Here is a 60,969-nt window from a genome sequence, read left to right as displayed (position 1 = left end):
TTCATGAACAATATATACACACAGAATGCATTCTACTTTCCCTAAATAATATGATCAAATTATCAAAGACAGAATTGAAGCAGCAGTGTGTAAAATTTAGGGGGATTTAGTGGCAGAGTGGTGACGATTGCAGATCACAAGATGTTCTCTAGTATTTATTGATTTGTTTTTACCTGCAAGTTTCACATAAAAAGAATATGGTTTTTTTGGCTGTCACAGAGGAACTGCTAACTACGGTGGCTGAAACGATAGCTTGAATTGCCCCATCTAGGGCCAATGTTTGGTTTGTCCCTCTTTGGCTACTGTAAACACATGGCGGTGCAACTTGGTAAACTCTGTGGACAAGGACCCGCTCCCTATTTAGATATAAACGAGTCATTCTAAGGCAGCGAAAACAGTTATTTTACACTCAAGAAAACATAGTTTTTATATTAGATAACATTTCTGCCAATCCTCTGAAATCTCACACACTGGACCTTTAAACACATAGAGGAGATGACTACAGTATCCACGTAGCCTATAACAAAACTGCAGTGATAAGATGTGCTAGAGATATGATCCTTATAAGCATGAGTAGATTTGTTTTTTTGTGGGGTTATTTCAGATGTTTCCGTAGACATTGAGGTCTGCGGTGTTCATGTAGTCGTCACCGTCATCAAGATCCTGTGAGAGATTGAGATCATAGTTGTCACAGATGTTGATAGCGCCACTTTGCTAAATGTAATTTGTGGAAATAAATCATTGGCAATTTAATAGTACCTCTTGGTAATTGCAGGATTTCGGCTGACTGAGGCCCATCAATAAGAACAGCAACAACAAGAAGACAAAGATAAAGAATGACATTAGACATTGCTGTATTACAATGAATGACAGCTATATTTAACCAACTGTTCAGGTTCAAGAGGGGTAAGCCAAGTACCTTTTGGGGGACGGGAAACGAGGCTTGTTGAACTTCTGGTCGGCACAGGATTTTGAATTCACATTTTTGGACCTGTCAATTAAAATTCAAGTCACAACTCAGATCAGAAACCAACAATTAGCTACTTAATTTTCTTATGTTTAACACACTTACATAGGACCCAAATCCACTGCTTCCCCTTTAGGCCTTCTGTTATAGAAAAAAAAAGTACATAATCTATTTAAATTATTAACAAGGCTGAGTTTGATTTTAGCTGTGAAAACCAAAGCGCGTTTAAACTGTGAAAACAACCAAGTGTTTAAATAAACTTGTGAAACTTATCAGCGTAGGCAGGCATGCTACTGTCAATGCTCTTCATGTCTTACCTTGAAAATCTGCTCCAAACAGACCTTCTGCATAAAAAAAGAAGAACAGAAACTATGCAAATGTTGTTGGGCATAAAAATAAAAGCATACATCTTATCAAGAATGCCAAAAAGCACCAAACTTTTGCACAGACATGGAAATTACATTGAGGCCACCGACTCAGTGGTCTATACAAAGCTGCAGGGAGAATACAGAACCTGTCATTAATATCACAGAGCATTTAAAGAGGTAATGACCTTTGATCGGAACGAGATGGTCCTGGGCTGTCGGAGCGCATCCTGAAAATGTCATAGATTTAATTACACATCAGTACAAATAAGTTTCCAGTGAAAACAGTTTGGGATGAGACAGAAGAAAGAATATTAGTTTTCACACCTGCGAGACAGCCTGGACAGCCGGTTCCACATGCTAAATATAACACATGATAATGAAGACAAAAATGATTAAAAACATGTGATACTGGTGAAGCTCTATGAGCTAAATCTGTCTTTTAATATTTTTACCTGCCATCCCCATGCTGGAGCTCTTGGATGCGTTTCCTTGGGCAGACAGAAACAATGTCATTTGACTGAGGAGCACGTACTGTACGCAGATGTGTTAAACACAGGGACATATGCAAGAGTTTTTACCTATCTGATGTGTTCTGTCAAATACTTAATGTCAGTGGACTGCATGACTCACTTGTATTTCTTCGCCATGAGAATGCAGAAGACTGCAAAGATCACAGCTGTGCCAATCGCCACCACTGTGGGAATGATGATGTGGTTGTAGTTTTCTGTACCTGCAAACAGACGGAGCCACATATAAGGGACATTCTTCCTTTTATATTACACATAATGGGAAGGGGACATATTAAGAACATCCTCAAAATTCAGCAACAAAGTGAAAATGATCTCACGTTTCACATAGAGTGTCAGTGTTGTAAAGGACGTCTTCCCTCCATTAAATTGTGCCATGCAGTTGATCTCAGTGTGGTCGTCCTTCTCCTTGGGAATGATGGTCAGGATGGACTGTGCCTCCCAGTTGCCAGGGTGAGTTTCTTTGTGGACCTCAGTTGCGTCATTGGCAGTGCCTCTATTCCATGTGAGTTTAGGCACATGGGAGGGGCAGGTATGGGTGACCGAGCAGGTGACAGTGTAGGGATGTCCTTCAATGGCTGTCTTTGGGTGAGTCAGGGCAGGCTTTAGAGGATCAGCTGTAATTGTGAAACGGCAGAGATAAATTAAGAAGCAATTCAAGAAGACAGGTATAGATTTATGACATTTTGGAAAGTTGATGACATACGGAGCATTCTGAACTCGACACAATCCTCCACAAAGGAGAACTTGTCGGGGGTTTTTGTATCAGTCTCCTTCTCTGCTAGTTCTATCCGGAAGCAGAAAGGGCCATTGTCATGATCTTTAACGTCCATCATTTCTAAGGTGCAGTTGCTCTGACCCAGATGTCCCAACAACCGTGTGCGGCCCCTGAAGTTTTCCAAAACCTGCGTTTGATCCTCGTAATAGATGCGTTCATTTCGATCATTTGAACGATGCCAGATCCCTCTGAGTCTGGAGGTGGGCAGGTTTCCTTTAGGATGGGTGAATGAACACGGCACCACAACGCAGGAACTGACCAGAGTGTCAAGACTTTTTACAACATTCGCCTTCCATTCTTCAGCGAACACAGGACTGCTGAGAGCTGAAAGAAAGTGATGGAAGTGACAAAGAATGAAATGACTTCTTTGTTCAAATGGAGTGTATAAAGGAATGAGATCGGAAGCAAAGAGGTGACAATTACCTGCTAAAAGCAAACAGATCATCATCATCTTGCCGTCTTTTTGCATATCTCTCTGAGGTTTTGGTGGAGTGATACACTATGGGATGTTAAAACGAAAAGAACTTACATTAAAAATAAAATCAAAAGCACTACCTACTCCCACTGCATGCAAATGATAGCACAGCTGAGTGGAACTTCTTCAAATGACACTAATCTTCACGTGCAAGAGACAATTATTGGTCCAGTAAATACTAGCACATTTAATGTCTTTATACAGGATATACACATCTGAAAAAGCACTCAGGAAAGGCAAAAGTAGTTCCTTTCATATATGAATTGCTGGCACTCTTTTCCATTCAATCCCTTGATTTTTTTTGTTTTGTGTTAGACAAAGTCGCACACCCTCAGACAAAAGAAAATCCTGTGGTTGTTTTGTATCAAATCAAGTCACCCAGAATTGCTAAACTGCATTAATCCTGAGCTCATCAGTGTATTAGAAACTCTCAAAATTACATATCAAAGCAAATGCAGTAAACCCACCCCCGTAGAGTTCTTACCTCTGGCCGACCAGAGCCGTCCGTTTCTTCTAAAAACACCTTGTGAATGATGACATGTGGTGTGCTATTCTGCAGTTCAGTTGACAAAGATAAACGCTCTAGGGGCAACAGAGGAAACTGCAGGCCACGTTAGAAAAGAAAAGTCTTTGTTTCTTTTTTTTGTGGGGAAGATGAAAGCAGATGTAGCAGAGGCAGTAGCAGTGGAGTTAATGGTGTAGAACACAGGGGGTGGTGTCTTTGTACAGTGGCAGTAAGCTAAAACTGACGTCCTCATTTCAGCCACAGACCCAGATGGCTGCATCTGTACGTGTGTTTTATAACTTCATTGTCGTTGATATGGGAATTGTTGCATTAAAATGCTCATTGCTTGTGTGTCTAGCTGCCAGAGCATAATAAAGTATAACTTAAGAGTGACCTTTGTAAAAACTGTAATGATATCATGTAAGGATAAAAGCCTGGAGAAATATGAGGTTTCTCCTTGTGCATCTGTGAGAATTTAGTCTTGCATAGACAGACCTATCTCCAAACTTTGTTTTGGCACTGTGCAACTTCTGGAAAAAGGGCTACACCTGTCACAGGTCAGCACTGAGGGAAAAAAAAGGCTCTGGGTTGTCTGTATTTCTTTAAACCAATCACAGTCATCTTGGGCAGCGCTGAGCCCAGGATGCAGCAACAGCACCCTTGCAACTAAGTGTCAAAGACAGTGGGTGGGGAGGAGAATTCTGTCCAAATAAGGCGACCAATGGCAGGCTTCTATGCACAGTCTACATCCATCTATATCTTGTACTTCACTTGAGTTTTTCCAATTTATGCAACTGTCTACTTCTACTGCACTTCATCACAGAGGCAAACTTTCAACATGATTGATTCATTGCAGTAGATCTAAGTTTAAACTACACGACAGTACAATTTACTCAAGCTTAACATCTACAGCAGTAAAATGCAACGTACACATTAATGTAGCAGCAATCTTGGATCCATCTGCTATAGTCTGACAACAATGAAAACTCTGGGGGCTAATGGGTAATATTTCAGGAGATTCAGTGTAGCCAATGGATAACCGGGCCAAGACTTCCTCTTCTGTCAGCAGCTCTTTGTTTACAGCTGGAGTTAGAAACTTGAGACAGATAGAGATAACAATCTGTTATATCTCTTTAAACAGATACCTGGATATAAATCGTATTTAGACAATAGCTACACATTAGAACAGGCTAACGAGTGTCCCCAGGTTAACATCAACCCTGAGCAGACTGAGGGCTTGTAATGGTACTGTGATGATTGACCTATGGCTAAACCCCGCCCCCAAACGCAATGAGCCAATCACAGTGTGTATAGCCATTCCTATACACTCGGACATTCCTGCCTGGATGTTCATTGAAATGCATTACAGAAAGTCAGTTTTGTCCAGTTTTATGAGCTTTTTCTGAGATTTGAAGTTTAAAAATGGTCAAACGGTGTGCATGGGGTACATGCAACTCCAACACAAGGCTGGGCGACGAGGTGTATTTTTTTTACCATTTCTTAAACCACATCTCAACAGAGAAAAGTGTCTCCTTTGGATAAAGTGGTGCGTTAGACCACAACATCAGCTCAACGTGAATAAGATTAACAATGATGTCTACATCTGTTCTAAGGTAAGTCAACATTGTGTTTGAGGCAACATATTGTCACTTTGCTGGAAAGAAATATAAAGTTATCTTTAACTTAGCTTCATTAACTTATCTGTAATTGCAGAGATAACAAAGGTTGGCAAACGTTATGCTGAATGATTCAATGTAAATACTGTAGTACCAAATTAACAGAGAGACACTCTCGTTTACACTTGGACCTGTAAATTTTGGCTTGTAATTTAAGCTTTTCATTGACCTTTGCAACAATAAAATGATTAATATATCCCTCCAATGCGTAGTTTAGGCCCTTTTGGTTACTTCTCAATGACATCTGATCGTTATGTCTCAATTCCCTCCTATGAAATGCCGTGCACTGTGACACCTACCATAACAGCCAGTCACTGCATGTTCATATCTTGTCCGAGTGAGTGGAGGGGGCGTGGCTTAGCCATAGGTCAATTTTGGCACTCTCTAAAGTTGTATAATTTGAGCAAATGTGAGCAGCATTTTCAGAGTCATGTTACTGTCAGGAAGATGTATTTCTGGATCATACGTAAGAGTATGTGGGACATATTTATCTAAATCCTGCCAAGCTCCGCTGAATTTCTCTGAAAGAAGGACTCAGTCCTCAGTGAGGATCCTTGACATTGGAACAGTCCTTCAGCGGGGTTCGATGACATAGTGTCCTTCAAATTCGGCTGTGTGAGGATCCTTCCTTGACTTTGAGAAGCACCCTCTGTGTATTTGGCATGGACGTGGTCCTCCTGATTCTCCAGGTTCCCAGTTTTCCTCATCGCACACACCTGCTTGCAACTGGCTCATCAGCGCCCTCTGCTTATTCACCTGCCATCAAGCAGTTCATCAATATTTGAGTTTTCATTGGTGGAAATTTAAAGGCGCTGTATGTAAGAATGTGGCCAAAATGGTTACTGCACTCAAATTCAAAATACTGCCGCGAATCATGTCCGCCACCCGTCTCCTACAGATTTGAGGTTGCTGGACAGCGGCACGCTGGAGACTGATTTGTTTGCCCACGGGCGGCTGCCGTGGCAGGGCTGCGTCGCCGCATCCTTGATCTTCGGTTTTCCAGCGGACCGTTCAAGCAAGTCCGGCTTCTTTGCTGCTAACGCTGCTCCCGGGATACAGCTGAGGAGAAGCCAGCTGCTCATGCTCTTATACAGTCTATGCTCATGCTATGTACCGGGACACTGCTAATGCTGCTTGCCGTGCTGCTGTAGCTCAGTCGTAACTGTAGCTGATGCTGAGACTCTACTGACTGCGTGACTGGTAGACGGTGAAAACTAAATTTAATATCACACAACAGGAGTAATTCTTCCATGCAAACATAGAGGAGGTTGCCGTGACAAACAGAAAAGCTTAGGGATGTCATGATCCTGGGTTTTTGATTATATTTTGTCATCTTATGGACTTTGTTTTGTCTGTTTGTGCTCTTCCTTGTTTTATGTTATTCATTTGTGTTTAAGCTCTTTTGTGTTTTATTTTGTAGATTCTCTGCATGTGTTCTGTCTGGTTTTACCTCCTGTCTTTGTGTGTTTTCCCACCTGTTTTCTGTCACACCTGTCTTCCACCAGTTTCGTCAGTCCCTCCCTCTTCCGAGAATCTTCTCTTCACATCTGTCCTGTATTAGACAAGTTTGCTACCCTCGTGTTCCCCTCCACACCTCTGTTGCACAGAATAAGGAACAGAGAGTAGATGAACATGTTTCTGTACATTTAAAAAAAACTATGAAATGTCAATTCTTCTCTGAATATGCTTAGCACTTCAAGTGATAAGGCACTTACTAAAAATGAATGGGGAGGGGAGGGGGGCTGAATCACCCGTTACATTAAGAAAGAAAAAGCCCTCCCAATAATTAGTAATGTTTTCTTTGAAGCTTCTCTTTGATTTAAGATAAACAATGGGGTGTGGTTACTGAGCGTATAAAGAGGCAATATTAATGTAAGACACAAAATCTTTTAGTTGCTATGCGTCACTACCTCTTGAAATTCAAGTCCGCGCAAGTCTCTGACAGACACAATAGCCTGATAATTCTACAGAGATTATTAGGGTAAAAAGAAAATGATGTGCATTGTGTGCAAAATGTTGACGGGATGGGAAAAAAAGTCAACGGGAGCGGGCGAGACTGGGAATCATATTAGGCCTGTCGCGATATGCGAGATTTGCATGGTAAATTAAAAGGGAGTAATTGCCATATTCATGCGTGTTTGTTTTCCTCGTCTCTCTCCACCAAAGAGACTGGACGACAAGAGCGTTCACTGCCGTGCATCGTCTGGCAGCCAGGTGAGTTGGTTCATTAGCGTAATGAACGGAGGGAAAACTCTTGTCATCGAGTGTCTTTGTCTCTGTGGGGGAGGCGGGGCTATGGGCTACCCACACACACACACACACACACACACACACACACACAGTGCGGTCTTGTGAGGGGGAGACGAGGAAGAAGAAGAAAACAGAGAGTTGAGCGTAAGAGAAAGACAGGGAACTTGTTCCTAAACCAAACACCACGGCCCCTGTGTGGGAGTGTTTTGGATTTAAACCAAATGACAGAGGGCAGCCCAGTAATTTGGATGAGCCGGTGTTCTGGGTTTGTTCTAAAACCATCTCAACAAAAAGAGCGAATACGACCAACTTCACTGCACACCTGCTACAACAGTATATGCTGCTCTAACAATAATCTAATGATGCCATATATAATAATATCAGTCAGAGGAACCAAACACTACTTCCACTGCAATATTTTAACTACATTTTCTCTCTCAGAACTGGTTCTTATGACGTGTTGTCTGACCACATCAGAAATCAAATGTGTTTATCATTCTGAACAGCGTCAAGGTGGAGTGAATGTTAAAATAATTAGGCAATAAACATCAAAACACAACATTAGATGTCATATTTGGGTTTATATTCAACTAAGGTAGGCATGTGATCCATGTAATATATATATATATATATATATATGTGTGTGTGTGTATATGTGTATATATACAGTACAGGCCAAAAGTTTGGACACACCTTCTCATTCAATGCGTTTTCTTTATTTTCATGACTATTTACATTGTAGATTCTCACTGAAGGCATCAAAACTATGAATGAACACGTGGAGTTATGTACTTAACAAAAAAAGGTGAAATAACTGAAAACATGTTTTATATTCTAGTTTCTTCAAAATAGCCACCCTTTGCTCTGATTACTGCTTTGCACACTCTTGGCATTCTCTCGATGAGCTTCAAGAGGTAGTCACCTGAAATGGTTTCCACTTCACAGGTGTGCCTTATCAGGGTTAATTAGTGGAATTTCTTGCTCTATCAATGGGGTTGGGACCATCAGTTGTGTTGTGCAGAAGTCAGGTTAATACACAGCCGACAGCCCTATTGGACAACTGTTAAAATTCATATTATGGCAAGAACCAATCAGCTAACTAAAGAAAAACGAGTGGCCATCATTACTTTAAGAAATGAAGGTCAGTCAGTCCGGAAAATTGCAAAAACTTTAAATGTGTCCCCAAGTGGAGTCGCAAAAACCATCAAGCGCTACAACGAAACTGGCACACATGAGGACCGACCCAGGAAAGGAAGACCAAGAGTCACCTCTGCTTCTGAGGATAAGTTCATCCGAGTCACCAGCCTCAGAAATGGCAAGTTAACAGCAGCTCAGATCAGAGACCAGATGAATGCCACACAGAGTTCTAGCAGCAGACCCATCTCTAGAACAACTGTTAAGAGGAGACTGTGCGAATCAGGCCTTCATGGTCAAATAGCTGCTAGGAAACCACTGCTAAGGAGAGGCAACAAGCAGAAGAGATTTGTTTGGGCCAAGAAACACAAGGAATGGACATTAGACCAGTGGAAATCTGTGCTTTGGTCTGATGAGTCCAAATTTGAGATCTTTGGTTCCAACCGCCGTGTCTTTGTGAGACGCAGAAAAGGTGAACGGATGGATTCCACATGCCTGGTTCCCACTGTGAAGCATGGAGGAGGAGGTGTGATGGTGTGGGGGTGTTTTGCTGGTGACACTGTTGGGGATTTATTCAAAATTGAAGGCACACTGAACCAGCATGGCTACCACAGCATCCTGCAGCGACATGCCATCCCATCTGGTTTGCGTTTAGTTGGACAATCATTTATTTTTCAACAGGACAATGACCCCAAACACACCTCCAGGCTGTGTAAGGGCTATTTGACCAAGAAGGAGAGTGATGGAGTGCTGCGGCAGATGACCTGGCCTCCACAGTCACCGGACCTGAACCCAATCGAGATGGTTTGGGGTGAGCTGGACCGCAGAGTGAAGGCAAAGGGGCCAACAAGTGCTAAACACCTCTGGGAACTCCTTCAAGACTGTTGGAAAACCATTTCAGGTGACTACCTCTTGAAGCTCATGGAGAGAATGCCAAGAGTGTGCAAAGCAGTAATCAGAGCAAAGGGTGGCTATTTTGAAGAAACTAGAATATAAAACATGTTTTCAGTTATTTCACCTTTTTTTGTTAAGTACATAACTCCACATGTGTTCATTCATAGTTTTGATGCCTTCAGTGAGAATCTACAATGTAAATAGTCATGAAAATAAAGAAAACGCATAGAATGAGAAGGTGTGTCCAAACTTTTGGCCTGTACTGTATATATATATATATGTTTTTTTTGTTTGTTTTTTTTTTTTTACTGTAACCGAAACACATCACAGGAGCGGGATGGGACGGGAGTCATTCTTGTGGGAGTGGGATGGGATGGGACGGAAAATCCACTCCCGTGTCACCCTCTAGTTCAGATGCTGGTGCCTTGAGACTGTTTAACTGCCTCCGTGGGCTGTGTCTTACAGCTGTGGCTCCAGCTGTTCACCATGTTGATAAGCAGGCAAAATCAACAGCCAAACTACAATAAATTACTCCCAGGGCTGTGTACAGACTAATAGAGAGGCAGGGGCTCAAAGACAGAAAAGGACACTGGGTCTAGCACAATACAGTATCTAATATAAATTGATAAAGTAGGCTACTAGTCATAAATAGCTAGCTAACAACCTAGCTGCATACCCTAGTATGTAGCTTTTTAAATCTTTGTGCAAAGAAATTAGCACCAACAGATTAGTTTAAAGGGCCAGTCAGCAGTTTCTGGCGGCATCTAGTGGTGAAAATAAAATGTTCTTAAATTTGACCAGACTGCTGAGACTTTGAGACCCAGTGCTTGGACAAATAGAGCTACCTGCTCAGAAAGATCCGACGGTAGAGATAGAGCTATCAGAATGTGTTACTACCTCTATAAATGGGGTTAAAATATGTTTGAGGAATGTTTTTCCTCATTCATAGATCGTTCTCAGTTGTAGTTCTGTATGTCTATATGTCAGAACACCTTTAAAGAACCTTTGATAGAAAGGCAACAGTAACTAAAAAACAACCAAGGTCTGCAGAAGACCATCTCTGAACCAACAACACATCAAACCTTGAAGCAGATGCAGCAGATACCACACCAGGTGCCACTCCTGTCAGCTAACAACAGGAAACTTTTGGTGAGCCTGTGTGAACTGTAGCCTCGGTTTCCTGTGTGTTTTCTAATAGAAGATTAGAAAACATTGTCTGGTCTGATGAGTCTTGATTTCTGCTGCCACATTCAGATGGTAGGGTCAGACTTCAATCAATCAATCAATCAATCAATCAAACTTTATTTGTATAGCACTTTTCATACATTAAAAATGCAGCACAAAGTGCTTCACAGAATAAAAACAAACAAAAATAATACATACATATTGAAAACCCGCCCCTCCCACCCCCACATATAAACACACACACACAGTGTGTGTGACTTTGAAGCTTTGAAAACCCGCCCCTCCCACCCCCACATACAAACACACACACACAGTGTGTGTGACTTTGAAGCTAAAATTCACTTAAACATTCCAGCTTTACTCAATCAGCCCATTTTAAAACCAGTATGCTGTAGTAGAGCCAGAATAACACATACTTGGCTTGTGTGCTTTTGTCTTAATAATAATAATAATAATAATAATAATAATAATAATAATAATAATAACAACAATAATAATAATAATAATAGTAAAAAAAAACAGGATCCTTTGTGAGATTTTATCTTTTAACCTAAGGCCTCATGAAAGTTAATAAAAATAAACAACAAAGAAACTCACACAATCAAAGAAGCAGTTTCCTCATTTTATCTGTGTTGTTGTGCACATTAAGAAGTGACCACACCCTGCTTTCAACACCAACTCCACTGACACTGCCTCTACAAAAGCAAAAGGGGGCTTTCTTTGTAGATCTGCCTACATTTTGTTGCCCCTACAGTTCATGTCTCAACGTTCTGACCTCCAGGGTAGCAGATACAAACAGCCGTGATCTGCCAGATAGCAAAATCAGGTAAGAATCTGACAACGCTAAATTAAATTGCTGAAATTAATAAAATAAATTTACTTTAAATAATGTAGAATATCCAATAAATGTGGGCTCAGTACATTTGTTTAGAATATTGTATTTGGGAGTTCATTTTGGAGTTTCTGATGTGCTGCTGGGATTTTTGGGGGTTATTTTGGTGTGATAAAGGTTAGGGTTTCTCTGTTATTGGCAGCCTTATTTCATAAGAGACAAAGAAACCTCTGAGCAGCAGTTTATTAAAAAGTGAAGATATCAGCAAGCATTTCTAAAAGGAATTGAAACCTCAGCATCAAAATGTATGCAGATTTCAGTAGGAACAGCAACAACTTAAAACTTCTCAATAGAAATATAAAATTAACCATGGGTTATTACTGTTAGAAATGGATAAGGCAGTGTCAGCTGAACGTGGACTGACAAATCACAGTTTAACCCTTTAAAACCTGGAGCACCGTCACTTTTCTAGTGTTGCTTTCAGACACCTTCCACAAGTATTTCTGATACCTGAGCAAATTCTTTTAAAAAAAAAAAAAAATCAAAAGGCACTCAGCAGTTTGGCATAACATATCCTGCAAACTGCAAGAAAGTATTAAAAGATGTCAAGAAGTTGGCTGAGAGAGAGAAAGAAAACTAGGGTAAAATAAAAAAGTTATCATATTTATACATTTAAAATAAGGTTACAGAGGGTCATTTTCTGTTTTCGTTGTTTTACTTTTTTGTAACTTTTTACGAATATCATGCTAATATTTGGGTCATTTCTTGTTTTAAAAAACATCAATTGGCTTAGGTTTCAAACGGTTAAAACTGTTTAAAACCAAGGGAATTTTTCCCCAAAAATATTTAGAGCACAACTGCACCTTTACGGCTCAGTAATGGTCGAGGGTCATCCGAGCTTTTCTGGACTGGAAAATAAAATTTAAATCAAAGGGTATTTGAGGAGGAACAAGATTCAATCAGTATTATCTGTGAGGACAAATCATTTAATTATTTTTTTCTTTTGGGGCCCAAACTGCGTCTGATGTAAATGAGTCGTTTGGTGTCTGTATTATATATTTTAATTTCTGTTAAATGAAAGAAGAAAAGCGTCAATATAACAAGTGAAATATCTGAATGGTAGTGTAACCGTGTACTGTATATTGTATAGAATAATGCTAATATTTGTCATATAAATACACTATCAAGTTCTGTTTTGCAGTTATATTGTAATTTGCAACTGTTTTTTCTTTTCATTTTAACATCCCACAGTGTTTTACACCAACGACACCTCAGAGAACTATATGGACCAAAACAGTAAGATGATGATATTCTGCCTGTTTCTGGCAGGTAAGATAATTAGTCACGATGTTCGGACTTCGCTTTGTTTCACTCTTTTCATCTGAAACGGGCCCCACTCTCCCAAGAGTCCCAGACTGACACGCAAAAATATATATAGACTCTTTCAAACTTGACAACATAAACATTATACATGGGTCAAAGTGTATGAATATTTGTTAACTCAGTAGTTGACAGGAAGTAAACACGGATCAGTGGAACATGAAAAGTTGTGGCAAATTCACAAGAGTGAAACTCTGATGTCCGAGTGTTACATGTTGAAAAATGTACGTTAACACATAGCTTATAATTTAATGACCTATCATGGCAAATTTTGATGCTATGGACTTGGTAAAAGTGTCTGAAAATTTGGGAATAAAACACTTAATTGATTTCTAATGACATCTATTGGTATCTCTATTCAATGCTTTACTCGTGTGCAACAATAATGTAATGTTTTTGGATTAAAATATGTTAATTTTGGGGCTTTGCCAAGCAAGTATTGACATATATGTGACTGCTTAAATTTGCATATACAGTATATATTTCTTTCACCCCTTAAAGTCTCCATGCCAGTGCCCTCATAAACAAGCAACACTGTGTTAAGGGCCCCACATGAGCTGTTAACACGGATCCACAGATGCTCTTGCCCACCCCTGTTAGTCACCTCTTTGTATCCAGTCTCATTCTAACATACACCCTACCTAAAAAATCTATCAAGGAGAAGTCATATCATTCTTTGTCACTTCCATCACTTTCTTTCAGCTCTCAGCAGTCCTGTGTTCGCTGAAGAATGGAAGGCGAATGTTGTAAAAAGTCTCGACGCTCTGGTCAGTTCCTGCATTGTGGTGCCGTGTTCATTCACCCATCCTAAAGGAAACCTGCCCACCTCCAGACTCAGAGGGATCTGGCATCGTTCAAATGATCGAAATGAACGCATCTATTACGAGGATCAAACGCAGGTTTTGGAAAACTTCAGGGGCCGCACACGGTTGTTGGGACATCTGGGTCAGAGCAACTGCACCTTAGAAATGATGGACGTTAAAGATCATGACAATGGCCCTTTCTGCTTCCGGATAGAACAGGCACTGACAGAGACAAAAACCGACGACAAGTTCTCCTTTGTGGAGGATTGTGTCAAGTTCAGAATGCTCCGTATGTCATCAACTTTCCAAAATTTCATAAACCTCCGCCAATTTTCGTTGTAGAAACAGGATTTATCTCTTTCTTATTATCTGCATTTTCCTTTATTTTCCATTTGTAGCTGATCCTCCAAAACCTACACTGACTCACCCAAAGACAGCCATTGAAGGACATCCCTACACTGTCACCTGCTCGGTCACCCATACCTGCCCCTCCCATGTGCCTAAACTCACATGGAATAGAGGCACTGCCAATGACGCAACTGAGGTCCACAAAGAAACTCACCCTGGCAACTGGGAGGCACAGTCCATCCTGACCATCATTCCCAAGGAGAAGGACGACCACACTGAGATCAAATGCACAGCACAATTTAATGGAGGGAAGACGTCCTTTACAACACTGACACTCTATGTGAAACGTGAGATCATTTTCACTTTGTTGCTGAATTTTGAGGATGTTCTTAATATGTCCCCTTCCCATTATGTGTAATATAAAAGGAACTATGTCCTTTATATGTGGCTCCGTCTGTTTGCAGGTACAGAAAACTACAACCACATCATCATTCCCACAGTGGCGGCGATTGGCACAGCTGTGATCTTTGCAGTCTTCTGCATTCTCATGGCGAAGAAATACAAGTGAGTTCAATACAGACTTACACTACAAACTCCAGATTGCTAGGGATCTCCTATGTGATTCTCTTCTAACATATCAGCAGGCTGTTAAAGCTGCTAAAACTGAATATTTTTCCTCACTTGTTTCCACAAATGCTCACAAGCCTCAGGTTCTTTTTAATGTATTTGACTCACTGGTGAATCCTTGTGATCCTGTCTGTATTGAGCCTTCTTCTTCTCTGTGCGAGGATTTTCTGCAAATTTTTATTGATAAGATTTCTGCTCGTAGATCCCCACTCCCTCAGTCTGCTCAGGTCCCCTTAGTTCCCACAGCAAGCTCAGCTGTTTTTCACCAGTTTGAGCCCGTTTCACTCTCTCAACTCACTGAAGTAGTTGAACACTTACGCCCTGCTAACTGCCCAACTGACAGCATTTCATCCCGTTTGTTTAAAGAGGTTTTCAGTTCAGTTGAGTCTTTTATTTTAAAACTTATAAATATGTGTCTCAGCTCTGGATGTGTTCCATCCTCCGCCAATTTCCAAACCTCCTTTTATATCCAAGGTTTTAGAGAAAGTCGTTTTCAACCAAATCCAAGAATTTTTAAAAGGGGCCAGCGTTTGTGGACGGTTTCAGTCTGGTTTTTGGTTTCAGTTCTGGACCTGGCAGAGGTGTTTGACAGACTGGATCACACAATTCTCCTGTCACGCCTAGAGCATTGTGTAGGTATAAAAGGCACTGTTTTAAGTTGGTTTAAATCGTACCTCTCGGACAGATCCTTTTCTGTTCTTATGGGGCAGTTTTTCTCCTCAGTGGCCCCTCTGACCTGCGGGGTCCCCCTGGGGTCAGTTCTGGGCCCCCTATTGTTTTCCCTTTATGTGCGACCCCTGGGGTCTATATTTAGGAAGCATGGTATTCCCTTTCACTGCTTTGCTGATGACGTGCAGGTATATTTGCCGTTTAAGATTCCTTCCAAAGATTCCCTTCAGGCCGTGCTAAACTGCGTAAGTGACATGAAAACATGGATGGATTTAAACTTCTTAAAATTGATTGAAAACAAAACAGAGGTTGTCCTGTTCGGTCGCCCTGATCTGGTTCAGGTCCTTGCCAGCTCCCTGGGCCCACTAGCACCTTACATGGGATCCCATGCTAGAAATCTTGGTGTGATTATTGATGGTGCTTTTAAGCTAGATGAACAGGTCAACTCAATAGACTTGACTATTGAGTTGACCTGTTCGTTGTCACTAACCCTAACCAGATCAGGGCGACCAAACAAGACAACCTCTGTTTTGTTTTCATTCAATTTTAAGAAGTTTAAATCCATCCATGTTTTCATGTCACTCACGCAGTTTAGCACGGCCTGAAGGGAATCTTTGGAAGGAATCTTAAACGGCAAATACACCTGCACGTCATCAGCAAAGCAGTGAAAGGGAATACCATGCTTCCTAAATATAGACCCCAGGGGTCGCATATAAAGGGAGAACAATAGTTAAACCCTATCTAAACCAGAAAGACCTCGAAAAAGTTATCCATGCTTTTATTACCTCTCACTTAGATTATTACAACTCCCTGTATGTCGGCATTGAGCAGTCAGAGCTTAACCGCCTGCAGCTGGTTCAAAATGCAGCAGCTTGTCTCTTAACTGGGACAAAGAAACGCGAGTATATAACTCCGGTGCTCTCTTCACTTCACTGACTTCCAGTTAGGTACAGAGTTGATTTTAAGATTCTTTTATTTGTTTTTAAGTCTCTGAATGGGCTGGCTCCGGAATACCTATCTGACCTTATTAAGTTGCATCAGCCCTCCAGAGCCCTCAGATCAGCGAATCAGATGGTCTTGGATGTTCCTCGATCACTCTTAAAAACTAACGGAGATCGAGCCTTTGCAGTCGCGGCTCCCACTCTGTGGAACACATTACTGTTGACTGAGCGGACTGTGAATAGCCTCTCCACTTTTAAATCACTGCTTAAGACTCACTTGTCACCTCTACTGGGTCTTTTACCTTTGGTATATTTCACTGTATAAATGTTTTTTGTGTTTTGTTTTTTTTTTTGCTTATTTTAACTGTAAAGCACTTTGGTTGGCCGTTGGCTGTTTTAAAGGTGTTATATAAATAAAGCTGACATTGACATTGACAATAACATGAGCAGTTATTGACATTTACACAGAGGGGGTGTATTTCCTCTCACCCCTTTTTTATTTATAAGTTTTTTCCTGTGCTCCTCAATGAAGTGACCTTTTTTTCTGTCTCTTCAAGGACACGTATTGCAGAGCTCCAAAATCAAGAAGGCAGGTAAGGAGAAGATCAGATCCAGTTTGTAGTGCTACTGTGATTTTCATTTCCTTCACTCTATTGAAAGTGTGATTAATGTATTTATTTATTTATCTATTGGTCACACAGTGTGTGGAACCGGATTTCCAGACTGTCTCGCAGGTGAGAAAACCTTATGATTTTTATGAAAATGGGTGCATGAGATACTACAGATACACATTTTGTAACTAATATGCCTGGAATCTGTAAGGGTAGAAGAGTACAGCTTGTAAGGGATTACATTTTCAAAGAGCAGTAAACAGCTGAAATATAAGCAGGACAGTGTGAATAAAGTCATGAGGTATTTTAAGGACTTTTATCTTTAGATATTCTAATTTGGCGACTAGTTCCATACTGCTCAAACGGTAAACATTCACACATCAATGCATCATTGGTCTTACAGTCATCTCCCATATCTCTGCAGAAGTAACATCTTTATTTTTGTTTCTGCTTTTTGATAAGATCTCTGAAAAATAACACTTTGTTATTTTCTGTTCTTCTTTTTCTTCGGTGTAATCAGGAGCAGAATCTCAAGGTGAGAACTGAAAGTTGAGTTGGTGTCATTGGGTGTGATGTTCTCACAGTTGAATCAAAATTAACTCCAACATGCTTTTTTTAAAAAAAAAAAAAAAAAAAAAAAAAAAAAGAATATAAAGCTACATTAATACACTCCTGACCACAGGGGGGGCAGAAGAAATCAAAAAACAATCTTGCTCACACACAGCAGCACAGAGCAATATTAGTGTACCATGTCTTTTGGATGATTTTAAACACTTTAAAAGGAAACTTAGGTATTTTTAACCTGGAACTTATTTTCCCATATTTTTGTGTCTGCGTGACAACAGTGGTGAAAAAGGCTGCAGTCTAATCCCTGGGCGATTGTGCAAAGTTAATTTACCTCCAATAAAAGTGCTTGCTTTTGCTGCTGCCGTGCTCATATTATTAGAAGTGTCTGACAACTACAAAAAAGACCCTACAGAGAAATAAAATGTTCTTCCTTCAAAGGTCAAAGTCAACAATGAGCTCTGTGTTTCTCTGTTTATACAGGAGAGCTTATTTGCAGCTTGTTGCCTAGTTTACTTGAGATAGCACCAAAATGTGGAAGTGGTGTCTTTCAAATTTGTTCGGGAAACGTTTTTCTTAGAAATGTGGTCAAATCGTGCAGATTGCACTTCCTCCAGGCTGACTGCATTGCATCCTGTGAGCATTTACGCTCTTGCATTAACATGTGTTTCATCCTCATCCAGAGCAAAGATATCTATATTTAGATCAAGTGTAAAAGGGGTGTATTTCTTGATTTACTCCTGAGAGAAACGTGATTGTCCTTACCTACTAACTATTCTGTGTTTGTGGTCTAAAAGGAGCTAAAACCTTTACTGTCCCACAAAGTAGGAAATTTGTCTTGGGCTCTACACCCATGCTGCAGCCATAAATATACAACATACAACACAGTACATAAACAAATCAGTATAACAGAATATAATACAATAACAATAACAATAAAAACAATAATAATACAATAACAGAAAACCACAAAAAGATGAATAAATAGCATTAAACGCTAAAAATACCTCTACAACAATGCAAATCATCAAATCCTCATAATCCAGTGCCAGTTCTGGCTTTATCTAAAATTATTTAACAGCTTTATAGACAGAGGTATGAACAAATTTTTAAATCTGTTCAATCCACAACGAGGCACTTAATCTCCTTCCAGAGGGCAGCGGCTTGTACTCTGTATGCAGAACATGAGAGGAATCAATGATGCTCTTATTGGCTTGACGTAGAGTTTGAAAATAGTCTGCATGGAAATGTGCTCTTTGACACCAATTATTTTCCACACACTATGGATTAACTGGAACAGTTTGTGTTTTAACTGCCTGATCAAAAATGATCATACATTTTTGATCAACACCATGAACTCTCGGACAACGTAAGAAATGCAGCCATTGTTGTAATCTTCTACGGAGACTATCAACATGTGTTCTCTAGGTTAGGTAGCTGTCAACAAAGACACAGATATTTATATGATGGGACATGAGCGATGGGTTGGTTGTGAATGACCACTGGCCTGTGGTCGCCGACTGCCCTTGGGTCAAACACCATCTCCTCTGTCTTAGCGGCATTCAACATGAGGTGGTTGTCCTCACACCATTTCACAAACCTTCGAATCTCCAAAAAGTAGTAATGAGATTGCAGTGCTGTTTGTTGGGATAAAACTTCTTCTCTCATCACTAAGCTGCAGAGTTAAAGCCCAACTTGCAGGTTGGAGACCATAGTGAATAAATGTGTAGGAAAATGATGTAGAAACTTGATTAAAACAAAAAACAAAAACACATACACACTACAGTGACTTTTGGGATCGTTTTTTGAGAGAATTTTGCTTCTGCATCTAAAAAACCCACTAACCAGAAGTGACGTAGCATAAGGGAGTCCGGCCAAGTTCGATTGAGTGTAACATTAATAAACATGGATCCCAGTACTAGTTTTGAGACTGAAGAGGTTGAAAATGTACATTCATATGCATATGACGGCCCACAGGCTTATAATTATGAGCCTGCTAGGCGTCCAAGAGACCAGGAACAGATCAGGGTTAGGAGAAATAACAGCCACAGGAGAGAAATAGAGCTGTGGTGTGAGGAGAACCAGTGGAGAACTGGGCAGGTGTCTTGGTGAGCGACCAACGTTAGCTAACGACAGCTAACGATGTCTAACGCTGTGTTCACATCACAACATTAAGTTTGCCATCACGTATTAGGTTATAACAAAGCTACCAATAGTTCTGCCAGTATTAGATAACTAATGCTACTTACCCATAACAGAAACTAATGCGCAAATGTCAGCTTGTATCACACGTATCTTGCTATGTGTGTTATAACTCCGCATTACAGTGTATTGACGTCCGCAGGGGAGAGAGAGAGAGAGAGTTATGAAGATTTCCTGATAATGTTTTGTATGATAGGTGCTTGTGTGGGAACTGCCAGTCCATGTCCTCAGCTGTGGAGAGTATGTGCTGCAGGGAGGTGGATGCCTTCTGGGCTCTGGTGGAGAATCTGACCCCCAGGCCAGGAACATAATCCTCCTGTCCAAAATGAGCACTGCACACACCGCGTTTTTGGTCACAGATGAAGCTGTGAAATCGCGCCTCTTCACCTGCACAAAACACACCCAGGCACGAAAACTAACTAACCTAATCACAAATGATGAAATGCACTGTTAACAACCGAAAAAATACTAACTCACAAGTTTACTACCGCTCAGACTCACTACCACCTACTACTGCGCACTGGACAGAGGCAGGGTCAAGGACGCAGAGTTCCTTTTTCCTCTGAATTTGTGCCCTTATGTCATGTAAACCATAATAAATTCTGAATTAACTTCTCATATGGGAATTTTCAGACAAGGTTATGTATGTATTTTTAAAAAAATTTAACCTGCAAGTTGCACTTTAAAGGTGAAAACACTGTGGGTTTCTTACTGCAAGTGACCCCATCACTTTACATCACAATTTAACTTAAATTTCATATATTGTTGATGAATGCATCTTTAAAAGTCAAATTTTAAAAAATGTGTATTTTCTTGTTCTTTCAGATAATCAAAGAAAAGTGACCAGCAGCCTCTGTCATCATCATCAGTCTGCACTAGTGTCTTTTTTTTATGCTTTTCTAAGAGTCTTTTTAAAGTTTCATTATAATAATACAGCAAGTCAAGGGACAAACATTTGCTGGTGGGTTTAACTTCTTAACTTGCGTTCATGTTATTCACATATCAGCTTCAGAGAAATGGCGTTACTTTAATAGCAACTTTTAAAAAATCAGAAAGCACACACACAAAAACAAGATATAAAAATCTGTTGACAAAAAGCTTTACCAGCTTGGTTCCCTGGAAAGCAACATGCCACTTTTTATTCGTTAAACTCACACTCTGCATACTGAAAACTTCCCCACCCACTGGTTTGTGATATAGACACTGCGTTTGGGTTTCTCAGTTGATCATTAGAGCCATGGTGACACAGTTTGCTGTCTAGCACCAAATCTTAAAGCGTGCTACAAACACCCAGCACTTCCTGTTTTCTGAACAGATGTATCAGGAATGTAAACATTAACTCTTTGTATATTACATTTAGTTTTGTGCTTATCTGTTGTGATTGCCTCATCATTGCTTGACTGGTAATGTGTTTGTCCTCTACAGGGGAACATATGTACAAACCTCCATTCACTATACTCTAGTTTCATAAATGTTTAACAGTCCCAGATATACACTTTCTTTTTTATTCAGCTGCCTTACCTTTTTTGGACATTGGTTAACTGCCATGGATGTTTTTATTTCTTTTTTTACAAACTGCCCACTCTCAATAGTCATTCAGCCGTGTCAGCCAGATGGTGGTGCTTTAAGACTGCTTTAGAGCAGTTGGCATCATCGAAGAGTGGAAGTGAAACAAGAATGGGAGACAAACTGTGGATCAATTAAGCGTGACGGAAAGTTCCCCTCGACAACAAGAAAGCTCAAGTTTAAGCATGTACTAGAAAACAAAAAAAACAAATGTCTGAGCCACTGTTTGTACATCTTTAAGTATTTTTGCATTGCATTAAAATGCTCATTGCTTGTGTGTCTAGCTGCCAAAACATAATAAAGTATAACTTAAGAGTGACCTCTGTAAAAACTGTAATGATATCATGTAAGGATAAAAGCCTTACAACATGATTGATTCATTGCAGTAGATCTAAGTTTAAACTACACAACCATACAATTTACACAAGCTTAACATCTACAGCAGTAAAATGCAACGAACACATTAATGTAGCAGCAATCTTGGACCCATCTGCTTGGACCCACAACAATGAAAATTGTAGCTGCTGCGCAGGAATGGTCAGGGCCGGGCAATTTTAGGCAAAATTAGGCAATTCTGAGCAACACACACACTACAAACACTGAAACAAAGCATATCACAACATATAGAAGTTACATCATATAATTATGGCATGCCCTTCAAATTGTGGATGAGTGGCTGAAGTGATCAGACTCATAATATACAAAGGAAAGAAAAAACTCAAGAACAAGAAAGTAAGAATAACATCAATCAATATCCTTTATTTAACCAGGTAAAAACTCATTGAGATTTAAAACCTCTTTTCCAAGAGTGACCTGGCCAAGACGGAAGCACAAAAGCAAAATGGTTACACCAAACACACAAGATACAAATAAAATACGATCACACACTACAGGAAAACCAGAGTGGGATTACATGATTACACAGTGCAATCACAAGATCCAATTGTCTTTTATAATTGTCTTGAATTCCCCCAGAGTTACAAGATGTGTCTGTTTCAAGTCCTTCTGCACATTGTTCCAGGCAGACGGGGCAGAGAATTTAAAAGCCTTTTTGCCCAGTTCAGTTCTGACTCTCGGGACCTGCATCTGTATGATGTCCTGAGAGCTCAGGCCAAATCGGCTGAGGTTTCTACACATGTGTAAACACAAATATGTAGGCAGAAGTCCAAGAATAGATTTATAAATAAAAGTTATTATTAACTGCTAGCAATTATGAACAAACGGGCCTGATCTAGCTTAAAGCTAAACATTATCCATGGTGACAAAGATGAAAACATTTTTTAAAATGTAAAAGTAGCTATTGGATAGACTCTGCATATTGACCGATAGCTAAGCCAAATAAACAGGGAAAGAGACAAGGGATAACAGGGAAAAGTGTTGATAAAGAGTATTTGTCTCTCGGCAAAACTACCTGGATCATAATTATTTTAACCCTGGTAGTCTCTAATTCACATAGCATGATGCCTGAACATAGGACTTTCACATTAGAATGTCCATTCTGCCTTAGCTGAGGCTTGAACTCACAACTTCTGAGACTGAGGGCCGTCTTATATCTCACTGACCTAATTGGCAAGTGACAGTTCATGTGTGGCTTCAGAAATTGACTAAGCCAAGCATCAGGGTGCCAGACAGTAGCCATCCATGCCATGGAAAAGCAAATTTCAAAGTCAAAGTTCCATAGCTGTAGCACAAATGGTTGATTTGTTATGAATTTTCAAAGTTTTGAAATTTAGAGGCTTGCTGTAGCGCCACCATCAGGACTATTGTCTTGTGTTTCCAGTTGAGGACATCTGGCATGGGACTGGACCTTTATGAAAAGTTTGGGTAGGTTCTCATATGGAAATGTTGCACAAGCTGAGGATTGAACTCACAATCTTCAACACCAAGAGCCATCCTCTATCTCACTGAGCTACTTGGCAAACAGAAATGTCACTTGTAGCTTCACAAATTGACTAAGCCAGTCGCCTGTGTGCAAGACAGCAGCTGTTAGTGTGTAAAGGCAGATTTCAAACTGTTGTCAAAAATTCAGTTATTAAGACAAAAATCCGAAAATACACTAATTGCATCTAGACAGCATGGAGATGTTGGTAATTTGTTTTTAACAGTGATTTATTGGCTCCATAAGTGGAAAACTGATGTTTAAAAATGACATTTTTGCATTGACTCCAATTGTTTGCATGAGAGCGAAATTCAAAATGCTGTAAAAAAATTCAGTTTTTGAGATAAAATTTGGATATTTTCCAAACATCATCTACCATGACTCCAAAATTTTGTCATTTTTTAAATAAACATTGAAAATGTATTTTGCAAGAATTTGCAAGTATATGTTTACAATACTGTTTACAGTCAAACATTTTGATGCACTGTAGGCTCAATTTTCAATAAATCAAAAATCTGTGTGGATCGTTTGTGTAGGACAGTCTGAAGATGCTCTGTAGCAAGTTTGGTGTCAATTGAGCAAAAATTGTGGGAGGAGATAGGTTTAATACGTTTTACAGTTTTTGAAAAAAAACAGAGTGATGGACTTCATAATTTGCAATAGGTTTAAATGTACAAAAGTTTCTTCAGTTTTGGGGCTACATTTTGGTGAAAGTTGCAAATCTGTAGCACATACAGTGGCGTGCACAGACTTTTTGGAGGGCAGGGGCGAAAAGAAAAAAAGGGCACATACAGCGTGTTCTCGCCACTGAAGAGGGCACTAAGTTCTGTGTGTTTTCGAGGGCACTTTAGACATGTTTATATGTTATACAAATGGCACATTATATAGCCTTAAAACAGACTAGCCAGACAGACGACTCAAATTAGTTTGTAGTTAGGATCAGCATCCACAAGAACTGTGTAGATTCAACGTTGGACTGTGAAGAATACACAGAGACATGGATGTATGAAAGAAAGAAATCTGTGGGGGGGTCTGGGGGTCCTCCCCCAGAAAATTTTCAATCAAGTAGATACCATTTCCTGTATTCTAGTGCATTTTAACACCATATTAGCACCAGATAATCCAAACTGGTTCTGTGAGATAAAGTTCTGGCTCAATATAGATCAGAAAAGGGTCCAACATAAAAGTCATTGCAACAGTAATGTTTTTACCACCCAAGAGGGCAGTTTATCATGTTTTAACCAGCCAAGAGGGCACTTTAGTGTCTTTGTTTTGGCTCCCAAGAGGGCACTTAGGCGTGCGTTTTGGCTCCCAGGAGGACATTTTGGCTGCCAAGAGGGCACTTTAGCGTGCGTTTTTCAACAATTGGGCCACGAGGGGTGGCAACCGCGCCCCCTGCACCCGTTACAGATTAGGCTGTCTGGCCCCTAACTAGCAACAGCTAATATAGATCCAATGTAGCTGGGTCAAGACTTCCTCTTCTGTGCACAGCTCATTGCTTACAGTTGGAATTAGAAACTTGAGACAGGTCCAGACAGCAATCTGATAAATCTCTATAAACAGATACCTGGATATGAATGCAGATAAATTAGCTAATAAAAACGAAAAGACGATAGCTAGTGGGTTCTAGCTTAGTGGGTTAGTTATTTTATCGCACAATAAGTACTTTAATTTTTTGCTAATAACTCAAGTAAGCAGGACTATTACTTGTAGTGGAGTCTCTGTGATATCAACACTTTTACTTAAATGAAGGATCTGGATATGTATTTCACCACTGACAAAGATTGTTATTTTATAATCATTATCATGTTTTTGCATGTTATATAAGGAGTGCCTCTGTGATATTCCCTTATGTGTCAGTGTTTACAGCTCCTGCCATCAAACAGTTCATCAATTTTTGAGAGTTTTCATACGTTTAAATTTAATATCATACAATACTAGGTACTTTGTCCACAACTGGACAAACAACACGGCTCATCCTCATCCTCATCCTCTGCTGTCTTTCTCGGACCTGCCTCCTCAGCTGGGCAGCCTCCTCCTCAGCCTGCAGGTACAGCAATCCTGCTGCAATAACTGCACCAGACGACTTCTCCGATCCATGTCCGTTATTGATTTTTTGATTTCCAACTCACCAGTGCTCACGATCATACCACCAACTCTCCACAAACTTGTCCCCCCGCACCTGGCTTTTGATTACACATAATCAGAAGCCAGGTGCGGGAAAGATTAAATATGATCTAAACCCTTGTGAGACATTTTATGAAAATACTTTGGCTATTTATATGTTTTTGTATGTCAGTTATATATGTTGAAACGTTAAAAACATATAGGCCTACTTATTAATTTCTTACAGTGACAATGAAAAGACGCAGGGCTGGGCTGAAATATTGTTTTACTCTAAATGCATATGGACAACACAGTAGCCTACAACAGCCAAGGAGAGCGGAAGGGTTGACATCATCAAGTTCGCTTCTGTTCCAGAAGCAGAAATGACTGTACCCCCGTCCTCCTGTTCTTTGGAAGTCCGGACTCTCGCGTGGACCTGCCAAGACAAGTCCTCAAGTCCGCTCTGCTGAACTTGAGTAGGCCTACTGAGAAACGCCTCTCGTTTTGTGTTGTGTTGTGCCTGGGACACGTCGTGTATTAATGCTACCCGTTACCTGGAGAGCTAGGGAGGAGATTTATGTTTCTTCTCTGTTGCAAAACTAAAATCAAACCCTGAAAAGTGTAGGGTTAGCTAGCTAGCTACTGAAGATATAACCTGCTGAATGTATACACATGCTGCTTTTGCTTTTTAATGATTATAACAGTGAAACAAAGACCGACCCTGCTGTACAGGAACCAGTGAAGGGAAGCAGGGAAACTTTGCTGATATTCAGCCAGCTGTGTGGCATCATATTGTGCGCAGACAAAAGTTGTTTGACTTCCTCCAGAGGTCCGGCGGGGCGGAGGTCCGGATTCTGGCTGCTGCACGGGGAACAACCAAACACCGTTTGTAATAGAGTGATCTATTGTGTTCTTGTTGCCACCTTCTGGTAAATATTGGCCATTGCAGTTATGTGGTTACATTTTGGTTGACCAACGAATAACGGGTTTATGCTCAAGCTCCCAGCAAGTTTAGTTTGTCAGTCTGCCTCTTGAAGTGTAAATTAAAGACGCTCATAAGCGCATCACCTCGCCTGGTTATTGACTCCAACCCAGTGTATTACAGCGTTCATCTGCACACACTGTGATGTCACACAGCTGGTTCAGTATCAGCAAAGTTTCCCTTTATATTCATTGTCTTCTGTGGCGATCACTGACACTGCCTCTACAAAAGCAAAAGGGGGCTTTCTTTGTAGATCTGCCTACATTTTGTTGCCCCTACAGTTCATGTCTCAACATTCTGACCTCCAGGGTAGCAGATACAAACAGCCGTGATCTGCCAGATAGCAAAATCAGGTAAGAATCTGACAACGCTAAATTAAATTGCTGAAATTAATAAAATAAATTTACTTTAAATAATGTAGAATATCCAATAAATGTGGGCTTGGTACATTTGTTTAGAATATTGTATTTGGGAGTTCATTTTGGAGTTTCTGATGTGCTGCTGGGTTTTTTGGGGGTTATTTTGGTTTGATAAAGGTTAGGGTTTCTCTGTTATTGGCAGCCTTATTTCATAAGAGACAAAGAAACCTCTGAGCAGCAGTTTATTAAAAAGTGAAGATATCAGCAAGCATTTCTAAAACTTAAAACAACTTAAAACTTCTCAAAAGAAGTATAAAATTAACCATGAGTTATTACTGTTAGAAATGGATAAGGCAGTGTCAGCTGAACGTGGACTGACAAATCACAGTTTAACCCTTTAAAACCTGGAGCACCGTCACTTTTCTAGTGTTGCTTTCAGACACCTTCCACAAGTATTTCTGATACCTGAGCAAATTCTTTAAAAGAAAACAAAAATCAAAAGGCACTCAGCAATTTGGCATAACATATCCTGCAAATTGCAAGGAAGTATTAAAAGGTGTCAAGAAGTTGGCTGAGAGAGAGAAAGAAAACTAGGGGAAAATAAAACAATAATTAAAATTATACATCTAAAATTAGATTACAGAAAAAAATATATACTGTATGTTTATTATTATTATTCTATTGTGTTTATTATGTTTATTATTTTATTTATATATATTTTTTTAGCACATTTTTTAAGGCAATTCCTGTTTTTCTTGTTTTACTTTTTTGTAACTTTTTACGTTTAAAATCCAAAATATTTAGAGCACGACTGCACATTTACGATTCGAGGTCAAGGGTCATCCACGCTTTTCTGGACTGGAAAATAAATTTACAATCAAAGGGTATTTGAGGGTAAACAGGGTTCAGTCAGTGTTATCTGTGAGGATGTAAACTAAATGGGAGCTGAAATAATTTAATTATTTTTTTCTTTTGAGGCCCAAACTGCGTCTAATGTAAGTGAGTCAGTTATATTTATTTATTGTTATATTTATATTGTAATTTGCAACTGTTTTTTCTTTTCATTTTAACATCCCACAGTGTTTTACACCAACGACACCTCAGAGAACTATATGGCCCAAAACAGCAAGATGATGATATTCCGCCTGTTTCTGGCAGGTAAGATAATTAGTCACGATGTTCGGACTTTGCTTTGTTTCACTCTTTTCATCTGAAACAGGCCCCACTCTCCCAAGAGTCCCAGACTGACACGCAAAAATATATATAGACTCTTTCAAACTTGACAACATAAACATTATACATGGGTCAAAGTGTATGAATATTTGTTAACTCAGTAGCTGACAGGAAGTAAACACAGATCAATGGAACATGAAAAGTTGTGGCTGGTCAGAAATTCACAAGAATGAAACTCTGATGTCCGAGTGTTACATGTTGAAAAATGTACGTTAACACATAGCTTATAATTTAATGACCTATCATGGCCAATTTTGATGCTATGGACTTGGTAAAAGTGTCTGAAAATTTGGGTCACCCATACCTGCCCCTCCCATGTGCCTAAACTCACATGGAGTAAGGCCGCTCCAGATGCGGTGAATGAGGTCCACAGAGAAATTCACCCTGGCAACTGGGAGGCACAGTCCATCCTGACCTTCATTCCTGAGTGGAAGGACGACCACACTGAGATCAACTGCACGGCACAATTTAAGGGAGGGAGGACGTCCTTTACAACACTGGCATGTGGCTCCGTCTGTTTGCACTTACAGAAAACTACAACCACATCATCATTCCTACAGTGGTGGCGATTGGCACAGCTGTGATCTTTGCAGTCTTCTGCATTCTCATAGCGAAGAAATACAAGTGAGTTCAATACAGACTTACACTACAGACAATAACATGAGCAGTTATTGACATTTACACAGAGGGGGTGTATTTTCTCTCACCCCTTTTTTATTTGTAAGTTTTTTCCTGTGCTCCTCAATGAAGCGACCATTTTTTCTGTCTCTTTAAGGACACGTATTGCAGAGCTCCAAAATCAAGAAGGCAGGTAAGGAGAAGATCAGATCCAGTTTGTAGTGCTATTGTGATTTTCATTTCCTTCACTCTATTGAAAGTGTGATTAATGTATTTATTTATTTATTTATTTACTGGTCATACAGTGTGTGAAAACCTTGTGATTTTTATGAAAATGGGTGCATGAGATACTACAGATATACATTTTGTAACTAATATGCCTGGAATCTGTAAGGGCAAAAGAGTTCGGCTTGTAGGGGATTATATTTTCAAAGAGCAGTAAACAGCTGAAATGACAGCAGGACATTGTGATTAAAGTCATGAGGTATTTTAAGGACTTTAATCTTTAGTTAGAACATGGCACTCTTAAATACTTGATTCTGACTGGTCAATCAACAAAATTCTGCGGTGTTTATTTCTTGAGGTATCACCGCTGCTCTGCTGCTCCGTTGCTAGCAGCGTTAGCCTGAGGAGCATCAAAATCAGTTAATGTTAGTCCACACAGGCCAAATAGGATCTGAGTGGAAACGGAAACGTACCTACTGAATGGTAAAGGGAAGCAGGGAAACTTTGCTCATATTCAACCAGCTGTGTGTCAACGCATTGTGCGCAGATGAACGTTGTTTGACTTCTTCCGCAGCCCCCCGACAGCTGCCAGTCTTGGTGCTGGCAATCTGGAAATCCATCGGTAAAAATCGATTTTTTTTTCTTCCATTACCTCTGGAGGCACTGCCCGTAGTTTTTCGACTAACAGAAGTGCAGGAGCCTCACAGATCGCTCAACCCCTTCACTTCCGGCGGTGCCCCCAGGGAATCGCCTTGTTGTTTACAAATACTATATATATAGATTGTATTTGTAAACAACAAGGCGATTCCCTGGGGGCACCGCCGCCAGGGAATATATAGTACAGGGCAAAAGTTTGGACACACCTTCTCATTCAATGCGTTTTCTTTATTTTCATGACTATTTACATTGTAGATTCTCACTGAAGGCATCAAAACTATGAATGAACACATGTGGAGTTATGTACTTAACAAAAAAAGGTGAAATAACTGAAAACATGTTTTATATTCTAGTTTCTTCAAAATAGCCACCCTTTGCTCTGATTACTGCTTTGCACACTCTTGGCATTCTCTCCATGAGCTTCAAGAGGTAGTCACCTGAAATGGTTTTCCAACAGTCTTGAAGGAGTTCCCAGAGGTGTTTAGCACTTGTTGGCCCCTTTGCCTTCACTCTGCGGTCCAGCTCACCCCAAACCATCTCGAATGGGTTCAGGTCCGGTGACTGTGGAGGCCAGGTCATCTGCCGCAGCACTCCATCACTCTCCTTCTTGGTCAAATAGCCCTTATACAGCCTGGAGGTGTGTTTGGGGTCATTGTCTTGTTGAAAAATAAATGATCGTCCAACTAAACGCAAACCGGATGGGATGGCATGTCACTGCAGGATGCTGTGGTAGCCATGCTGGTTCAGTGTGCCTTCAATTTTGAATAAATCCCCAACAGTGTCACCAGCAAAACACCCCCACACCATCACACCTCCTCCTCCATGCTTCACAGTGGGAACCAGGCATGTGGAATCCATCCGTTCACCTTTTCTGCGTCTCACAAAGACACGGCGGTTGGAACCAAAGATCTTAAATTTGGACTCATCAGACCAAAGCACAGATTTCCACTGGTCTAATGTCCATTCCTTGTGTTTCTTGGCCCAAACAAATCTCTTCTGCTTGTTGCCTCTCCTTAGCAGTGGTTTCCTAGCAGCTATTTGACCATGAAGGCCTGATTGGCGCAGTCTCCTCTTAACAGTTGTTCTAGAGATGGGTCTGCTGCTAGAACTCTGTGTGGCATTCATCTGGTCTCTGATCTGAGCTGCTGTTAACTTGCGATTTCTGAGGCTGGTGACTCGGATGAACTTATCCTCAGAAGCAGAGGTGACTCTTGGTCTTCCTTTCCTGGGTCGGTCCTCATGTGTGCCAGTTTCGTTGTAGCGCTTGATGGTTTTTGCGACTCCACCTGGGGACACATTTAAAGTTTTTGCAATTTTCCGGACTGACTGACCTTCATTTCTTAAAGTAATGATGGCCACTCGTTTTTCTTTAGTTAGCTGATTGGTTCTTGCCATAATATGAATTTTAACAGTTGTCCAATAGGGCTGTCGGCTGTGTATTAACCTGACTTCTGCACAACACAACTGATGGTCCCAACCCCATTGATAAAGCAAGAAATTCCACTAATTAACCCTGATAAGGCACACCTGTGAAGTAGAAACCATTTCAGGTGACTACCTCTTGAAGCTCATGGGGAGAATGCCAAGAGTGTGCAAAGCAGTAATCAGAGCAAAGGGTGGCTATTTTGAAGAAACTAGAATATAAAACATGTTTTCAGTTATTTCACCTTTTTTTGTTAAGTACATAACTCCACATGTGTTCATTCATAGTTTTGATGCCTTCAGTGAGAATCTACAATGTAAATAGTCATGAAAATAAAAAAAACGCATTGAATGAGAAGGTGTGTCCAAACTTTTGGCCTGTACTGTATATTGTTCAAAGTTACCACTGCGCTCTGACCCTCCTGGTGCGTAGTCCAAATAAATATCCAGAAAGAACAAAAATAGTTTGAGGATTGCACACAGATATGTCTGTCAGCAGATAAAAAGTTTTTAATGAAGCCTTTCAAGCATTTTTAAGGACAAAGCGCTTTTGGCCGTCCGGCCTTCATCAGTGTGACACTCCGTTTACACGTACACGGTGATTTTGATAAACAGAGAGATCTTCCTTCGTTTGTGCCCTTCGTTTACATGCAAACGGAGATTTCTCCTCTGAAAATGAGAGGCCGTTTACATGTTGCCGGCTATTTTCATAAACGGACATTTCACCGTCTCCGTTTTCAAAAAGATCTTCGTTTACACTTACCCGTGTATATATACACAAGAGCATGCCAAACCTGTAAGTGGCAGTGTAACGAGAAGCTCAAGCCTTCCATGTATCCATTATCACCATAGCAACATAGGTCACACTTTTTACACAGGCGCAAGTTCCGGCGCATACTGTGACGTGGGCTGCCTATAACTCCGTTTATCTGCGTTTATCTCAGTTTACATGCAAACGCGCAACCGGAGTTTTCCAAAATCTCCACTCTGGCCGGAGTTTTTCGATAGACTCGTTTTCAGAGGAGAAATCTCCGTTTGCGTGTAAACGAAGGGCACAAACAAAGGAAGATGTCTCCGTTTATCAAAATCACTGTGTACGTGTAAACGGCCTCTGAGTCTTTCTAAAAACTCCGGCCAGAGTGGAGATTTTGGAAAGCTCCGGTTGCACATTTGCATGTAAACTGAGATAAACGGAGTTATAGGCAGCATAGACGTCGGAACTAGGGTTGCGGGTGGTGTGGCTGCACCCCCTCCCATCTGCCCCCCCCGCACCCCATCAGCCGTCATACCCACTGCATTACGTTTTAAAAAAATAAAGAATCTGAATTTACACTCAATTTGTCTGACTTACATTTATCTCTTTCATCTCATTAATGCATAGATCTGTGCTTTTGATGTGATATGCAGCCTGCCTGACTACATACAGAGGCCCTGGACCTGCTGCACTCAGGGGTGGAGCGGCGTTTTGATCAGGAGGGACTCCGCGTAGCTGCAGGGCTAGAGCAGGCAGTGCTTGAGGCGGCTCAGGGGAAACGAGTGGATGTGGGTTCTGTAATTATGGGCCCGAGCCCGATTTAAACCAGACATTTTTCAGTAAGTTGGTTGTTATAATTAAGAGTATTAAACCACAATTCTTGTTATTTGAATGACAGAAATATCGGATCTTAATGAATGGCGCAACACGGAAGCATGATTATGTAATAAAACAGGTGTTTATTTTAGGATCCAGGTGGTGAAGGGCTGTGCGCACACAATGTTCCAACAGGGGACAGCCTTCCATTCCGAAACCCCCACTCCGAAATTGATTTTCAAGTCCATATTGAGTTTCCTGCATCAAACACTGCTGCCCGCTCTCCGGCCACACTCACACAATTCTGAAATTCGTTGTACTACAAAAGCTTGAAATGAATGTTCGACTCATTGTTTTTTATTGAAAATATGTCACAGTCTTCATTTCTTATGTATAATTTCTCTAGCAGCAAACACATTTAAAGGAGACGCTTGTCAGGTCTTTGTACGCGCGCTGTCCATGGTGCTGAAATCCCCGCTCCTGCTGACAGCAGACCGGGGGAGAAAAAAAAGACATTTCTTTGCTCTGTGCTTTTAGAAAAGGCTGTGTGATTATGCACAAAGATTGGTTAACACATTGGAGAAATTTCATACAATTTTGGACATTTAACGTGATAAACTAATTTCAGTTCAACATGGTCATTTGCTTAGAGGATTCAGCTGAAGCATAATGAGTGATATGTCATTAAGATGAAGTATTTGCTTGTTTTGTGGTTAATTATGCACATGATCCATTTGACCCCATCATGTGTGCCTGCAGACAGGGGCAAAAGGATCAATGCGCAGCCTCCGTTTCCTTTCTGATTGCGTCCGTCTCGTTCATTCAAACTTTGTAAACACGGTTGGGATTTGTAGGGGACATATGTATGCTGCTCACTATAAAATGTGTTTACTATAAATAAATGTATCTCTGTGCAGAGAGGGCTTAAAATCTTTATCAGTAGGTCAACATGAGAGAAGGTCAACTTTTGGAATTTTTGGAAAAACTTTTGCTTGTTGTTGCTATTTTATGGATTCTGATTGCTAACGTGGGCTTGAGCTTCTCGTTACACTGCCACCTACAGGTTTGGCATGCTCTTGACAGCATATATACACGGGTTAGTGTAATCGAAGATTTTTTTTGGAAAGCGGACAGATGTGCACGATGTTATTTTTGAAAACAGAGACAGTTAAATGTCCGTTTATGAAAATAGCTGGCCACGTGTAAACAGGGCATGACTTACAAGACTAGCAGTGCATGCACTGATTTAACAGCTGCAGTGGAGTCTGCAGATCAGCTGTGTTCAATCAACAATCACCTGCAGATCAGGTGAGTCCGCAGATCAGCTGTGTTCAATCAACAATCACCTGCAGATCAGGTGAGTCTGCAGATCAGCTGTGTTCAATCAACAATCACCTGCAGATCAGGTGAGTCTGCAGATCAGCTGTGTTCAATCAACAATCACCGATACAGACCCTCCTCCTGTGTGTTACAGATGCGTTTCAGTCTGTACAACTGACTGACGGGTAGGCTCTTTTTTAGAGGCAATGATAACAAAACAAAAAATAAAAAAATAAAAAAATTCAATAACCACAACAATATTCAGAAAACCTACTGGCAAGAATAATTTACTAAACTTTCAAAGTTACCATCCATTGCCTCTAAAAAAAGAGCCTACCTGTCAGTCAGTTGTACAGACTGAAATGCATCTGTAACACACAGGAGGAGTTCAACTGTCAGAGTGAAAACATGCTCCACAGGTTCAGACAGAAAGGCTATCCCGAATCTTGCCTTCACTCAGCGTTAGAGACTGTAAACAAAACTGAAAGGAAAACGCTATTTACCAAGACAAACAAGCAAAACAAAGTACATTCTACAAATTACATCCTTACATAAAACCTTTTCAGCTCTGTGATCAAATCTACTGTCTTGAAACACTGGCACATTTTATCATCTAAATAATACGTTTCAATACCCACCTCTATTCACCTACAAAAGAGCCACTAGTTTAGTGAAGGCTGATTCGTGTCCTGCTAGACCTAAATCATTTTTTTGCGGTAGTTTTCCTTGTAGATCTTGCACTTCGTGCGACAATATGGTAAAAACGGACAAATTCCACGATCTGCATACTGGAAAGGAGTATAACATTAGATCTCTCATTACCTGTAACACATCTCATGTCATTCACTTACTGTTTTGCCCATGTAGGAAATACTATATTGGTCAGACAGCCCGCAAATTAAAAATCAGGCTGAATGAACATAGAAGCAGCATTAAACGGGCCGACATGATATCCCCTGTAGCACGCCACTTCTGTGAACATGGACACAGGGTTAAAGATCTCAAATGTATCGGCATTGAGAAGGTGGCGTTGAACTGCAGATGTGGTGACCAGGAAAAAAGACTGTTACAACGCGAATGTGCTTGGATCCACAAACTAATAACTCTTTGTCCATCCGGCATGAATGAGGATTTCAATATGTGCCCTTTTTTGTAACAGTTAACACAAACTTGCCTCCATGTTTCTCTCCACCCATGTCATTAAAAGAAATTGAAAAAATTAAAAATGAAATCTTTTTTTAGGAAATTCTGATAGATTTTTCAAAGATTGTTTTTTCTTCTAAGGAACCTGATTGCTGATTGAACACAGCTGATCTGCAGACTCACCTGATCTGCAGGTGATTGTTGATTGAACACAGCTGATCTGCAGACCCCACTGCAGCTGTTAAATCACTGCATGCACTGCTAGTCTTGTAACCCACACTAATGAAGGCCGGACGGCCGAAAGCACCTTGTCCTTAAAAATGCTTGAAAGGCTTCACTAAAAACTTTTTATCTGCTGACGGACATATCTGTGTACGATCCTCAAACTTTTTTTGTTCTTTATATATATATATATATTTGTTCTTTATATATATATATATATATATATATATATATATATATACATATATATATATCACATTTTTCACGTCACTATATCACCATTTCGACTAATCTGATGTTTGTAAAGTCTATAAACACATTGATTGAACGAACGTTACTATTTCTGTGTGCACGTTTTGTAATTAATAACATGGTTATCGTAGATTAGCTGGGCTAACCGTTAGCTGTTAGCCCCGTTAGGGGTGTCTGTAGTAACTCAGTAACTGAATAAACGGTCCGTGAAAAAATATTTTTTCCAGCGGATATCTTAGTTACAACATGATTGAGCTAGCAAATCGGTTTTGTGTTGCTATGTGCGGTATTTATTCAGTTTTGGGAAATCACGATGTCTAGAAAGCATCAGTGGCTGCAGCTGACAGGGACAGCTAACAGCAGCAGCAAAGCTAACATCAGGACGTCATCTGTTAAAAGCCTCCCATTGTCGGATACGACATGTGATTGGCTAAAGCGCAGCATCGTTCAAACTCAAAGCCCCCCCCCCCCTCAAAGCGGGATAATGTATAGTGAGCCGGTGACAGTTGAAAAATAACTCCCTGCGCATCGGGGTTCCATTCCCCTGTCGGGAGTTATTTTTCACCAGTCACCGGCTCACTATACATTATCCAATCAATCAATCAATCAATCAATCAATTTTATTTATAAAGCCCAATATCACAAATCACAATTTGCCTCACAGGGCTTTACAGCATACGACATCCCTCTGTCCTTTGGACCCTCACAGCGGATAAGGAAAAACTCCCCCAAAAAAACCCTTTAAAGGGGAAAAAAAAACGGTAGAAACCTCAGGAAGAGCAACTGAGGAGGGATCCCTCTTCCAGGACGGACAGACGTGCAATAGATGTCGTACAGAACAGATCAGCATAATAAATTAACAGTAATCCGCATGACACAATGAGACAGAGAGAGAGAGAGAGAGAGAGAGAGAGAGAGAGAGAGAGAGAGAGAGAGAAAGATGCAGGTAATGACAGTAGCTTACAACAACATTATTGAAAGTAATAATATTATAGTTATAGTTCTGGCTACTGTGGTACAATATGTTGAAAGTATGTATTAATATCTGACAGTATACATGTGTGACAATAATCATATGTGTATAATAACAGTAGAAGTATGACTAATGACTAATGATGGCAGCAGCAGCAGGAGGCATCTGGCAGGACCACGGCAGCAGCACAACCACACACGTCACGCTGTCCAGGCACCGCTGCGATATGAGTTAATCTGAGAGACAGTGGAGCACAAAGGCTCCGGAGAAGAAGCTGAGTTAGTGACATCCAGAATGGCCGAGTTAGCAAGATGCAGTAATAGAATACGAAAGAGAGAGAGAGAGAGAGAGAGAGAGAGAGAGAGAGAGAAGGAGAGAAGGTGCCCGGTGTATTATAGGGGGTCCTCCGGCAGACTAGCCCTAAGTCAGCCTAACTAGGGGCTGGTACAGGGCAAGCCTGAGCCAGCCCTAACTATAAGCTTTATCAAAGAGGAAAGTCTTAAGTCTAGTCTTAAATGCGGAGACGGTGTCTGCCTCCTGGACCGTAACAGGAAGATGATTCCACAGGAGAGGAGCCTGATAGCTGAAGCCTCTGGCTCCTGATCTATTTTTGGAGACTTTAGGGACCACGAGTAACCCTGCGTTCTCAGAGCGCAGTGTTCTGGTGGGATAATATGGCACTATGAGCTCTCTAAGATATGACGGAGCTTGACCATTTAGAGCTTTATAAGTTAACAGTAGGATTTTAAATTCAATTCTGGATTTTACAGGGAGCCAGTGCAGAGAAGCTAAAACAGGAGAAATATGATCTTGTTTCTTTGTTCCTGTTAGTACACGTGCTGCTGCATTCTGAATTAGCTGGAGAGTTTTTCAGGACTTACTAGAGCTACCTGATAATAGAGAGTTACAGTAATCCAGCCTAGAGGTAACAAAAGCGTGGACCAATTTTTCTGTATCTTTTCGGGTCAGGATAGGCCTAATTTTCGCAATATTACGCAGATGAAAAAATGCAGTCCGTGAGGTCTGTTTTAAATGAGAATTAAAAGACAAATCTTGATCAAATATTACTCCGAGGTTTCTTACGGTAGTGCTAGAAGCCAGAGCAATGCCATCTAGAGAAACTATGTCTTCAGATAAAGAGTCTCTGAGTTGTTTGGGGCCAAGAACAATAACTTCAGTTTTGTCTGAATTTAACATCAGGAAATTGGTGCTCATCCAAGTTTTTATGTCTTTAAGGCAGTTATGGAGTTTAGTTAATTGATTACTTTCTTCTGGCTTCATTGATAAATACAACTGAGGAACATTCGCATAACAATGGAAATTTATAGAGTGATTTCTAATGATGTTGCCTAAAGGAAGCATATATAGAATAAATAGGATTGGTCCGAGCACAGAACCTTGCGGATCTCCAAAACAAACTTTGGTACATAAGGATGATTCATTATGAACGTCAACAAACTGAAAACGATCAGATAAATAAAATTTAAACCAGCTTAGTGCAGAACCTTTTAGGCCAATTAAGTGATCCAGTCTCTGCAGTAGAATTTGATGGTCAATTGTGTCAAACGCCACACTAAGATCTAATAAAACAAGTACAGAGACAAGTCCTTTGTCTGAAGCAATCAGAAGGTCATTTGTAATTTTAACTAGTGCTGTCTCAGTGCTATGATGCACTCTAAATCCTGACTGAAATTCCTCAAATAAATTATTATCATGGAGAAAATCACACAGCTGGTCTGCGACTACTTTCTCAAGGATCTTTGACAGAAAGGGAAGATTAGATATTGGTCTATAGTTGGCTAACACCTCTGGATCCAGGGTGGGCTTTTTTAGTAGAGGTTTAATTACAGCTGCCTTACAAGACTGTGGTACATAGCCTGTTAATAAGGATAGATTGATCATATCTAATATATGAGTGTTAACTAAAGGAAAGACCTCCTTAAGTAGCCTAGTTGCGATGGGGTCTAAGAGACACGTTGATGATTTAGATGAAGAAATCACTGCGGTCTTGAAGAGAAATTGGGGAGAAGCAATCTAAGTATATATTAGGTTTTACAGCTGTGTTTGAGGTTAGATAGGTACTATCTGAGGACAGGAGGTCATGAATTTTGCCTGTAATAGTTATATTACAATATTACATATTACATAATTACATACATTACATAATATTACAATATCCCTTACATATTCTAATTTGGTGACTAGTTCCATACTGCTCAAAAGGTAAACATTCACACACCAATGCATCATTGGTCTTACAGTCATCTCCCATATCTCTGAAGAAGTAACATCTTTATTTTTGTTGCTGCTTTTCGATAAGATCTCTGAAAAATAACACTTTGTTATTTTTTGTTCTTCTTTTTCTTCGGTGTAATCAGGAGCAGAATCTCAAGGTAAGAACTGAAAATTGAGTTGGCATCATTGGGTGTGATGTTCTCACAGTTGAATCAAAATTAATTCCAACCAGACGTTGCGCTAGACTTTTTCGTCGCCGGTCATTTTGACCGGTCATAAAAATCCGGTCATAATCTATTTTTACCGGTCATTTAAATTTTCGCTTTTAAATGATAATAAAAATATTCAAAGACATTTAGTTTTCATTCGTTCGTTTTTAATAAATCCAACAAGCAAGTTATAAAGTGTGCATTAATAAGGACATGAACGAAAAGATGAACAGACATCCACACACCGCAGCGCTTCAGTTTGGCGTCTGCTCTATTTTTCATGCGAGCTGCGAGCGCTTCTGTCAAGCTGGATAGAGCGGCTCGTACCAAACAGGAAGTCGGACACAGAAAAGACGAGAGAATCCGGCCAATTTTCAAAATAAAATAACAACAACTACAAAAAAGACCCTACAGAGAAATGAAATGTTGCTCCTTCAAAGGTCAAAGTCGACAATGAGCTCTGTGTTTCTCTGTTTATACAGGAGAGCTTATCTGTAGCTTGTTACCTGGTTTACTTGAGATAGTACCAAAATGTGGAAGTGGTGTCTTTCAAACTTGTTCGGGAAACGTTTTTCTTAGAAATGTGGTCAAACCGTGCAGACTGCACTTCCTCCAGGCTGACTGCATTGCATCCTGTGAGCATTTACGCTTTTGCATTAACATGTGTTTTATCCTCATCCAGAGCAAAGATATCCATATTTAGATCAAGTGTAAAAGGGGTGTATTTCTTGATTTACTCCTGAGAGAAACGTGATTGTCCTTACCTACTAACTATTCTGCGTTTGTGGTCTAAAAGGAGCTAAAACCTTTATTGTCCCACAATGTAGGAAATTTGTCTTGGGCTCTACACCCATGCTGCAGCCATAAATATACAAAATACAACACAGTACATAAACAAATCAGTATTATACACCAAACGTAGCAATAACAGAAAACCACAAAAAGATGAATAAATAGCATTAAACGCTAAAAATACCTCTACAAACAATGCAAATCATCAAATCATAATCTAGTGCCAGTTCTGGCTTTACCTGAAATTATTTGACAACTTTATAGACAGAGGTATGAACGAATTTTTAAATCTGTTCAATCCACAATGAGGCACTTAATCTCCTTCCAGAGGGCAGCGGCTTGTACTCTGTATGCAGAACATGAGAGGGATCAATGATGCTCTTATTGACTTGACGTAGAGTTTGAAAATAGTCTGCATGGAAATGTGCTCTTTGACACCAATTATTTTCCACACACTATGGATTAACTGGAACAGTTTGTGTTTTAACTGCCTGATCAAAAATGATCATACATTTTTGATCAACACCATAAACTCTCGGACAACGTAAGAAATGCAGCCATTGTTGTAATCTGCTACAGAGACTATCAACATGTGTTCTCTAGGTTAGGTAGCTGTCAACAAAGACACAGATATTTATATGATGGGACATGAGCGATGGGTTGGTTGTGAATGACCACTGGCCTGTGGTCGCCGACTGCCCTTGGGTCAAACACCACCTCCTCTGTCTTAGCGGCATTCAACATGAGGTGGTTGTCCTCACACCATTTCACAAACCTTCGAATCTCCAAAAATTAGTAACATGAGACTGCTGTTTGTTGGGATAAAACTTCTTCTCTCATCACTAAGCTGCAGAGTTAAAGCTGAAAACACTGTGGGTTTCTTACTGCAAGTGACCCCATCACTTTACATCACAATTTAACTTAAATTTCATATATTGTTGATGAATGCATCTTTAAAAGTCAAATTTAAAAAATGTGTATTTTCTTGTTCTTTCAGATAATCAAAGAAAAGTGACCAGCAGCCTCTGTCATCATCATCACTGTCTGCTCCGGTGTCTTTTTTTTATGCTTTTCTAAGAGTCTTTTTAAAGTTTCATTATAATAATACAGCTTTTTTTTCCTGAAATTAAGTCAAGGGGCAAACATTTGCTGGTAGGTTTAATTTCTTAACTTGTGTTGATGTTAATCACATATCAGCGTCAGAGAAATGGCATTACTTTAATAGCAACTGCTATAAAATTTTTTAAAAAGTTCCCTGGAAAGCAACATGCCACTTTTTATTCGTTAAACTCACACTCTGCATACCGAAAACTTCCCCACCCACTGGTTTGTGATATAGACACTGTGTTTGGGTTTCTCAGTTGATCATTAGAGCCATGGTGACACAGTTTGCTGTCTAGCACCAAATCTTAAAGTGTGCTACAAACACCCAGCACTTCCTGTTTTCTGAACAGATGTATCAGGAATGTAAACATTAACTCTTTGTATATTAAATTTAGTTTTGCGCTTATCTGTTGTGATTGTCTCATCATTGCTTGACTGGTAATGTGTTTGTCCTCTACAGGGGAACATATGTACAAACCTCCATTCACTATACTCTAGTTTCATAAATGTTTAACAGTCCGAGATATACGCTTTCTGTTTTTATTCAGCTGCCTTACCTTTTTTGAACAATGGTTTGTTAAAGATGTAACTGCCATGGTTGGTTTCTTTTGTTTCTTTTTTTACAACCTGCCCATTCTCAATAGTCCTTCAGCCGTATCGGCCAGATGGTGGTGCTTTAAGACTGCTTTAGAGCAGCTGAAGTCATCGAAGAGTGGAAGTGAAACAAGAATGGGAGACAAACTGTGGATCAATTAAGCGTGATGGAAAGTTTACGAAGTTCTGTGGTTCCCCTCGACAACAAGACAGCTCAAGTTTAAGCATGTACTAGAAAACGAAAAACATATTTTTGAGCTACTGTTTGTACACCTTTCAGTGTTTTAAAGGATAGACAGATCAGAAACTGATAACATACTGAGTATGGACAGACTCTGTGATCACAGCCTGGCCATAGAGACTGGCAGACACAGGCAGACCTGGCTGCCTAGAGAAGGCAGGCTGTGTCAGCTCTGTCCCCAGAGACAGGTGGAGACAGAGAAACATTTCCTGCAGCACATGTGAAGACATCAGAACAACGTTCTTTACAAAAATTAAATGTAAACTCCAAGATTTTGATTCACACTCTAAACCAGACTAAAATGTATGTGGAGAAAATAGTGTCAGCGCCATAGATGCAGCAAGTATGTCAGAGCATGTCACAACCTCAGACACAACCAACAACATGTAGTTCATCTCATCACAGATCACACTCTGCCTTTTTATTTACAACTTCTCTTATTATTTTTTTTCCTTTAAAATTTATGTCTAAGATTTTGTAATAACACATTGTTGACAATTGTTTCAAATTTTTCACTGTCTTAAACTGTAATTGTGCTTCGGCAACACATAAGAAATGTCCTGCCAATAAAGCTTATTGAGTTGAATTCAATTGAAAATCATGATTAAATTTCCATAACAATCACTTGTCGGTATCGTGAATCAGACAACTCAGTCAGCAATGACATTACATCATAATGAAGAGATGTTTCCAAGTAGAAGAAATGTTTTTTAGTTTTATTAAGTGTTACATTTGGTAGTTCATGAGATTTGGTCTAAATTATTCCCACTAAAATAATGTAACAGCAGATCAGATTAAAACACATAAGTGTCAGTGGGGAAATTATGGGTTTATTCTCCACATCAAAACCAGCTGGAAGCTAACAGAATCAGTAGGTTAGCTTGAAACAATAGAATAGATGTGGATCTCTGTTACTGGTATTTCATATCTTAAATATCTTGCATTATCTTTCACCTCCAGCAGCTCCTGCCTCGAGTTTATTCCCCTTCTCAACTGAAAGCAGAAGTACATTAAGTTAAATATGTCATATTAAGTGACAGCAACAGCCCCTGGTTCAAAGGTCAAGAATGGCTGGAATATTATGTACAGGTGTAACATTTTGTTATGCTAGCCATAATTATGAAGATTGCTTATCATAAATGATCTGTTTCTGCATGTGTGTGCTATTGATCAGTGGTTTGAAGTAATAATACTTGGTTACAGTATGTAAGCATTTATGGGAGTATCTGTACTGTACTGGAGTATTTGTATTCAACTTTCACTTTTCCTCCACTACATTTCTGCTAGATAAAGTGTATGCTTTTCCTCCATTACATTTCCCCTAAGCATCTTAGCTACAAAGTAAAATCAGAGGAAATTTGGTGGCTTGCAAGTCAAATTAATCAGGATCCACAAACCATTCCAGTTGGTGGCAGTAGTGCACCATATCTTTGTTTTCCAACTGCTATGAAACTCCAAGGAAAACAGAAATTCTTATTTCCAGGTGATTATACACTAAAAAAAACATACTTACTGTATTATACTCCATTTCTGTCAATGCACTCACTGGCCACGTTATTAGGTACACCTTGCTGGACCCCCTTTTGCCTTCAGAACTGCTGTAATGCTTCGTGACATAGATTCAACAAGGTGCTGGAAACATTCCTCAGAGATTTTGCTCCATATTGACATGATAGAATCACACAGTTGCTGCAGATTTGTAGGCTGCACATCCATGATGTGAATCTCCCATTCCACCACATCCCAAAGGTGCTGTATTGGATTGAGACCTGGTGACTGTGGAGGCCATTGGAGTACAGTGAACTCATTGTCATGTTCAAGAAACCAGTTTGAGATGATTTATGACATGGTGCAGTGATCAAATGAGAAACAAAACAAAAGGAGTGCTGTCCAAAAAGGGACGTTTTTAGTTACAGATAAAACTGAGGAAAGTTGAAGTCGACTGTACTGGGTCTGTTAGTACTGACCGAGGCTGGATGTGGATCTACTGAGTCTGTGATTGATGGTCCAGCATATCCTCTATTGACAAACTGAAGCATATAGCAGCACTTGTTAATGATAGACAACAACACTGTTACCCCGGACTTCTTTTTATACATTTTCAAATATGAAACAATTTGTAATATTGTTATGTGCAGCAGCCTGTTCTCTCCCTGTCTCTCTGCCTGCCTCGCACCTGAGTGCAATCGGCACTCGGGTAAAGAGAGGAAGAGGGGATAAGAGGGACAGGGATTATAGATACAGGGAGGCATGGCACATGGCACAGCACATGGCTCGCAAACAGCAGATGTGTTGAGTTGTGATTTGTTGTTTTAGTTTGTTCTGTTAGTTTTGGCTGGAGATTGCCTGGTAGTCACGTTATTCATCTCTTTTGTTTTCTTTAGGTTTAATTCATGTTTTAGGTAGTTTAGGGGGAGACGCTGGAGCGACGGCCCACTACGTGGTTGGCCCAGCGTCTCCCCTCCTTTTGTTCCTTTTGGCCGGGGTCTCCCTTTTTGTTTTCTTTTAGTTTGTTTGTGCCTTTGCTTAATATTTTGGGGTATACAATAAAGCTGGTGGGTAGACTGTTACCTTTGATGTGGCGTCCTCTTTTAATATGTTGCAGCCTCCTGCCCCTATTGAGCCGAGGTTTTTTCTGTTTGTATGGAGGCTGTAAGAAATAGGGCTTGGCTGAATACTTGACGGATATTATTAACAGAGCCCAGCTAACCAACAGTTTAAATTCAATATTTAATCAATAGTCAGTGTCAATACATTGTTTTCCTTCCTGCATGAGTTGTAACTAACCCTTGACAAAGAGCCTAGACTATCATTGTCTAGTTTTCAAATGATGTGCAGCTGTGAGGATTGCCGCCACACTCATATTAGCCTGGATTTGTCACAGACTGCGGCCTGATGAGCTCAGTCAGAATGCAAAAAGACAATGAAAGGGGAAGTGGCCAAGAAGTGGGCAATTATCTGGCCAAAAAAAAGTGAAGAAGTACCAGGTGTGACAGGCAGCTGAAGATTTCAGTTCTGCACATAATTTGACCAAATTGATCAGCTGCAAAGTAGCCTCAAGATTGAATAAATAAATGTAGAGAGAAAAAAAACATTCACTACTGATTTGACTGTATGACTTAATAGGCTACCTTGCAGTAATTTCCTCAAAAAATGTTTGAGTTTATGTTTCTCTTATCATTAATTGGAGGGCATTTTTTCATCCCAGGAGACACACGAGAGTATATCCAGAACTCATAATGATAATTATTATTATTATGTAGAAATATGATTAATGGATTATAATGGATTATACACACAGTAAGGCAGGGCAAAACACTGGTCATCTACACACATTATTTTTTATAATAGTAATACACTTTATTTATATGGCACCTTTAATACAAGAAATGCAGCAAAAAGTGCTTTACAATAAGGGCAGTATAAGCACTGAGTGCTTCACATAAAAACAGATATAATGGACATAAAACAGAACTGAAGACTTTAAAAGAGTTGCAGCAGCGTGAAGCGTAAATAGAAAGTAAAAGCGTAAATAGAAAGAGTTTCAGACCTGTATCAGGAAGTCAGAGCTAGTTAAAGGCTAAAGTGAACAGACATGTTTTTAGCTTTCTTTTAAAAAATATTTAGTGAGCTAGCTTCCCTGATATCTATAGGTAGTATGTTCCATAGCTTTGGAGCGTAGTTGACAAAGGCTGCATCCCTCAACTTCCTCCGGCTGTTGCTGGGAACCTCCTATAAACCAGCAGCAGATGATTGCAGTGTTCTTGGAGGCAAATATTTAACAAGCGAGTGAGCCATGTAGCTTGATCCCAGCCCGTGTAGGGCTTTGTATACAAGGAAGAGGAGCTTAAAATCAATTCTAAATGTAACAGGAAGCCAGTGCAGAGCAGCTCAGACTGGCCTGGTGTGATCTCTCCTCTTGGTTCTGGTTAATAGCTGAGCTGCAGAGTTTTGAATGAGCTGAAGTCTCTCAGTGGTGGTTTTTGGGAGGCCAGTAAAAAGTGTTGTTACAGGGGTCGAGTCAGCTTGAAATAAAGGCATGAATCAATTTCTCAGCATCTTTTTAATTCAGAAATGGTCATACCTTAGCTAAGTTTCATCACCTTGTTAATGTGGGACTTGAAGCTTAGATCTGAGTCAAGGATCACACTAATAAGACATGTAACCTCAGATCTAATCTGGGGAGTTAGATTCCCCAGATTCTTAACCAGCATTTCTCTTTTTGTTTTAGGGCTGACAAGCAGGATTTTAGTTTTATCATCATTTAACTTTAAGAAATTTTTACTCATCCATTTATTTATTGCCAAAAGACAGGTAGTAATGGAGTTTATGGCTGCAGCAGCATTTGGCTCAGCAGAGATGTACAGTTGCGTGTCATCGGCGTCACTATGGAAACAAACATTGTGTTTTCTAATGGTGTCACCAAGCATGTAAAGTGAGAATAATAATGGACCGAGGCAGCTCCCTTGTGCAACCCCAAAACAGAGGTCATGTGTCTCAGACATGTGGAACACTTCCTCCCTTTAATATATGTTTTGAACCAGTTTAACACACAGTCAGAAAGACCGACCAACGTTTCAAGACGATTGATTAAGATGTCTCGGTCAGTCATACCAAATGCTGCGCTTAGGTCTAAGAGGACAAGAACTGAGACCTTATTTTCATTAATCAAATCACTTGATAACTTATCACTCTATTTTTCCTTCTTCCATTTTTAATTCGTAAGAATTTTGATTTCTCTATTTTTTCCAATTATTCTTGTTACTTCCACCTTTGAGGTCACTTTCCTTAAATGATAAATGGCATCATTGTGTTGTGAAAAATGTTTTCATCACAGCTGTTTAATCAAATCGGCTTTAAATTAATCAAATCACTTATAATTTATCACTCTATTTTTCACATCCATGTTTACCACTCTATTTTTCAATTCACATGCATTTTCATCACTTCTCTTTTATCACTTAGTTTTAATTACTACGTTTCAAATACCTTCTGTGTAATGAAGCGTATTTCTGAAACAGAACTGTTTCATTAGAGTATTTTCTGCAGATATTAGCAGTTCTCTATAATCTCATACACTGAACCCCTGACATTGTCTTTTTAATATACTTATTACACCGACAGTACAGAGATAAAACAGAAGAAATCAAGCTGAAACACTGATGATTAAGACCAAAGTTTACAATAAATACATACAACTTTTAACATGATGAAATTCACACCGTCTTTCTGTGTTTGTGGTCGTGGGAACTTCCTGGCGATTGATTGACTAACTGATTATAAGATCCATTCATCAGCAGTGATTAACTCACACTGTAACGACTGTGTTTAATCTCATCCAGACAGAGACTGTTAATTGTTCCTTTGATGATGACAAGGTCAGGCCTTCGGTCTGCGCTGCAGGATTGGCTTTAAAAATGAAGGAGCCTGACCACCTCTCATTCAATGGTGGATCTTCAGCGGACAAACCAGAGGCGAGGAGAGACAACACTGTGACCTGTTACAGCTACCAGGTAAAAAACTATTTGTGAGAATCCTACAGTTTAATATTGCGTTTTTCCTTTAATGTGTTGCTTTCATCTGGTATATTTTTCACTTCACAGATTGTTCCAGTTCAAGCACATTTGCTGTCATGGGTAACTCAGCATCCAGCACCTTCATCACTCCTACTCCCAGGAAACTGTCCTGGGGTCACCTGAAAGAGGACACAGTCAAGCTGGAGGACATCTTGACGCAACGTGAAGAGGATCTCTGGAGAGTTAAAGGAAAGCACATTCTATCTGTGAAAAAGGTCAACCTCACTCGCAGCATCCGTTACATGGACCTAGCTGTCCAAGAGGGTGACAGCTTTTCTCCAGACAAGAGTGAAATGCTGAACCCTGCTTTTGTTGGAGATCAAGGTCCATGAAGGACTGAATTCAGTGAGGACAATTGAATCTAGCTGCAAACAGCTCCTGCAATGGCACTGCAAAAGAAACACCTTCTGCTAAGACCATTACCACCTCAGGACGGTGGGTGTGAACTCAGAAACGGGAAGTGAGGCATCAGTGTACATTCAAAGTGAGATAGTTCCATTTTGTGTGAAATGAAGGTAAAGTGAAACTTTTTTTTCTGCAGGGGGTGTGAATTGGTCAAACTGATTGGGTGCATATCAGCTGTCATAGTTTAGAGCAGATCACACATGCATCACCTCATGTTGTAGCTGTATGCTGAACAGAACAAAGGAAATCCTGTCGTGACAACTCTGCACCTGTGAGACACACTTCAAGGTAAACTAAAGGTTATTTTTCCTAAGAAGATAAACTACAAAGACGTATCATTTGGTTTGGTGTTAACGTGTCATTGCTTTTAATCAGCACTTGCTGTTCAAGAAATGTTTCTCCTTTGTACACCATGTACTGTATAACACTGTATTCCTAACACATTGTCAAGGTATATTTGATCTTTTCTCTGATGCAAATATGGTTTGCAACTAACATGTAAGCAAGCTTGTTGGATAAATGTGTTCAACCTTTCAGCTGACACTGTTTTGGCCTCTTCATTTAGTTTTAGTATAAAAATGGGTCATGGTGCTCTGTGGTCTTCTCTGAGGTTTAGCCACGGTTCTTCATGTCGCTAAGAGAACGAACATATTTACACACAGCCTGTGCAAATGATACATAATATATTAGAATGTCTCCAAAATAGTCTATCATTAACATGTAATATAAAAAAGTGACTCTGCCACTGTTAGGCAAATTATTCTTGTGCATAATTAAGATTTTTTTTTTCCCTTAAGATATTTTTTTCTGGCATTTTTCCTTTAATGGACAGGACAGATAAGCGTGTAAGGGGAGAGAGAGAGAGGGGATGACATGCAGCTAAGGGCCACAGGCTGGATTTGAACCCAGGCTGCTGCTGCAACAGCCTTGTACATGGGGCGCCTGCTCTACCCACCAAGCCACCAATGCCCCAATTAAGCCATTTTAAGCGTCACTGTTTCAGTGATCAGTGCTTCTTTAAATGTAGGTGTTCTTGAGATGTGTCCATAATTAGTCATACTAAAACAGCCTGAGCAGATCAGATTAAAACACACAGGGGACAGAAGCAGCTAATGGAATCAATAGGTCAGTTTTAAACAACAGAACAGATGTGGATCTCTGTTATTGGTGATTTACATCTCCACAGAGTGGATAGTTTATTCTCTATCTTAACCAAAGGCAGAACTACGGTGATATCAGAGTGGTTCAACAATAAATAATGGCTGGGATATTATGTAAACAGATGCATTATTTTATTATGTTTGCCATAATTACAGAATTTGAAGTCATTTTTCTGAACCAGACACAGTTTGTAACTAACAAATGGTTTTGGCCTCTTCATTTAATTTTAGTGCAAAAATGAGTCATAGTGCTCTGTGGTCACCTCTGAGGTTTGGCCAATGCTTTTGTCTTGTTGTCTTTATTCAGCTGAAAGCACAAACACATTCTCACACATGTGCAAAAAATACACCATAATTTATCAGAAAATGAAACCACATTAGTCTATCATCACACATTATTTTAAAAAGTGACATTCTCACTGTTAGGCGAATTAATATCATGCATAATTAAGCCATTTCCAGCCTCATTGTTTCAACAATCAGTAAAGGGAGCTCCTCTCATTGAACTCAGAGTCGTCTTGCAACAAACAAATGGCCCATTGGCAGTATTTTAAGTAGGGGAGACTGGGGTTGGTTGTCACAGTACTTATTACAGCTACATTAGAGGGCGGTGTGACATTGTGTTGATATCAAACAGTTGGTGTCCTGCTTAGTTTTGCACTGGTACTTTTGTGGAACACACTAAACACTGAGGTGGAGAGATGTTTTGTCATTTTTATGGGTCAGAGTAATTTTTCACGTTGGTGTTGTTTTTGTATTTGTATTAAAAGCTTGTAGGTTATTAGTCATTGAAAAATCATACACTTGTAAAAAACAACAAAAAAAAAACAAAAAAAAAAAGTCGAAAGTAATACGTTTGATTTGGGTCAACATTAAGCGAGCAAGCTAAAGCCATGTGGTAGCTAGCTTAAAATGTGACTTTTCAGAAAGACAGTCTACATGGCTAACATGTTGTAGTCCATATGTGCTCAGGTGTTTTTGACTATGCACATACACAGAGGGAGAGAGAGAGAGAGAGAGAGAGAGAGAGAGAGAGAGAGAAGCCCCTTTTACACTGCCAGATTTTCCGCGAATGTTGGGCCGTTTTGCCGGCCAGCTGCGAGCGTTTAGACACACAGAGTCGGATTGGCGAGTTGATTCGAGGCGCCCAATTTTCCTTCCGCAACAGGAGGGGCTGTTGAAGACTTGTGGGAGGAGCTGTTGATGATGCAGCACATGCAACCCACTGGCGGTGGATAAACAGGAAACAGCTGATAGCAGGAATTAGCGAGCAGTTAGTAGCAAGAGGGAAACGCAAACCTGACAGACACTGGAAAGATGGGCAACTGGGGAGACAAGGCATTGCACGCCCTCCTTGCCCTCGCAAACGAAGAGGCCATTAACCGTCAGATGACGGGGACGATGAAGAACAGGCTGATTTATGAGAGAATTGCCGCCTGACTATTGCCGCCTGGCTAGCCATGGCTTCCCTCTAACGTCACTGTTTACTAACACGCTGAGCCACACGTTTTGTTACTTGCTCATGCCCCCCATTGCCCTGAAAAAGGCGCATTCTGTATGAACAAAAGTAGGTAGGCGGCATTTTGCCGCACTCCCCGATTTTGTTTTTATACTGCCAATGCTGAAAAAAGACTGATTGGGCTTTCCTGCAAATTTGCACAATTCCTATCTAAAAAGGGCTAGAGAGAGAGTGTGTTGCTTTAGTTCCTCAATAGAAAACAGTGTTGTATCTGAACTGTTACGTACTTCAACCTAGGCTGTTTGACATTTTAACAAAAGTTCCTGGTCATATTGTGATGGAGATTAATCTCGTCTAATCTTACTGTTTCATTTAATGTTATATTCTGTATGAACTGTTATGAAACAATGGTTTTAATAAAGGCTGCATTTTTTCAGAGCTCTAAATTCCATTATTTTACTTCTCATAACAGAGGATAATTCAAACAAACAATCACCAGGTTCAAGCTCATGGTTTAAACACAAGGGGCATTGATTGATTATAGAGGTGGGATTCATTTCAAAACTTATTTGGTGTTTTTATCTTAAAAAACTAAAAAGTTACACTTTTTTTTCCTGAAATCACATTGATAACTTTAGGGACAACCGACCCACGTTGGTGTCTTTGATGATTAAAACCTGTTGTTACAATAAGTTACAAACATTAAAGGGATAATCCATTCAAGCAAAGACCTTAAGCTTTCCTTTAATGTAGGAATGACCATTGACAGATATTTTGATGACGAGCATTCACACAAGAGTAAGTGTGACAACCAACCCTACTCACACCGTCAGTGAGGCTACAAACTTGTTCATGCATTTATTTCAAGCTCTAACTACCATAATGCTCTCTTCCAAACCAATCTATTGATAAACTACAGTTATTTCTGAACTCACTGTTGCCATGCTTTTATCCAAACCATGAAAGAGGAAGCATATCACTGCAGTTTTAGCCAACCAGCACTCGCTCTCTGAGTCTTTTAGGATTGATTTCATAGTTCTTTTAGTTGTTTACAACGCTCTCAGTGGTTTAGGACCTGCCTACATTACTAATTCTTTGTTGTTTTACAATCCCTCACAGCCTCTTAGATCCTCTGCTGCCATTTAATATGCAAACTATCACACAAAGAAGAAAATCGGCAGCTCAGCTTTGTTCAACCACCAAAATGTGATTCTCTACCCAAGGCTATGAGAGATGCAAAGTCTGTGAACATTTATTATTAGTAGTAGTATTATAATTATTATACCCAATATCAAATTAATTATTAAAGGGCCAGGTTACAGGGATTGTCAGTAACGATGAGCTTAAAGAGTCCTGGCCTCACGAGGAGGGAAACGTATCTTACGAAAATAAAATTGGAGAAGTTATGATTACCAAAATAAATCAAATATCCAAAGAAGGAAGTGAGAGCAGCTGAATGGCACACCTAGTGATAAAGCCGAGGGCTGTGGTCTCAGATGCACAACAGAAATAGGATTGAAAACAAAATGGAAAAAAATAAGAGCCAATTAGACACTTAGACCTCTTAATAAAAGTGATTAAAACTTGAAAAATATATGGGTTAGGTGGGTAGAGTTTAGAGCACAAGACATGCTTAAAAAAAGATTAGCCATGATTAATACAATGGACTTCCCCAATATGGGTCTGATGGGACAAAAGTCAGTTTTTGTGTGTAATGCAGTGTATGCGTGCTGTATTAAAAGTGGAATGGAAACTAGACAAGTCATCTCTCACCAGAAGGAAATGACAGTGGCACCTGACCTGACTGAAAATATCTGTCACTTCATTTGCAGGTCTGAACCTGAGAGGACGAGATGGATGCTTTGACATGGGCTCTGTTTTTTGTGTGTTTTTGCTGCAGAGGTATGGTGCATTCTCTCCTCTTTAATCTTTTCTGCTCACAAGAAGTACAACTAATCAGGCAGATGTTTGTCTTTTTGTTGTGTTGTTTTGTTTTTGCTCAGTCCAAGAATTTTATCTTTAGGTGAATTTGTGTTTTATTTTATGCATCTTTCTTGCCTCTACTTCATCTGTCTTTCATTTAGTCACATATTCCTCTGCATTTTACCACAGTTACTCAAACTGAAGCCTCGTCTTGGTCAGCCACGGTGCCGTCCTCAGTTGAAGGCCTCCTTGGATCCTGTGTGGAGATTCCCTGCTCATTTGACTACCCAAATGCAGACAGGCAGATCACTGGATTCACTGGGATGTGGACTGATGAGGCACATCAGCTCATTTATCACCCAAACGAGTCAAAAATGATGCAGCGGTATCGGAATCGGACACGGCTGCTGGGAGACGTCAGACAGAAGGGCTGTTCACTGAAGATTGATCCCCTTCAACAAAGTGACCGAGGGCCTTTTTATTTCAGGATCGAATTAGGAGACTATGAAAAGTATTCCTACAGGGAGAAGCCAGTCTCCATTGCAATAAAGAGTAAGTAATGTGAACAACTTTCTTGGATGATATAGTTAATGCCAGCATTTTCCCATAATTCTTTTTAATTCCAGTGTTGTAGCTGGTGAACATGGAGTCAAGAAAATCAGTGATTACTTTCCTCATGTTATTGACTTGATGTTTTCTACTTCAGATCTTATATTATATTTGTACAAAGGGCCAAGACTCTAAAGAACACTTTACTGTGATACGAGCGGTGTTAACCTCAATAGTTTATATCAGTTGTCTTGTATTTAAATGATGAATTTGTCACTTCAACAAAGTACTCTGAAAGTACAACAGAGTTGGTAACAATGGTGATTTAAGTTTCAGTTGTCAAGAACTGTCCGATTCCCAGTTCCTTATTTGTGCTATTGTAACTGGTTGACCTCCCCTCGCTTTAAATAACTTTGATCACAACACAGTGGACACCCAGTTTCATTTCTCTACATAGATGTTTGACATTGAGGCCAAGTGCCATTTTGAGATGTCCTGCATGTTAAATCCTGTGCCTGAAGCAGTTCAGTCAACATGTTTATCTGATACGGTGAAATAATTCATTGCAACATTGCTGCGGTTAACGTCTGGTTATGTTTAGGCACAAAAACCACTTGGTTATGGTTAGTATAAGACCATGTGTTGACCTAAAACACCCACTATCGGTGGTGCTGCTGATGTCTCACTTAAAGCACCTGTTTTGTTTGACGGTCTCAAACAGTGGTCTGCAGTTTGGTAGCCACCTCTCACCTAAGAGTCATGCCCTCCACCCTCCCCTTCACCTCCCGATGACAAAGTCAGCTCATATACATGTAATCAGAATGACGTCAGTTTAGAAACATTGATATTTAATATATGTAAAATGTACAAATGTAACATATCTGTGGTTTACAGCTGAACCAAAGCCCATCAGTTTCTCTGTGAAAGAGGAGGCAGTGGAGGGTCAAACTGTGACTGCGTCCTGCTCCGTATCGCACTCCTGCCCCACCTCTCCTCCTGTCTTCACCTGGAGTCACCCTGGACAGGAACATTTCCAATCGCAGCAGCTGGATGCCAGCCAGTGGAAAGCAACGTCTACTCTGACCTTTCACCCTACCAGCGCCGATCACAACAAGCCTTTACAGTGCACGGTAACGTACAAGGGAGGGCAGCACCACAAAACATCCAAGGTCCTCAAAGTCAAATGTAAGTGTATCTGGCAATTTAAAGAATTAGAACAACCTGGTGCAAGAAAGCACCAATAAAACGAATAAAGATGAAAAGACAGACCAACAGTTTGGTGTCATATGTTACATATACTGTGTTTAGGGTTTTTTTTTCACCAAACATGGAAGCTCTTACCAACACACATACATTAAAATATAGTAGCTTCTTAGTCACTGTCGGGGAATTTACAGTCATCATGTATTCATCTGCACTGGAAAAAGAGCATTGCACGGTTTCCTACTGTCATTTATCTCGGATGAGCTGGCTGCATGAGGGACAGTAAATTCTGTCATCTGCACCACCATGGTCTCATGAACTGTATGTTTCGATGCAGACGCTCCAGTGAACGTGAAGGTTGAGCACAAGACCGATGTAAAGGAGGGGGAAGCTGTGCGGCTGAAATGCTCCTGTGATGCCCACCCTCCTGCCAGCAGCTATGTGTGGCACAATGAAACTGGTGCTCAGCTGCATCAAGGAAGCGTCTACATGCTGTCAAATGTCACCAGACACACAGGGGCCCTGTACTGTACTGCCGTCAATACAGTCGGACAAAGCAAATCAAGCCCTGTGCAGCTCAATGTGTTGTGTAAGCAAGCAATCAAAGAAATGTAACAATAAAGAAGAGATTTTCTATGTAAACATTTATAATAGAAGCATGGCTAAGTCATAACTGCATATCTTGTGCTTACAGATGCCCCTGAGATCAGGGCAGCCTCCTCTTGCTCCTCAGAGGCAGACATGGTAAAGTGTGTGTGCATTGCAGAGTCCAAGCCTCCCAGCATGGTTCATTTTTTGCTTTCTGACAAAGTCCTGCCGAGCACCAGGGTGGAGAAACATGGCTCCCTTACCATCGGGACTCTGCAGGCAGAGTTGGGATCCTCTGAGGTTGTCTACTGTCTGGCAGACAACACACAGGGCAATGCCACCCTCACACTCTCTCTACCTGTTAACAGTAAGGATGTTTTTTCTTTTAGAATTTCTAGAGTGTGTGACAAACACCTGACGACTGAAGGCATGAATTTTTGTATTGAGAAATTCTAAAAGATAACACTACGTGGTTTCTGTTTGGACAGGTAAGATGCAGAATCCTTACATCATCATCGCCACTGTAGCTGGTGGGATTTTGGTGATGCTTTTGATAACGGTGAAAGCTGTTCAGAAATAGTAAGTTGGTGTCGGAAATGTTTCATTTAAAGCACAAAACCATTGTTTCTCTTTTGAGTTGTGTTTTTGAAGTATAGCTTTGAAGTCTGAGTGCGATAAGACATTTTTACAGTTACAAACATACATCCGAAAGAAAGTCATGCGTGTAGAGAAGAGCAGTGGTCCCCAACCCATTTCCTTCAGGACACCCTGTTATATCATTGGGCAAACTGATGACCCCTGACTAAGTGACATATTTTATGGGTATTTTATAACATATTCAGTGCGTAACAGTAACAGTACAGAACAAAAGATAAACGGTGCAATTAAACCAAATTCCTGCCTGCAGGAAGTTTATGTAAAATAAGCAACTAAGATGAATTTTGAGCAGATTATTTTCTGTGAATATTGTCAGAGATGAGTTTTCCTGATTTTATATTTCTTAACAACCACACATACTTAAAAGGCTTCTTTTTTGAGGAATCCAGTGATTTCCTTTTTTTCTTGACCATTGTTCTATTCGCTCTTTGGTTGTTTTCAGTGCATACTTTTCCTGAAGTCAGAATAAACCAAACGTTTTACTGACTTTAGCAAAAATGTGCAAATAAACAGGGACTGGAGATGCTTGCAGAAAAGAAAAAAAATCAGTAATAGTCCAATAAATACAAATACCAGTAAGGGGGAATCAAATTACTGTTTATTACAAGTGGCTTAAAATAGTTATTATCCAAAATCTGAAACCACAATTAGATACTTCATCCAGTCCAACACAAAATTAGACTAAACGAAATTATGGGAAGTGAGCAGAGGCCATTCGTGGAGAGGCAGACTACACTGAGGAGTGCCCCGGGGTGCCACCACCTATTCACCTCAGGTGCATCGCAGCAATAGTCACAGCAAAATGGTGCAATCTACACTTGTGTCCTGGTGCTTTTACTCACATGCCTTAAGGAGGCACTCGGCTTAACTGAAAGAAAAGAACTTGTACAAATAGAATTGCAAACACAATTAAACAACACAGTTGGTTGAATAACAGCACAGTAAGTATAAAACGGCAAAACAAAGCAGCAGATAAACCTACAAAAGATAACCTGCCTCCTGAAACACACTGCATTAAAGTAGCACCCCACCACACAGGCCTGCTGTTCATTTATTTTTACGTTTTCTTACACCCATTAAAATCAAGAAGGCCTTGCACCCTGTGTGAAACTTTGGCAACCCCTGTAAGGGTCAGGACCCCCACATTAGGAACCAGTGATGTAGAGGTATTTGAGTGGAGCAGATGGTGCAGATGCAAATTCTTACAGGACATGACAGCCTGTGTTCAGTGGTGGTGAAAAGTATCAGTAGATTTTTTTTCCAGGTTCATAAATTAAAAACCATTATTCTGCCAGCAGGGGGAGATCTGAGGTCGCAACAACACCTCACATGAGCTCCGTGAAGGCAGACAAAGATTTGGCGCTCCCTCAGTATGCTGCAACAAAAAGGTTTGGGTCAGTCACCTCAGTATAAACCAAAATATCAGTGTCAAACCCTGTATTGTCCTGTGTGTGGTAAATATATAAAAAAAACATGTTGGTTTTCTGCGTTCTGTCCTCAGAAAAGATAAGAGCTATGATGATGTGCACTGCTCTGAACTTTATGGCAATGATCATGTTTATGGCAACATGGAGGTATGCTAATTATTTTTGTAATTCATTCCTTGTTTCCATGCATGAGAGAAGAGAGTGAGTTAATCTTGTTTTCTTTACAGACTGACTGGGATGATGCGATATACGCCAACGTGTAAGGTCAGTCAACTCGGAGGAGGAACAGCTGCAGCCCCTCTTTGCGATGTCCAGCTGATGTGGGTCAAAAAAGTTGTAAAAACAGTATTGATATGCTATTTCTGTATATATGACATATGCCTTATTTTTCTGTCTGCTGTAATTCACATATATATATATATATTTTTTAAAGTTGTTCATGTTATTTTTTCTCATCTAGAACTTTTCCCTTACGGTTCATCTCATCAACAGCAACTTATGTGTTGTGACAAATCACTATTAAACTGTAATCTTTTCTTGCAAATATGTTTGATAATTCTTGCTTTATTAGTCATCATCTGTAGTCAAAATGCACTGCACAAGAAACACCCATTGAATTTCCTCTTTAGCAGGAACAATTGCTTTATCAGGGTGATAGATAAGAACAGTTTTGAAATACTGACTTCCTGCTGAATAAGGGAAACTGTAAAATTCAGCATACGTGTTGACCTATTTATGTACTGAACATATGCACTGAACATGTACGAGCACTTGCATTTTGGGAAGGATACTTTTAATGCCATAGCTGATTTGATGAGTATGAGAAAGCTGTTACTGTAAATGTATCTATATGCAAGGGTGTGTCTTTGGTTTGAGATGTGGGGGGAGACACAAAATGTCAGTAGCCTCCCTGTAATGTGAGAGGGGCATGATTTTTGTCCGTCATCACCCAACCCAACCCCTTCAAGTGGATTGGTCCGTCATGTAATGTCAGAAGTCAAGCAGGAAATAAATTAAATCAAGACAGAAAGAGTGGTGTAGGTGGAATTTAAATACAAATTAGATGGATAAAGATACTAACCAATAAAAAGGTGTAGCCAGGGATGTAGCACCAAATTCTGGGCCCATGCCTGTGCATAAGCAGCTCCTCTATGTCAACTGTGTCACCGCGCAGTGATCGGGAAAGCCACTCTGATCACTGAGGGCCCCTCTCACCCCCCGCAGCACTCCTTCCAGTTACTGGCATAAGCCAGACGCTACAAAGTCCCACTGGCTCAGAAAACATCTACAAGAAATCCTTCATTCCCTCTGCAATAACCACCCTGAACAATCTAAAATAGACTCTGTACTTTAACCTGCTTTTATCAGTTGCTGTTTTAACAGGCCTTTAAGAAGTCTGTTGGGACAGACAACAAAGCTAACTAAACCATTTTGCTCACTTAATGTTTGAAAGTGGCCTCAGAGAGCTTACGTTATTTTTTAAATAGAAAGTTCAGTCTTTACTGATTTACTGAGCCAATTTTATTTAATTTACAACACAAATTACTTAAAAATAAAAAAAAATTGCAAACATAATCAAACTTTTCATTCCAGGCTTTTCAAGAGCCACTGGGGCCCTGGGTAATTAGTCCTAATTTTCCTCCCACTACAGTGCTCCTGGGTGGAGCAGAAAAGGTCAGGGAAGCAGCGGAGAGAGGAAAATGGCCAGGGTTGAATGTTGTTCTGGGAATTTATGCTAAATGATAATCATCATTCAGAAGTTTGTCAGAATAGTACTAACTATAATATGCTACTCCTCAGATATTCACACAGAATCTGACGGCTGACCAAACTGTAGTGTAGACCTATTCATAGCCCAGCTACAGGTGGGAACTGACACCCGGAATTAAGCGGGCCGTGGCAACATTTATAAAGACCATAGTATTAATAGGCTCTGATGTTACCAGTTCTTTCATCAGTACTTTTTAAAGTTATGGTTTCATTTATCATCACACTGCAGCCTCTCTCTCCTGTTCTCGACACACACACACACACACACACACACACACACACACACACACACACGGCAAAGTAAAGTCAGTCAACAGTAAAGAGGCCATGGTGCTCTTTTTTATTCTGTTTCTGCAGTTTGATATGTGACTAAATACATATAATGTTTTTATTCTAAATGTGACACAACACATATTGCTATTTCTACTAATTCAATTTGCATTTGTTAAAAATGCATCATTACCAAAAGCTAAAAAAAGTTTTCAACAGGTTGCTTGTTGCTGAAAATGTCTGGTGCATCGACATTTTCTGGTTTCAAAATCCGGCCCAATTGAATTTGTACTTGAATAGCCCTGCTGTAGTGTATTACATTTTTGAAAGTGGATGGGACACAAACAGAATTTGAAAAGGATGGTCCTCAGTGGGCACTTATGTGTACTTATGTGTAAATACATGCAGCCCGGCTGACTGTTTTCACTCATTAATCAACTAAAACTACTGACAAAGTGAGAATAATTTGTGCATGCCCAGGTCAGTGTGGAAAAACCCTTGTGTGGCTTGAAAGTGTGTTAATGATAACGTGACAGGAAGTCAAAGGGGAAGCTGGTCACCATCTTAGCTGAAGTGATCACACATTATAAACACCAGCATCCTCCCACATCGGTACAAGCCTCAGACCTCAAATGAAAATGAACTGGAAACCCAAATTCACTTTGGTAGATAGAGAATTCCTCGGATAACAGCCCAAACACCTTTGTAATATTGATAAAAATGTGATTATCGTTGAATTTCTGTAGCATATAGTTCATTATAGTCAAGGCATCTTTCCCCTGCACCTGCCGTTTTTATGTGCTCTGACTTATATTGCTGTGTGAAAATGATTTAACAACACAAACAGAATGAAACTTGTGTGCTAACAGCTAATTTAGCATTCATTAGCTTAAAAAATCATCATATTAAGAAAATATTTGTAATAAGAGAAACCTGCAATTTTCTTTAGAATGTAGAAATGTTGAAGGAATCAGATAATCGTCATTTGTTATCTTGAACTCCTTGGGAAGTTCAATCTCATAGGTGCCTTGATATTTAATATAGTTTATATTTAAATAACTTTTAAATATTTAATTCTATGAACAATTGTAAACAGTTGAAAAAACATATGAATAACAAATGTGCACCATGCATGCTCTTGAGGACCGACATCTTTTCCCATCTTACTCTCTTGTTTTTACATTGAAATTGTATTTAATGTTAATCAGACACAATGAATAATATTGACTGAAGTCTTACACACACCAGAAATAACTGACCATGACAGTCTTTATTCTTTATACTTTATTCAGGATCCCCATTAGTTGTTACCGCAGTAATGACAACTCTTCATGTTGAAAACAACAGAAAACAAGACAAAATGTTAAATCGTAGACAATTTACAACATTGACAAATTTAAATAAAACCCAAACAAGTGAGATAACAAGTAGTTATCTTACATTTACAGTGTCATCACATCAGTAGATCACAAAAGCAAACCAACAGATCCCATAACCCAGGCTCATAGTTTACGTAACTGCATGAACTATATGTGGTTGTACACTGAGGCATCACCCAAATGAGCGCCACAAATACACATAGCCTTCACAAACATTACATCATATGCTGGTAAAACAGACTTCTGTTTTGATAATCGCCGTTCTTAGTTTCTTTTTAAAAGTAATCCTACTAGTAACCTGGGTGAAGTATAGCGGTAGTTTATTCCAAATCGACATGGCTCCGTACATTGCAGTTTTCTTTAATGCACTGGTCTCCGTTAAGTATAGCGTAAAGCTTCTCATGCAGGCATGTCTGGTTTCATGATGGTGTCTATCAACAGTGTGTGTTAGCTGTGAATATAGGTGTGTAGGTTTTCTTAAGGCACAGATGTTTCTTGTCTACTGAATCAGGCTGTATGCCAGTCTGTCCTCCACCCTCATCCACACTGTTCCTCATAGCAGCTTTGTTTTGAACGAGCTTAATTTTATTAAGGTCTTGTTTTGAGTCACCAGCCCAGATTGCTGAACAGTAGTCCAGGTGTGATGAGACTAAAGACTGTACGACTTGTTTAACTGTCATCTGTGTTAAAAAGTAAGCACACTTCCTGATAACTGAAATGCCTCTACTCATTTTGGCAACCACATTATTAATGTGAGCTGACCATGAAAGTGTTCCCTCAAGTGTGACACCCCAAAATTTGGCCTCTTTAACCTGCTCAATAGCCACACCATGCAAAGAGATGCACAGCTCTTGACGTGCCCAGCATGCCTGGAGCCAAATATCAAACCTATCCTTTGGTTTTGAGATATTCAACATTTTTTCAGAAATCCATTCATAAACCTGCATCAGCTATTCTTGAAGTGTTTTATTAACCTCCTCTGCATTTTTTGCAGATCTGAAGCATCTTGACACGTGAAATCGTTCACCATGCAGAGTGAAAGGTGATGTTCAGGTCATGCACATGCGCTCATGTCATATTCAAAGAATTGTGGAGCTCACCGCCCACTTCCTTCCTCTGTATCACATTGTGCAGTTCAAAGGCTTGTTGAAGCCGATCTGTCAAG

The 60,969-nt window shown here is 40.0% G+C and overlaps 3 protein-coding genes across 9 annotated transcripts in view; 2 read left to right on the top strand and 1 right to left on the bottom strand.

Moving 5' to 3' along the window:
• LOC117266316 (myeloid cell surface antigen CD33) overlaps positions 1-3,814 on the bottom strand; it is a 3,960-nt gene extending 146 nt beyond the window's left edge. The window contains exons 1-13 of the mRNA XM_033641451.2: positions 3,600-3,814; positions 3,064-3,139; positions 2,569-2,964; positions 2,183-2,479; positions 1,966-2,065; positions 1,788-1,823; positions 1,660-1,692; positions 1,521-1,562; positions 1,285-1,311; positions 1,073-1,108; positions 920-991; positions 760-787; positions 1-663 (exon numbers count right to left, since the gene is read on the bottom strand). The exon at positions 1-663 is cut by the window's left edge and continues 146 nt beyond it. Coding sequence (XP_033497342.2) covers positions 601-663; positions 760-787; positions 920-991; positions 1,073-1,108; positions 1,285-1,311; positions 1,521-1,562; positions 1,660-1,692; positions 1,788-1,823; positions 1,966-2,065; positions 2,183-2,479; positions 2,569-2,964; positions 3,064-3,109 — 1,176 coding nt within the window. The 5' untranslated portion in view covers positions 3,110-3,139; positions 3,600-3,814 and the 3' untranslated portion in view covers positions 1-600. The remainder of the gene's footprint in view (positions 664-759; positions 788-919; positions 992-1,072; positions 1,109-1,284; positions 1,312-1,520; positions 1,563-1,659; positions 1,693-1,787; positions 1,824-1,965; positions 2,066-2,182; positions 2,480-2,568; positions 2,965-3,063; positions 3,140-3,599) is intronic.
• A 7,624-nt stretch (positions 3,815-11,438) lies between these two features.
• Positions 11,439-40,610, top strand: LOC117265667 (myeloid cell surface antigen CD33-like). Of its 5 annotated transcripts, none has more exons than XM_078171852.1 (9): positions 11,439-11,585; positions 12,843-12,920; positions 13,674-14,063; positions 14,173-14,469; positions 14,587-14,686; positions 16,917-16,952; positions 17,061-17,093; positions 38,642-38,656; positions 40,497-40,610. In XM_078171852.1, the coding sequence occupies exons 2-9, from the start codon at positions 12,875-12,877 to the stop codon at positions 40,498-40,500; spliced, it is 921 nt and encodes a 306-aa protein (XP_078027978.1). In that variant the 5' UTR covers positions 11,439-11,585; positions 12,843-12,874; the 3' UTR covers positions 40,501-40,610. The 5 variants fall into 5 exon arrangements, with proteins under 5 accessions (XP_078027978.1, XP_033496181.2, XP_078027981.1 ...); XM_033640290.2 differs by lacking the exons at positions 38,642-38,656; positions 40,497-40,610 and adding exons at positions 17,491-17,505; positions 20,562-21,621; XM_078171855.1 differs by lacking the exons at positions 16,917-16,952; positions 17,061-17,093 and adding an exon at positions 28,637-28,672.
• Positions 40,611-47,582: 6,972 nt separating this feature from the next.
• On the top strand, positions 47,583-56,929 carry LOC117266295 (myelin-associated glycoprotein). 3 transcript variants are annotated; one of them, XR_013492216.1, is made up of 11 exons: positions 47,583-47,707; positions 51,871-51,940; positions 52,151-52,513; positions 53,405-53,695; positions 54,051-54,302; positions 54,408-54,668; positions 54,790-54,880; positions 56,254-56,352; positions 56,460-56,532; positions 56,613-56,705; positions 56,846-56,929. XR_013492216.1 is itself a non-coding variant. In XM_033641413.2 (10 exons), exons 2-10 carry the CDS (start codon positions 51,892-51,894, stop codon positions 56,646-56,648), a joined length of 1,515 nt encoding a protein of 504 aa, XP_033497304.2. In that variant the 5' UTR covers positions 47,583-47,707; positions 51,871-51,891; the 3' UTR covers positions 56,649-56,929. The 3 variants fall into 3 exon arrangements, 2 of the variants coding, with proteins under 2 accessions (XP_033497304.2, XP_033497303.2); XM_033641413.2 differs by having other exon boundaries at positions 56,613-56,929; XM_033641412.2 differs by having other exon boundaries at positions 47,584-47,707; positions 56,254-56,346; positions 56,613-56,929.
• Positions 56,930-60,969: the final 4,040 nt, after the last annotated feature.

Source organism: Epinephelus lanceolatus, chromosome 10 (genome assembly GCF_041903045.1).
Source record: "Epinephelus lanceolatus isolate andai-2023 chromosome 10, ASM4190304v1, whole genome shotgun sequence".
NCBI lineage: Eukaryota > Metazoa > Chordata > Actinopteri > Perciformes > Serranidae > Epinephelus > Epinephelus lanceolatus.
This window is presented reverse-complemented; position numbering and strand designations above follow the sequence as displayed.

What these genes read in the sequence shown, in the direction of transcription:
- LOC117265667 (XM_078171852.1), top strand. Translation starts at nt 12,875, where the DNA reads ATGGACCAAAACAGTAAGATGATGATATTCTGCCTGTTTCTGGCAG. An exon ending in TGTCAAGTTCAGAATGCTCC is followed by an intron (nt 14,064 to 14,172) that starts GTATGTCATCAA and finishes TTCCATTTGTAG; the next exon opens with CTGATCCTCCAAAACCTACA. An exon ending in CTCCAAAATCAAGAAGGCAG is followed by an intron (nt 16,953 to 17,060) that starts GTAAGGAGAAGA and finishes TTGGTCACACAG; the next exon opens with TGTGTGGAACCGGATTTCCA.
- LOC117266295 (XM_033641413.2), top strand. Translation starts at nt 51,892, where the DNA reads ATGGATGCTTTGACATGGGCTCTGTTTTTTGTGTGTTTTTGCTGCAGA. An exon ending in GTGAAAGCTGTTCAGAAATA is followed by an intron (nt 54,881 to 56,253) that starts GTAAGTTGGTGT and finishes TTATTCTGCCAG; the next exon opens with CAGGGGGAGATCTGAGGTCG. An exon ending in GCTGCAACAAAAAGGTTTGG is followed by an intron (nt 56,353 to 56,459) that starts GTCAGTCACCTC and finishes TTCTGTCCTCAG; the next exon opens with AAAAGATAAGAGCTATGATG.